At 40.4% G+C, this 72,089-nt stretch overlaps 1 protein-coding gene and 3 pseudogenes across 1 annotated transcript; all 4 read left to right on the top strand.

The window, feature by feature from the left end:
• The first annotated feature begins 960 nt into the window (after positions 1-960).
• Positions 961-5,271, top strand: Zscan4b (zinc finger and SCAN domain containing 4B). Its single transcript, NM_001185173.1, has 4 exons — positions 961-1,042; positions 1,699-2,170; positions 3,988-4,147; positions 4,232-5,271. The coding sequence occupies exons 2-4, from the start codon at positions 1,796-1,798 to the stop codon at positions 5,212-5,214; spliced, it is 1,518 nt and encodes a 505-aa protein (NP_001172102.1). The 5' UTR covers positions 961-1,042; positions 1,699-1,795; the 3' UTR covers positions 5,215-5,271.
• Positions 23,610-24,740, top strand: Gm18638 (predicted gene, 18638; annotated as a pseudogene).
• On the top strand, positions 54,313-55,252 carry Gm7836 (annotated as a pseudogene).
• Positions 55,253-59,818: 4,566 nt separating this feature from the next.
• On the top strand, positions 59,819-60,645 carry Gm4903 (annotated as a pseudogene).
• The last annotated feature ends 11,444 nt before the right edge of the window (positions 60,646-72,089 follow it).

The following is a 72,089-nucleotide window of genomic DNA, read 5'->3' as shown; positions in this document are numbered from 1 at the left end:
GGATGTCAGCACTGAGGAGTTAAAAGTTATATGATTGTAGTGCAAGATCATTCTGAACAAGTCAGTGAGATTGTGAGCAGACTAGGATACCATATAGACACTTGTAAAAAAAAAAACAAAACAAAAAACCAATGAACAAACCAAACATGTGAGAGAGATGGAAAGATAGAGAAAACAAGAGAGAACAACAAAGACCACCACATTTTGCCACAAATTTTAATCTCTCCCTAGTTTACAGTCCTCATATGATGTCCATGTTTTCCCAATAGGCAATGCACATTCCTCTCTACCAAAAGACATAAGTTCCCTTCATCCTCCATCTTTACTATATTGTGCTACAGACACCTTCTGGATTCTTCTTGCCCTGTCTGATCCTCCTATCAAGGATTCTACAGAGTTCACTGAAGCATTTAGGATCCAATCTCTCTGGAAACCAGGAAATTTTAACAAGTTTTCATTGACTACTATGTGAGAACACAGGATCAGAGGTCATAGAAGATAAATGCCAATCTTGGAATTCCTCTTCAGTGTGGTACTATTTCCATTCACTACAGTGACTTACAACACTTGACTAGGAGATGATCTTCTTCCAAAGAAGAGTCAATCATTGCATTGGAGATGCAAAACTAGAGCTGAGTTAGGATTCCTTACATGATTCAATCAGCAGGAAAAGATGTCTTTCCCTATTTGTGTGCTTGCTTGTATTTTATGCCCCCTTTTGGCATTATCTGTTCCCCTAGGTCAGACTGACCTTGGATCTCTGGGCTTAATAGGCAGTGCTGGGGACTACAGACTCTCCCGATTCAACTACTATTACTTTGAGTACTATGGATAAAATGGTAATCTGCCCCACCCAGGGACAGGAGGTTTGATAGAATCACTGTGTGAATTTAATCATCATCAGTAACTGACTAAAGGAAGCCAGAGGCTATAAAAGGGAACCAATCCTAATAGAACCTCAGATGAAGCAGAGCCAAGGCAGGGACACACAGTGCCTCCCTGGGCTTCTTGGCATCACCCTTGAAGTTCACTGGAGAAAGAGGTGATGTGGAGAAGTAGGTAAACTTCCCTTTCTTGTGGTCTTGAATGTGTGAGTATATGTGTATTTATGTGTGTGTATGTGTGTTTATTTGTGGACTTGTGAGAAGATTCATCACAATTATGGGTAGATCTCAGTAGTTCAATATTGCCGTTTGGAAGCTTTACTGATCAAGAGGTTGATTTTTCTAAACTCTAAAGAAAACTCTGAGTTGGTAACCATTCAGGTATGTGTGTGGATATTTGTTTGCTTCTCTGTGAATTTAATATTCCTGGTTATTCATTTTAAATATTTTCTTATGAAAGTATTATTCTCTGGTACTTTAGAATGAGACGGAAGGGTGAAACTTAAAATTTGAGGAATAGCAAAATAATTCCCATCTTTTCCAAGAGGGGAACTGACAACATTGCTGTGTTCGTAAGATCTCATGACAGATCTAAGCACCCTAGATACAGGACTTTCTGGTTATTGAGTCAATTTATTTTCTACTTTTCAGTTGTTTTGCCCATTTCCAATTCCATGCAAGCAGATTGAAAGGACTATAGTGAAACATTTACTGTCAGGAACCAATAAAACCATCTGTGACACAAATCTCATTTGGTTTTGTGTTTGTTTTGTTAACATTAATTATGTGTTTTTTTCTTTTTTAAAATTCACAGCTTTTACAGTACATCCGTCAACTGTTAGCATTTTCCTAAAGTCACAAAACAGATACTAAACTGCTATAGTTGAATCTTTCAGACCATTGTCACCACAATGGCTTCACAGCAGGCACCAGCAAAAGACCTTCAGACCAACAATTTAGAGTTTACTCCAACTGATAGTTCTGGTGTGCAGTGGGCAGAAGACATCTCTAACTCACCAAGTGCTCAGCTAAACTTTTCCCCAAGTAACAATGGCTGCTGGGCAACTCAGGAGCTGCAAAGTCTCTGGAAGATGTTCAACTCCTGGTTGCAGCCAGAAAAGCAGACTAAGGAGCAGATGATTTCTCAATTGGTCTTGGAGCAGTTTCTCCTCACTGGGCACTGCAAGGACAAGTATGCTTTGACAGAGAAGTGGAAAGCCAGTGGTAGCGATATGAGGAGATTCATGGAGAGTCTGACTGATGAGTGCTTGAAGCCTCCTGTCATGGTGAGTTCCTCTGGGGCTTAGTAGAAGGAAAGGCAGAAACATTTGGGGTTTGGGAAAAGTAGGGGGTTTTGTATTGTTTTGTTTTGTTTTTTCTTTGATTGCTTGTCTATGTTGTATTTTACAAAGGAGATTATATTCTGTACCAAAAACATTTATACTGAAGAAAAATGATTGCCTCAAATTATCATGAATATAGCAGAAAGGAGATTATCAATTAGGTTTGATATGCACAACTAAGTCTAGTTTATTTACATGTTAGTAGAGAGAATGAAGAATTGTATTTGGGAGGACTTTAAGGATGTAGAGGAGATAACTTGTGTGCGAGACCCAGCTTGTTCCTGGAGATGCTTACTGAGTATTCATGAGGACTATGTTAGATCCTGCCATGAACACTTATACACAGGGTTCACAATGCTAGCCTGTGATCCGTGGAAGTGTGGCAAAAATTTGGGATTAAATTGATTAGATGGATTCTCAAATTGGCTATTACATATCATTGACTCTCTGTCTAGAAAACTGAGGTGTCAGAATGGAAAAGTTCTGATATTGAAATATGGTTGGTGCTGTATACAAAACAGCACTATACCCATAAGAATTTCTGGGATGCATAATGGTGCTTCACCAAACATTCAAATTTGGATAGACCTGATAAAGATTTAATTATGTTGGATGCTTTCTCAAAGCCGTGATTTGCAAAATTCTTAGTTATTTACAGAAATTGTGAAAATTTGAAAATATTCTACCACCCCATACATGCATTCCTATATACCAATTAAAAATGCTTCCTATTTCAGATATTTTGTTTAGATTTTTATTGGTTTAGTTGTTTGGTTCATTTCATGGTTGCTTGCTTGCTTGTATTTGTGATTTTCAACACGGTTTGTTTGTTTGTTTGCTTATTTTTCGAGACAAGGTTTCTCTGTATAGCCCTGGCTGTCCTGGAACTCACTTTGTAGACCAGGCTGTCCTAGAACTCAGAAATCTGCCTGCCTCTGCCTCCTAAGTTTTGGGATCAAAGGCATGTGCCACAACCGCCCTCCTGCAGCATGGTTTCTTTATGTAGTCCTCCTTGGCCTTGGAAGCAGAGGAATTACCCTCCCTTTGCTTCTCAAGTGTTAGTTTAAATGGTTTTTGGGTTTTGTTTTAGGTATTGTTTTTGTTTTGTTTTGTTTTTTGAGACAGGATTTCTCTGTGTAGCCCTGGCTGTCCTGGAATTCACTCTGTAGATAAAGCTGGCCTCAAACTCAGAAATCCTCTTTCTTCAGCCTCCCAAATTCTGGGATTAAAGGCACGTGCCACCACTGCCCATGTAAATTAAATCTTTTGACCACACCTTGCAAGTTAAGAATTATACTGCATATAACCTTTGAGTTTTATTTTAAGTTTAAAATTTCATACTAAGTACACTGCTCCCCTAATATCCAGTTATGTTCCTGAGAGCAGGCCTTGTGATTCTTTGAGACACTACATCCAAAACAAAGATCATGTAAAGTTAAGACAATCTGAAAACATGGGCTAGCCAGTTTAAGGAAGGCTTATCCTCCTTCAATGTGTTGACCAGTTAAAGAAACTATGGTTGGCAGAGCTCACAGGAACACAAATTTGAGTGTCTATAGGGACAATGAGTTGACATTTGAAAACACATTAGCTATAGTGACTTTAGAAGTCAGAATTTGTGAGTGCCAGGAATGATCATTAGACTTAAGGCCTAGACAAATGAGCTAGTCAATATTCCAGTCTCCCTCTGCTAGCAGGTTGAGGTTAGGTGTCTGCAATCCACATGCTCATGCATAAGAAGGACATGTCTTCCCTTACAGGTCCATGTTTCAATGCAAGGACAAGAAGCCCTCTTTTCTGAAAACATGCCATTAAAAGAAGTCATCAAGCTTTTGAAACAACAGCAATCTGCAACAAGGCCAATACCAGATAATGCACAGATGCCAGTAGACACCACACAAGATAGATTATTGGCCACAGGTTAGTTGGTAACCTGGATAAAAGAGTCATGTTTTGAGGGGGTCCATTTTGGGTACATTTTCATAAATTGTCTTCTTTCCAAAGGGCAAGAAAACAGTGAAAATGAATGCAACACCTCTTGCAATGCTACTGAAGTAAATGTTGGTGAAAGCTGTAGTGGAAATGAAAAGGACTCCCTTCTTATTACCCAGAAAGAACAAAACCATGAGCATGAAGAGGGGAATGTTGTTTGTCAATTCCCTCGTGGTGCCAGAAGAGCAAGTCAAGACACCTCCAGTCATCATGTAGACTTCCCGAGTGCTCTGACTCCTGCAGATGTCCCCATGGAGGAACAACCAATGGATTTATCCAGAGAAAACATCTCTGAGGACAAGAACAATTGCTATAACACTTCCAGGAATGCAGCTACTCAAGTATATAGTGGTGATAATATTCCCAGGAACAAGACAGACTCCCTTTTCATTAACAAGAGAATATATCATCCTGAGCCTGAGGTGGGAGATATTCCTTATGGAGTTCCTCAGGATTCTACAAGAGCAAGTCAAGGAACATCTACATGCCTGCAAGAGTCACTTGGGGAATGTTTTTCTGAAAAAGACCCAAGGGAGGTACCAGGGTTGCAGTCTAGGCAAGAGCAGCCTATCTCTGATCCTGTCCTTGGTAAGAATCATGAGGCAAACTTACCATGTGAAAGTCATCAAAAGAGATTCCATAGAGATGCCAAACTATACAAGTGTGAAGAATGTTCTAGGATGTTCAAACATGCCAGGAGCCTTTCATCCCACCAGAGAACTCACCTGAATAAGAAGAGTGAATTGCTTTGCATCACCTGTCAGAAAATATTCAAACGAGTTTCTGACCTTCGAACCCATGAGATCATACACATGTCAGAAAAGCCTTTCAAGTGCAGCACATGTGAAAAGTCCTTCAGCCACAAGACCAACCTGAAGTATCATGAGATGATTCACACAGGAGAAATGCCTTATGTCTGTTCCCTATGTAGCCGTCGCTTTCGCCAATCATCCACTTACCATCGTCACCTGAGGAATTACCACAGATCTGACTGAAGTATCTAACATCCTCAGCAGAGACTGGTAGGGCTTCAGCCTCAGTATGTCATCTTCTTTTTTTTTTTTAATTAGGTATTTTCCTCATTTACATTCCCAATGCTATCCCCAAATTCCCCTACCCACCCCCACTCCCCTACCCACCCACTACCTCTTTTTGGCCCTGGCATTCCCCTGTACAGGGGCATATAAAGTTATCCCCATGAGATCCTAAGACCTCTGGTGAGCAGAACTCAGCGTCTGCTCCAATCTTATCTCTTGGGACCTGAACCATTTTTAACTAGGGAAACAGATAACCAGCCTGATCAGGGGCACAAGTCCCTTCCGGTCCACTCTAGCACTGGGGTGCCTTGTCCGAAGAGTCTCTGGACACCTGCAAGGACCCACACAGGATCCCCCACGAGATCCTAAGACCTCTGGTGAGTGGAACACAGTGTCTGCTCCAATCCAATCATGCAGGACCTGAGCCTGCACTAACTAGTGAAGCTAATAACCCAGCCTGATGAGGGGCACAAGTATTGTCCAGTCCACTCCAGCACAGGTATTGCTTGTGCGCGGAGTTTCCGGACACCCCCAAGGTCCTCACAGGACCCTCCACGGGATCCTAAGACCTCTGGTGTGTGTAACACTGAAGAATAAAAAATTACTGAACTCTTCCTCACCTCAGAGCCCGACCCCTCCCATCTAGAGAGTGTTCCCAGAACACTCCTGAACTCTTCACCCCAGAATGCATTCCTGAACTCCTCACCCTAGAGTTCGAACCCTCCCAACTAAAGACTGTTCCAAGAACATTTTTGAGATAAGGGCCTCCTGGAACAACCTCAGAATGAACCGGGTACATTGCCAAATAATAGGACATGACCCCTTAGTTACGTAGAATCCCTTGGCAGAACCCCTTGTCCCTTGGCAGAACCCCTTAGTTATGTAAACTTGTACTTTCCCTGCCCCGCTCTCCCCCCTTGAGTTTTTCCTATATAAGCCTGTGAAAAATTTGGCTGGTCGTCGATTCTCCTCTACACCACTAGGTGTATGAGTTTCGACCCCAGAGCTCTGGTCTATGTGCTTTCATGCTGTTGCTTTATTAAATCTTGCCTTCAACATTTTGAGTTCGGTCTCAGTGTCTTCTTGGGTCTGCGGCTGTCCCGAGGCTTGAGTGAGGGTCTCCCTTCGGGGGTCTTTCAACACAACTTCTGCCCGGAGGCAGGTTCGAACACCAGATATCTGGGCACCATCCCTGCAAGAAGAGAGCTTGCCTGCAGAGAATATTCTGACCACTGAAACTAAGGAGAGAGCTAGTCTCCATGGTCTGCTGATAGAGGCTAACAGAGTCACCTGAGGAACAAGCTCTAACCAGAGACAACTATAACAACTAGTTTCAGAGATTACCAGATGGCGAAAGGCAAACGTAAGAATCCTACTAACAGAAATCAAGACCACTCACCATCATCAGAACGCAGCATTCCCACCACACCTAGTCCTGGGCACCTCAACACACCCGAAAAGCAAGACCTGGATTTAAAAGCATATCTCATGATGGTAGTAGAGGACATCAAGAAGAACTTTAATAACTCACTTAAAGAAATACAGGAGAACACAGCAAAACAGGTGAAGACCTTAAAGAGGAAACACAAAAATTCCTTAAAGAATTGCAGGAAAACACGACCAAACAGGTGATGGAATTGAATAAAACCATCCAAGACATAAAAAGGGAAGGAGACACAATAAAGAAAACCCAAAGTGAGGCAACGCTAGAGATAGAAACCCTAGGAAAGAAATCTGGAACCATAGATGCAAGCATCAGACACAGAATAGAAGAGATGCAAGAGAGAATCTCAGGTGCAGAAGATTCCATAGAGAACATCGGCACAACAATCAAAAAAAATGTAAACTACAAAAAGATCCTAACTCAAAACATCCAGGAAATCCAGTACACAATGAGAAGACCAAACCTATGGATAATAGGAGTTGATGAGAATGAAGATTTTCAACTTAAATAGCCAGGAAATATCTTCAAAAAAATTATAGAAGAAAAATTCCCAAACATAAAGAATGAGATGCCCATGAACATACAAGAAGCCTACAGAACTCCAAATAGACTGGACCAGAAAAGAAATTCCTCCCAACACATAATAATCAGAACAAAAAATGCACTAAATAAAGAGAGAATATTAAAAGCAGTAAGAGAGAAAGGTCAAGTAACATATAAAGGAAGGCCTATCAAAATTACACCAGATTTTTCACCAGAGACTGTGAAAGCCAGAAGAGCCTGGACAGATGTTATACAGACACTAAGAGGACACAAATGCCAGCCCATGCTACTATATCCAGCCAAACTCTCAATTAGCATAGATGGAGAAACCAAAGTATTCCACAACAAAACCAAATTCACACATTATCTTTCCAAGAATCCAGCCCTTCAAAGGATAATAACAGAAAAAAACCAATACAAGGACGGAAATCACGCCCTAGAAAAAGCAAGAAAGTAATCCCTGAACAAACCAAAAAGAAGATAGCCACAAGAACAGAATGCCAACTATAACAACAAAAATAATAGGAAGCAACAATTACTTTTCCTTAATATCTCTTATTATCAATGGGCTTAATTCCTCAATAAAAAGACATAGACTAACAGACTGGCTACACAAACAGGACCCAGCATTCTGCTGCTTACAGGAAACCCATCTCAGGGAAAAAAGACCGACACTACCTCAGAGTGAAAGGCTGCAAAACAATTTTCCAAGCAAATGGTCTGAAGAAACAAACTGGAGTAGCCATTCTAATATCAATAAAATCGACTTCCAACCCAAAGATATCAAAAAAGACAAGGAGGGTGTAGTGGCTATTCCTGGTTGTCAACTTGACTATATTTGGAATGAACTACAATCCAGAATCGGAAGGCTCACCAGTGACCCTTATCTGGAGGCTTGGAGATCCTTATCAGGATCTTGGTATGGAGATCTTGAGCCATAGTGGCTATGGATTCCAGAAGATTCAATCTCCGAGTTTAAGGAACACACCTTTAATCTGGGCTACACCTTTTCATCTGGGATTAAGGGTGTGGTGGAACACACCTTTAATCTGGGCTACACCTTCTGCTGGAGACAATATAAGGACATTGGAAGAAGGGAGTCTAGCTCTTGCTCCTTCGCCTGCTTGCTGCGTGAGACTGAGTAACTGCTAGATCTTTGGACTTCCATTCACAGCTGCGACTGAACCATTGTTGGGAATTGGGCTGCCGACTGTAAGTCATCAATAAATTCCTTTACTATCTAGAGACTGTCCATAAGTTCTGTGACTCTAGAGAACCCTGACTAATACAGAGGGACACTTCATACTCATCCAAGGTAAAATCCTCCAAGAGGAACTCTCAATTCTGAATATCTATGCTCCAAATGCAAGGGCAGCCACATTTTTAAAAACACTTTAGTAAACCTCAAAGCACACATTGCACCTCACACAATAATAGTGGGAGACTTCAACACACCACTTTCATCAATGGACAGATCGTGGAAACAGAAACTATGAAACAGAAGTTATGAAACAAATGGACTTAACAGATATCTACAGAACATTTTTTCCCTAAAACAAAAGGATATACCTTCTTCTCAGCACCGCACAGCACCTTCTTCAAAATTGACCATATAATTGGTCACAAAACAGTCCTCAACAGATACAAAAATATTGAAATTATCCCATGCATCCTATCAGACCACCATGGACTTAGGCTGATCTTCAATAACAACATAAATAATGGAAAGCCAACATTCATGTGGACACTGTAAAGACTTTTTAGAGTTTAATGAAAATGAAGGCACAACACACCCAAACCTATGGAACACAATGAAAGCATTTCTAAGAGGGAAATTCATAGCTCTGAGTGCTTCCAAAAAGAAACTAGAGAGAGCACACACTAGCAGCTTGACAACACATCTAAATGCTCTAGAAAGAAAGGAAGCAAATTCACCCAAGAGGAGTAGATGGCAGGAAATAATCAAGCTCAGTGGCAAAATAACCCAAGTGTAAACAAGAAGAACTATTCAAAGAATTAACCAAACGAGGAGTTGTTTCTTTGATAAAATCAACAAGATAGATAAACCCTTAGCTAGACTCACTAGAGGGCACAGGGACAGCATCCTAATTAACAAAATCAGAAATGAAAAGGGAGACATAACAACAAACTATGAATAAATACAAAACACCATCAGATCCTTCTACAAAAGGCTATACTCAATAAAACTGGAAAACCTGGATGAAAGGGACAAATTTCTAGACAGATACCAGGTACCAAAGTTAAATCGGTATCAAGTTAAAGATCTAAACAGTCTCATATCCCCTAAAGAAATAGAAGCAGTCATTAATAGTCTCCCAGCCAAAAAAACCCCAGGACCAGATGGGTTTAGTGCAGAATTCTACAAGACCTTCAAAGACAACCTAATTCCAGTTCTGCACAAAGTATTCCACAAAATAGAAGTAGAAGGAACTCTACCCAACTCATTCTATGAAGCCACAATTACTCTGATACCTAAACCACAGAAAGATCCAACAAAGATAGAGAACTTCAGACCAATTTCCCTTATGAATATCGATGCAAAAATACTCAATAAAATTCTCGCTAACCGAATCCAAGAACACATTAAAGCAATCATCCATCCTGACCAAGTAGGTTTTATTCCAGGGATGCAGGGACGTTTAATATATGGAAATCCATCAACATAATCCACTATATAAACAAACTCAAAGACAAAAACCACATGATCATCTTGTTAGATGCGGAGAAAGCATTTGACAAGATCCAACACCTATTCATGATAAAAGTCCTGGAAAGATCAGGAATTCAAGGTCCATACCTAACCATGACACAGTCAATAAGACAAAAAGGCCACCAACAGATTGGGAAAGGATCTTTACTTATCCTAAATCAGATAGGGGAGTAATATCCAATATATATAAAGAACTCAAGAAGGTGGACTCCAGAAAGTCAAATAACCCCATTAAAAAATGGGGCTCAGAGCTAAACAAAGAATTCTCACCTGAGGAATACCGAATGGCTGAGAAGCACCTGAAAAAATGCTCAGCTTCATTAATCATCAGAGATATGCAAATCAAAACAACCCTGAGACTCCATCTCACATTAGTCAGAATGGCCAAGATCAAAAATTCAGGTGACAGCAGATGTTGGCAAGGATGTGGAGAAAGAGGAACACTCCTTCATTGTTGGTGGGATTGCAAGCTTGTACAACCAATCTGGAAATCGGTCTGGTGGTTCCTCAGAAAATTCTACATAGTACTACTGGAGGATCCCACAATACCTCTCCTGGGCATATATCCAGAAGATGTCCCAACCTGTAAGAAGGACACATGCTCCACTATGTTCATAGCAGCCTTATTCATAATAGCCAGAAGTTGGAAAGAACCCAGATGCCCCTCAACAGAGGAATGGATACACAAAATGTGGTACATTTCACAATGGAGTACTACTCAGCTATTAAAAAGAATTAATTTATGAAATTCCTAGGCAAATGGTTGGACCTGAAGGGCATCATCCTGAGTGAGGTAACACAATCACAAAAGAACTCAAATGATATGTACTCACTGATAAGTGGATATTAGCCCAGAAACATAGTATACCTGAGATATAAGAGACAATTTGTAAAACACATGACACTGAAGAAGAAGACCAAAGTGTGGACACTGTGCCCCTTCTTAGAATTGGAAACAATCACCCATGGAAGGAGTTACAGAAACAAAGTTTTGAGCTGAGACAAAAGGATGGACCATGTAGAGACTGCCATATCCAGGGATCCATCCCATAATTAGCCTCCAAATGATGACACTATTGCATATACTAGCAAGCGTTTCCTGAAAGGACCCTGATATAGCTGTCTCTTATGAGACTAGGCCGTGGCCTAACAAACACATAAGTGGATGCTCACAGTCAACTATTGGATGGATCACAGGGCCCCCAATCGAGGAGCTACTAGAGATAGTATCCAAGGAGCTAAAGTAGGTGCAACATTATGAACTAACCAGTATCCCGGAACTCTTGTCTCTAGTTGCATATATATCAAAAGATGGCCTAGCGGCCATCACTGGAAAGAGAGGCCCATTGGACTTGCAAACTTTATAAGCCCAAGTACAGGGAAATGCCAGGGCCAAAAAGGGGGAATGTGTGGGTAGGGGAGTGGGGTGAGTGTCTGGGGGACTTTTGGGATAGCATTGGAAACGTAATTGAGGACGAAATAAAAAAATAGAAAAAAAGAAAGAAAAAGAAAGAAAAGGATAAAAAGAAAGGGTAAAAAAATAAATTAAGAAAATAAAAGAATTAAAACTAAAAGAAAAAAAGAATGTGAAGTGGCATAAGAGTCGTGTTGAGAAACAGGATTCTGTGCAGGTTTGAAGACAACAGGCCCAGGCTAATTGAGTTGTTGGGTCTGTGTGTGTGCTTGTGATTCCCATGAGATAGGGAAGTTCCCATACCAGGCAGAAACATTGACGATGTGTTGTGACTTTGCCACGATGTACCTGGTGATACCTTTCAGCAGGCAATCAGAAGGCTTCAGTTTTAAAAGTACACAATGGCCTTAGCTGACATGAATACCAACACAAGTTATACATTTCCCAACCTAGGATTTTATTGCTGGCATTGCTTGTTCTGGATCAAGTCATCAGCATTTGGTTCTCTAACACTTTTGATTTTTTCCTCGTTTTCTGGTCTTTATTTTTCTAGTGAAGTTGGATAATTTTGTTTCTCATTGTTTCAACATTAACATTTAATGGATTTGAGTTTTTGGTTTAGTTTAGCTTTCTATATTTTGAGATTATAGCCTTTGCAGGATTTCAGAGTTTTGGATTAGATTCAGTGCCATATTCAAATAAGGTTGCATCCTAAGGTTAGGCATTAAGCCTTGTACAGGTAAGCATCATAGGTAGAATTCAGATGATAATACTGTGCTATCCAGATATGGAGAATCCCTGCAATCCTTGTACCTGGCATCTGTCAGCAGGAACACTAGAATACAATCATTCTCTGGTACAAGACTCACAACATATCTTTCCTTGAAACAAAATAATAAAATAAATAAGTAGCCTACCACCACCACCAAAACCAGAAAAACCAAACGAACAAACTAACTAACTAACTAACAAACAAAATAGCAAAAACAAAAAAACAAAACAATACCAAAAAACCCTGAAAACACCATCTCACACAAACCTGAGAAAATGGAGTTACAATACTTTAATTCCAGCAGTGTATAAAGGCAGAGGCAGGTACTTAGGCCTGGGCAGGGCAGGTGCCTATACAGAGGCATAAGCAGGGGCAGTGGCATATCTCTGATTCTGTGGCCAACTTTCAATAACAGGTTTCTGAACCTATGTGAGGAAACCTCATTGTGGCTAGATGACATGCTCATAAGTTTTAATGTCAGATATTTACATTACATTTCCTAAAATTTGTACGATTATAGTTATCAAGTAGCAACATACATGTCTTTGCGGTTGGAATCCACCCCAGCATGAGGAACTGCATTACAGGGGTGCAGAATTTAGAATGTTGAGAACCACTCTTCAAGAAGTTGAGAAAGAAGGATCTAAATGGCTGAAATGTAAATAACTAAATAAAAAAATAAAATAATTAAAAAAAAGAATAACAAGTTTTAACCAGACTGTGCTGATGAATGTCTTTAATCCCAGCAGAAGAGGGTGAGGCAGGCCGATCTCTGAGCTGAGGCCAGCATTATATAGAAAATTCCAAGAAATGTAGAGCTACACATGGAAACCATATCTTTTCGGGAAGGTGAAGGTTAAGAATACCAGTTTTTAAACATGAATACTTAGTTTTCTCTTTTGGAAAGATCCATGAGAGAAATCTCTTACATCAGACTCTTTGAATTTTTTCCTTCTATTTACCATGATGTTATCTGAAACCTTGATAAAGAGAATGATACAGCTATTACATTTGTGATTGAGCATAACAGAGTCATTCATTCTCTACAGTTTGCTTAGTTTTATAACCCCTTCACAGCACAAACACATTTTTCTGATGAGTTGTTAGTGTCATTCCTATCTATGGGTATAGATGGAATAGTGTAAAGAGTGCTATACCACTACTAAGCATATACCCAAAAAAAGATCAAACATATAACAAGGGCACATGCTCCACTATGTTCATAGTGGCCTTATTCATAATAGCCAGAAACTGGAAACAACTCATATGTCCCTCAACAGAAGGATGGATTCAGAAATTGTGGGACATTTACACACTGGAGTACTACTCAGCTATTAAAAACATTGGCTTCTTGAATTTCACAGGGAAATGGATGGAACTAGAATAAATCATCCTGAGTGTTGTAACCCAGACACAAAAGAACACACATGGTATGTACTTACTGAGAAATAGACTTTAGCCTGAGAACTCAGAATAATCACATTACAACCCACATACCTCGTGTAGATTAAGAAGAAACACTAAAGTGTAGATTCTTCAATCCTATATAGAAAGGAGAACACAGTAATCACAGTACCAAGAGGGAAGGAGGGACCTGGGATGGAGAGAGAAGGGAGAGGGAAAAAGGGGGACAGGAACAGGTATTGGAAGGAACAGGAGAGAAGTGCAGAGGATCAGGAAAGTGAATGGAAACATGTAGGAGAGGGGCAAGGGGAACTGCAGGTAGCCACTAGAAAGTCCTAGACTCCAGGGATACGAGAGGCTCCAAGAAGACAATAGCAATTATTTAACCAAAAACCCAAGAAACAGGAGATACAACCTGTAGAGACAACCACCAGTATATAGGCACAACCCCTATAGAGAGATGGGGCCACCCAATCATCTAAATTTTTAACCCAGAAATGTTCATGTCCATAGGAAAAACAGGTGCTTCCTCTCTCTGTGGGCTCTGACATATTAAAACACCTTGCATGGGAAAAATGCCAATACTCTTTGCTCTAATTTTTGTTATTTTAAGGAAATACCCCCCAATGGGTTGCCTTCCCGTTCGTTATAGAACTTTTCCTTCTGAACCTCCAGATAGATCAGTTCCAGATACAAAGCCCCCACACCTTAGAAAGTTAATGTGGAAGCTTTCTTTCTTTCCTTTTAAAATTACATAAATAATGTATTTGCTTTATTATTCTTTTATATAATTAGTTAATTTATTTTTTTAACACTCCATTATTTATTGGCCCCCCTCCACCCTCCTACTCTTCCACATCCCATACCTCCTTCTCATGCCCCTGTCTCCACATGGATGTCCCCACTCTCTGCACCCCACCTGACCTCTTAACTCCCTGGGGCCACCAGTCTCTTGAGGATTAGTTGCATCATCTCTGAATGAATATAGACCCAGCAGTCCTCTACTGTTTGTGTGTTGGGGGCCTCATATCAACTAGAGGATGCTTCCTTTTTGGTGGTCCAGGGTTTGAGAGGTCTCAGGAATCCACGCCAATAGAGACCTGTGGTTCTCCTACAGGGTCATCCTTCTCCTCGGCCTCTTTGGCCTTCCCTAATTCAACAACGGGGATCACCTGCTTCTGCCCATCGCTCTGGGTGCAAATATCAGCATCTGACCCTTCCAGTGGCTTGTTGGGTTTTTCAGAGGGCAGTAATGATAGATCCCTTTTTGTGAGCACTCCACCAGCCTCAGTAATAGTGTCAGGCCTTGGGACCTCCTATTGACCTGGATCTCACTTTGGACCTGTCACTGGACGTTCTTTTCCTCAGCCCCCTCTCCATTTCCATCCCTGTAATCCTATCAAACTGAAACAATTATAAATCAGAGTTGTGACTGTAGGATGGCTCTCCTCTCCCTCATTTGAAGCCCTGTCTTCCTGTTGGAGGTAGGCTCTATAAGTTCCCTTTCACTGCTGATGACATGTCATCTAAGATCCCCCCTTTGAGTCCTGAGAGACTGTCACCTATCAGGCCTGTGGTTCATTTTGGAGGTTTCCCCCTGCCCCACCTCATATCTCCTGAGGTTACCTGTTTCCATTCTTTCTGCTGGCCCTCGTGGCTTCCTTCAGTCTTTTCCCCTGAATCAGTACCAGATCAGATTCTCCTCTCCTCGCTATTTCCTATCCCCCTCAAACTTTTTCTCTCAGATGCCTTACTCCCTCCTAACTTGTGATTGTTTTCTTCTCCCTCTAAAGTGGGACTGAAGTGTCCTCATTTGGCCACTTCAGGTTGTTGATCTTTGTGAGGTCTGTGGAATGTACCTTGGGTGCTCTGCTATTTTGTTTGTTTCTTTGTTTGTTTGTTCTGTTTTGCTTTCTCCTGCTGACATCTACTTATTAGTAAGTACATGCCATGCATGTCCTTTTGGGTTTGAGTTACCTCAGTCAGGATGATATTTACTAGTTCCATCCATTTACCTTCGAAACTTAGGATATCTTCATTCTGAATAGCTGCTGAGTAGTATTCAATTGTACAAATGAACCACATTTTCTTTATCAATTTTTCTGTTGTGGGGCATCCATGTTGTTTCCTGCTTCTGGCTATCACAAACAAGGCTGCTATGAACATAGTGGAACACAAGCCCCTGTGGCATGGTAGATCATCCTTTGGGTATATTCCCAAAAGTGGTATAGTTGAGAGTTCAGGTAGATCTATTTTCTTTTTCTTTTTTCTTTTTTAAAAGTGATATTTATTATTATAAATAAGTTCACTCTAGCTGACTTCAGACACACCAAAAGAGGGCATCAGATCTCATTTTGGGTGGTTGTGAGACACCATGTGGTTGCTGGGATTTGAACTTAGGACCTTCAGAAGAGCAATCAGTGTCCTTACCTGCAGAGCCATCTCACCAGCCCTAGATTTTTTTATAGAGTGTTTGGACCAGTTTGTGATCCTACCATCAATGGAGGACTGTTCCTCTTTCTCCATATCCTCTCCAACACGTGTTGTCACCTGTGGTTTTGATCTGAGCCATTTGGTTTGGTGTAAGGTGGAATCTCAGGGTTGTTTTAATTTGCATTTCTCTGAACACTAAAGACTTTGAACATTTCATTAGGTGCCATTCGAGATTCCTCAGTGATGAAATCTCCATTTACTTCTTTACCCCATTTTTTGATTGGGTTGTTTGGTATTTTGGTGATTAGCTTCTTGAGTTCTTTATATATTTTATATATTAGCCCGCTAGAGAACTTCTCCAGCTGATAAACAACTTCAGCAAAGTGGCCAGACATAAAATTAACTCAAATACATCAATAGCCTTTCTTTATACAATGGATAAACAGGCTCATACAGGAATTAGGGAAACAACTCTCTTCACAATTGCCATAAATAATACAAAATATCTAGGGGTAAGTCTAATCAAACAAGTGAAAGACCTGTATGACAATAACTTCCAAGTCTCTCAAGAACAAAATCAATGAAGGTATCAGAAAATAGAGAGATCCCCCATGATCATGGATTGGCAGAATTAGCATAGTAAAATTGGTCTTCTTACCAAAGGTAATCTATAGATTCTATGCAATCCCCATCAAATTCCAAAAACAATTCTTCAAAGACATAGAAAGAAACAATTCTCAAATTCATCTGAAAAGGTGAAACAAAATAACAACAACAAAAAACCAAGAAAGTAAAAAACCAAAAAAAAAAAAAAACCACCAAAAAAAAAAAAACAAAAACAAAAAAACACACACCACCACCACCAATTAAAAAACCAGAATAGTGAAAACAATTCTTAACAATAAAAGAATGGCTGCAGGAAACCACCATCTCTGACCTGAAGCTTTAGTACAGAGCAATAGTGATTAAAAAAAAAAAAACAAAAAAACAAAAAAACAAAAAAAACAAAACTGCATGGTATTGGTACAGAAACATATACATTGATCAGTGGAATAGAATTGAAGACTGTGAAATAAAACCACACACTTAGTGATAGTTGATCTTTGACAAAGAAGCCAAAAAGATAAAATGGAAAAAAGAAAGCATCTTCAATAAATGATGCTGGTCTAACTGACTGTCTGTATCTAGAAGAATGAAAATAGACCCATACAAATGAAAATAGCTCAAGTACAAGTGGATCAAGGACGTCAACATGAAACAAGATACACTGAATGTAATAGAATAGAAAGTGAGAAAGAGCCTTGAGCTCATTGGCACAGGGGGGAAATTCCTAAAGAGAACTGCAATGGATCATGCTCTAAGATCAAGAATTGGCAAATGGGACCTCATAAAACTGGAAAACTTCTGTAAGGCAAAGAACATAGTCAGATAAATTGGCAACCTACAGATTGGGAAAAAATGTGGGAGCTTTCAATAATGATGTCAGGGTATTATAACTGTAATGAAAGTTTTATAAGGCCAAGAGAGACTATGCCTCCAAAGAATGTCTACAAGAATATCGGGATAATGATAAATTGTGGGTATCCTTGCTTCAAGATGAAAGTTCAAGATGGCTTAATTGTGGATCAAGTTCTTGGGATTCAGTACAAGATCCTTGGAAAAACCAATAAATAATTTATAACTATTCTATAAGCACACCATTTTATGATTATATAAAACATTTAAGCCAGGCAGTGGTTGATACATACGTTTAATCCTAGCACTTGGGAGGTAGAGCCAGGCAGATTTCAGAGTTCCAGGACAGCCTGGTCTGCAGAGTAAGTTCCAGGACAGCTAGGGCTACATAGCGAAACCCCAGTCTTGAAAAAACAACAAAACAAAACAGAACAAAACAAAACACAAACAAAATACCAAAACAAAAACAAACAAACAAACAAAAAGAACCCACAAAAACAAAAACCAAAACCATTTAATCAATGAGTTACAGCTTTTTCATTGATATAGGCCCCATATATTTACAAATGAGTCTGTAAATAGATGATTTGCTGCAGGATGGGTGAAATCTGTTTATCCCAGTCACTCTCCTTTACATAATATAACTAATATTCTTCCGGGATTATTTATACATTTGCTGCAACTATCATGGTCCTTTTAAAAAGCCTAAGGAAGCTAAGAGCATTTCTTTGGCAATTAGATCTTACCTAAGCTTTTGGTATACTAGCTGGACAATCCTCTTTTTTAAAAATTACTAAGGTAGAAGGATCTTATCCGTTAAGCTGTTCCAAATGCATTTTAAGTAATTGTGTTCATCCTATATCAATTAAAAATTGTTCAGTTATTTTGTTATTACAAATACCTACTTATATTATACTTCTTGTAGATTTAAAAGATGATGTTTGGTTTGACAAAGTAGGCTTACAAATGCTTAAAAGAGTTAATGCACTAATTAGACCAAAGCATTTTGTTGTGGCTCTGATTTTAAGCATTAGTGCTTTAATAGTCATCCTTACTTCACTTACAGACTCAACAGTTACCTTAGTCTCAGATATGAAGTCTGCACAGTTTGATAATGATGTAAATAAAAATGTCTCTTTAACACTTGCAAGGCAATGAGTTACAGATAAAATATTAGAAGTAAAAAGTGGTGCTGTAGAGGATGTAATTTTAACACTAGGACAAGAAGTAGAAAATATTAAAGTTAGCTTTTTACCAAGTGCCATGCCAGCTTTCAGTAATGTGTGTAGCGCCATTACCTTATAATGAAAGTCATAATTGGAATTTAACTAAAAATTTCTTGAGAATTTGGAAAGACAATGATATTACTCATGACATGGCTCAATTGCAAGCCCAGATCTCTGCTGTAAGCAAAGCACATGTTGAATCTATTAGCATAGAGGATTTGACTCAGTCTATTAGCTCTGGTTTATGGTCATTAAACCCTGTTAGTTGGTTACATTGAATTATTCTTGTCATAGGAATAAGTATTATTATTATTATTATTATTAATTATTAATTATTATTTTCCAATCATCTTCTGTCTACAGCTCTACAGTCAAAAGAGATAGGTATGAGTTCCACAGACTGAGAATAAAACTTCAACAGAAGGAGGCCTTCTAGAACCTGTTGTGGAACTCTTGCCCAGAACAACATACTGAGCCATAGTTCTCATGGCAATGTATCTGTTTTGTTTCCTTTTATTCCTTTTCTTATTTATGACATGTTCCTGGTAGCCTAGTCCAAGATCTTAAGGGAGAATAATAGGTAAGAAACCATCTCTTGAGATGGGGTAACTAACATGACCTTATCCCCAGGAAATCCAATGCTTTTCTTTATAAATCATTTACAAAATTATATAATTGTACTATGATAGATAAATCTTTTCCAACAATAAAATTTCATATGGCTACACATTTATCATCAGAAGTGGGCTTTGGTATATGGTTAAGAAAGACTAAAATAAAAAGAAGTAAAATAATTTAACTTTATACATTGAAGATTTATAAAAAAAGTCAGGCACTAGATGTTAAAAAATAATTGACCATAAAGACATATTAATCTGCTCTTGGAAATATGCCACTAGCCTTGGATGACTGAATATTGCTTTCAGAGTTGTAACACTTGGATGATTTCTATAAATAGTAATACTACCTGTTCTATTTGTAATTCCCTGAATACATCTTTTCAGAGTTGTAATGTTTGCTTGATTTTTGTGCTTTACTGTGCCAAATGATAATGATGGTATTTGAGATTGCTTCACTGAACATGTCTTTTAAGAGTTGTAATATATATGTTTTTAATGTATAAAAACCCTAGCTTGAGAGCTGCAAAATAGACTCAGATTAAACCTGCCTCTATGTTTGTTTCTGTTTGTCACTGGTGAATCCTTACCCACCTAGCCTTCAAGGACCCACATTCCAGGGACCCCATACTTGATTGGGGTGATCCATGGCAGAGAGGGACAAAAATTAGAACAGAGACTGAAGGAAAGGCCATCCGGCGACAATCCCACTTTGGGACCTTTCCCACCTCCAGTTGCTAAACAGCCATACTATTCCTGATGCCAAGAAGTGCTTGATGAAAGAAGCCTGATAAAGCTGTTTCCTGAGATGTTCTACCAGCACCTGACCAATACAGATGCAGACACTTACAGCCAACCATCAGACTGAGCCTGAAAATACCAATGGAATAGTTAGGGGAAGGACTGAAGGAGCTTACAGCCCCATAAGAAGAACAATATCGACTACTTAGAACACCCAGAGCTCCCATGGAGGGAGCCAGGACTCCATATACATATGAAGCAGAGGATGGCCTTATTTGACATCATTGGGAAGGGAGGGACTAGAGTACGGAGATGCTAGAGTGATGAGGTGGGAGTGGTTGAATGGGTGAAGATGTGACCTCATAGAGGTAAGGTGAGGTGACTGAGGGGTGATGGGATGGGTATTTCTGGAGGAGTAAACTGGAAAGGGGATATAATTTGAAATGTAAGTGAATAAAATGATGTTTTAATAAAAGTACATTCCAGCTATGACCATTTAGAAAAAAATTAAGGCCTTCATTATTAATGGGGACTTTGAGGTACACTACCATTGATTCCTGGCCTGAACTGTAGGGCAAGGCTTCCTGTAAAGCAATTCTTCTCAAACAGTGTGTCATAACAACTGTAGAACACATATTTCCTTTGGTCTTAAAATTTGCAACTATTGGGCAACATGAGAGGGACACCAACTTTGAGAGAACAGGGAAGAAGGAGAGAAAATGGTGTCCATAGATTACAGTGCCTAAAGCTTAGCTGCAAACCAACAGGGCTACAGTGCCTACCTAGCCCAGCCAACTCAAAGACATACACAGACCACCCAGGCATATGGACAACAAAGCCAGGGAACCTATAGACAGCCTACTGATGTCTGCTATACCCACTGGCACCTATGGGCAGATTGCATAGGGAACTTCTTATGGACAGCCACCTACTGGTTATATCACTCCAACTTCCCCCAGGCATATGGTCAGCCTGTCCAAGGATATGGCACTGATGCTTATGACACCAACAATTCTACACTCATCAAAACACAGGCCTTTTACACAGCTCAGTCTGCATATGTCATCCAGGCTGCCTGCTGAGCTTATGATGAGCAGCTATAAGCCAGCACCAAGAATCCATGCCACCTAAAAGACCACAGAATAGTACCAAGCACTCTTAGACTAGTCAAACTCAATCTAGCACAGGGGGATTATAACCAGCCTAGCCTCGGATACAGATGACCATTATCGCCAAGGACTCAAGAGATATACTAGGCAGCCAGTTATAACACCTCCATCATATCTTATCTTGTATATGGTCACCTTTATAAGACTTGCCTTGGTCAGTCATATTGTCTGTTCACAGCAGTACAAGTTTAACTAAGACAGAAGTTGGCACCAGGAGAGTGATATTGCTAATATAGGCCTGACCTTATTTATTTATTTATTTATTTATTTATTTATTTATTGGAAGAATGTGGATATGGGGACTTTGGATTTGGAATGCATTGGAATGATTTAAATGGGGCAAAAGGAACTACAATATTAAGAATATGGAATAATTTATTACTGAGAAATGGTTTGAATTGTGCAGACCTGGCCTAAGAGGTTTCAGGGGAGATTTTCAATATGTGTCTAAAGAGTGCTTTTGTGATAGTTTGGGGAAGAATGTGGTCCAATTTTGCTCTTCTTTTAAGAGCCTGCGTGAGGCTAAAGTAAAGAAAGTCAGATTAATTAGAGAAAGAAAGTCTCAGAAATGCCCATCATAGACTTTTTTTTTCCCTCTGGTTAAGTTTCCCAAAAAGGATTTTAAAGAAGCATGGTAAGCTGAGAATGGAAAAATAGAAAATATATAATCTGAGCATTAAAGGGCACAAGGAAGTGAAATGGAGCTGAATTCAGTGTTCATGATATTAAATTGAACTAAGGGAGTAGTGCCCTTGTGGCAAGAACCTACCCAACTAAATTTAGATCCAAGCATGATGGACACATATTTAATCCCAGCAGACAAAGCTGAGCAGATCCCTGAAGAAGGCCAGCCTGAGACAGAGCATGTTCTGGTGGGGGAAAAAAAAAAGCTTAAATCCAGGTGTGGTGGCACACACTTTTAATCCCAGGAGTCAGGCATTCTGATATCTAAATTCAAGGTCAATATACAGAGCATGATACAGGACAGCCAAGCTTAGGCAGTGAAGCAGTTAGAAAAGAAGAAACTAGTGATAATGTAATAAAACAAGAGGCCCATGTTCGAGCTGTTGTAAGCAGCAGAACATAACAACTTAGGACATGTTTCTCAAACTTTATAGTCAAGAGGAGAGGAGACTACTGCTGGTTAGCTGAAGCTAAGGAACTAGTGGTGACCAGCATAATTGAGGTGAAATCTTCTGGGACGTGTTTACGGAGATCACAAAATCAGGGTTCAGAGATAGCCGAGTTGTTCGTCATGCTGCAGCTATACATGGTGTGTAAGAGTCACCCAGGTTGTGCTGGTTTTGAATTCATGAAGGGGTCATGAATATCAGCTGAGGCTTAGCACTGTGAGAAGCCATGGAAGGTCACCGGTGAAGTTTTAGCTGCAGTTGCAGCTGATATCCCGGGACTGATGAGGTCATGCAAAGGATTTGAAGCTTGGCATCATGAAGAGAGCCTATAAGAAGTATTGGTGAAGCCTAGTTGCAGCTAAATACCCCAGCATACTGGAGAATCCAGTCCTATGGGATGCTCACCAAGAACAAAAGCAGCAGTGGAGTGGATGAACCTGAGCTTGGAGTGATACAGAGGACAGAGCTGGAGACCTGACACCTGCCCTTAGGAGGAGCCCAGAAGATCATGTATGGATCCTGGTTTCAAAGAGGCTGTAACATCCAAGTTGCCTCAGAGACCCAAGATTTTCAAGGTGCCAGAGCCAATGGATATCTCCTCAGCAATGCTGGTAACACAGAATGGAAACAGCTCATGAAAAGACGTTTGTTGCCATCAACAAAGATGCAAAAGGTGTTGCAGAACTGACAACTGCTTTGACATCAGACATGGAGATACAAAGTTTAGAGTTTGCACAGCTGGTTCCTGTCTTGATTTGGAGACTAAAGATAAGTGATTGGCTGGATATCAGTAGAGACCTTGAACCTTGGAATTTTTAAATTGATACTGCTGTACACTATGTGGACTTTAAAAGTTGGACTAAATGTACTTTTTTGTTTTATATGACTAGCTATGGCCTCCATAGACTTGTAGTTGAATAAGCCTATTGGAGTCATGTAGTGGAATGTCATGGTTTGAGTATGCTTGGTCCATGGAATAGCACTATTTGCAGGCGTATCCATGTTGGAATAGGAGTGTCACTCTTACCATGGGCTTTAAGAACCTCATTCTAACTGCCTGGAAGTCAGTCTTTCACTAGCAGCCTTCAGATGAAGATGAAGAACTCTCTGTTCTGCCTGCACCATGCCTGCCTAGAAGCTATCATGCTGCTACCTTGATGATAATGGACTCGCCCTCTAAACCTGTAAGCCAACCCCAATTAAATGTTGTTTTTTATAAGACATGCCATTGTCAGGGTGTTGGTTCACAGCAGTAAAACACAAAATAAGACAGTTAATCCCCTCAGACTGGATCCAATAGCCACGCTAAAAATCAATATAGCCAATAGAGTAGCAGCTATGGGCAGCAGAGTTCATTTCAAAACAACCACTCCAGTGGCATGGGTATTTATGGGCAGAAATATGGAGAATTTTCCTGACAAGGGAATAACCAGAGCTTAAGTGACCCTGATAATTGTGCCAGGAGAAGAGGGAGATTTGATTCTAGAAGCATTAGCAAAGGTGGGCAGGGAGGAGTGGAATGGGTAGTGCTGGAAATCAAGATGTCTTCAATAAGCCTGCTGGACCTATGGATAACGGACCAGATCTTAATCAAGCCTTTCCTATAGACCCCGATGAAGACTCTGACAACAGTGAAATTTATGTGCAAGGATTAAGTGACAATGTGACTTTGGATGATCTGAAACGCTTCTTTAAGCTTTGTGGGACTGTCAGGATGAACAAAAGACCTGGACAAGCCATGATCAATATCTGCATGGATAAGGAAACAGGAAAGCCTAAATGTGATGCCACAGTGTCCTACAAAACTCCACCGTCTACCAACAGTGCCATGGAATGGAGATGGAAAAGATTTTCAATGAAGCAAACATAAAGATTCTCTAGCCTGAAAGAAGCCTCTAATGAACAGGGTGCAGGGTGGCATGCAATCACGTGAGGGAAGAGGGATACCATCATCAATTCCTGGAAGTTCTGGTTGCCCAGGATGTCCTGGAGGAACCTTGGTTTATATGCCAGGCCATGGAGGAGGTAGCAGAAGCTTCTCCATAAGAGGGCCTCTGAGGCTCAAGAGGGAATCCCTGTGGAAGGCGAAATGTCCAGCAGCAAGCAGTGTCTGGCAGTGTCTCAATCTGGGCTGTGGAAACCAAATGTCACCTGGAGAACAGAATGCAACCAGTGTAAGGCCCCTAATGCTGAGGGTTCCTCCCTCTACTCTTTCTACCTCAGGGTGGTAATCATAGCTGAGGCAGCCCTGGTGGCATGTGAGGAGAAATAGTTGGACTGATGGGCTGACTGCGATTATCGTGGCTGAATGTTCAGAGGCGGTAGAGGTGGAGACAGATAAGACTTCTGAGGAGGCCTCAGCATGGACCAGGTTGGCTTTGGTACAAGAAGACAAGGTAGTCAGACTGAAGGAACAGGCAGACTTGGAGGTCCTGGGAAATTGGATAAAGGTGAGCACCATCAGGAACACAGAGACTGGCCCTACTAGAGACATGCAGAGCTGCATTGATGACCAGATATATGTTTTAAAACAGAAAATGTTTTAAATGTATAATTCCATGTTTATAATGTTGGTGAGAATATTATGTTTATTCTTTGTCTGTACTTTTTATTTTTATCATTTGTGAAGAAACATTAAAACAAGCTAAATAGTGAGAAAAAATCCACATCCATATGTATTGTTAATTGTTACAGTGGTAGTTTTGCTACTGAGTAGAGTCTAAGTCTTTGATCCCAGCAGAAATCTATGCATTCCATTACTCATAAACCATGGATTAAGAATCATCACTATAGAGCAAGTCACAAATCCAACCAGGAAAATACTGTGTACCCCAGTAAGAGTTGTGCTAACAGTGTGGCAATGGTAGTGTTACTAAAATGGACATTGGTGAAGTTCACAGTGTAAAAAGCTCAATAACTTTATTCCTCCAACATCTTGAATGCACTCAGGAGCTATAAAAAGCAACCCAACAATTCTGAGTTGTCTGGGTCAATATGAACTTGATTTCTCATGTCCCATCTCCAAAGTTTGTGATACATTCAGCAAGAAGGACTTGCTGTTACATTCTGGTTGGTAGTCAGGTTCAATGACAATTGTGTGAATTATTTTGGGTGTCCCCACATACTCAGAACAAATACATAAGAAAAGGTATTCCACCTACAACTTCTTTGTCAGTGACTTATGGCTTCTGAGATGAATATAATACTGTTAAGGTTAAGGCCAAAGAAAGACTCACACAGACAAGCTATACAAGACACAGACAAGTATAAAGTATTGTCCATTTTCACTTTTGATCATCCTAAGTGTTGTTCCCTTCTTTCCACTTTCATCTATTTTCCTAGTTTGTATAATGGGAAGTAGTTTTCTGAAATGATTAAAATATACCATATGCATAAATATTTGAGAGATTGCATATACATATATGTACATATCCATATATGTAGATATGCATCGGTGTGTGTCTGAATGTACTTATGAGTATTATATATATATATACATATACATATATATATAATATTATGTGTTGGGAATTTTACATTAATATTGGTATATATAAATTTATCTCCTCATAATAACTTATTCATTTTGCATTAGAAACCTGAGCCATTTTGAACTTAAAATATATATATCATTGAAAATTTTATTCTTAATTTTTTTATTACTTTTATATTTTACAGTCCAGTCAGTGCCCTCTCATTGCCTTACCCCATTCCTCCTGCATTGTCTACAAGAGGATATCTCCATCACCTCCTGCAATGCCTTCTCACTCCCTGGGGCCTCAAATCTCTCAACGGGTAGGCTCCTCTTCACTCACTGAGACCAGACCAGTCAGTCCTCTGATGAATATGTGTCCAGAACCTCAGAACAGCTCAGGTATAAGCTGCCTGTTTGGTGGCTCAGTGTCTGAGTCTGAGAGATTACAGGGGTTAGTTGAGACTGCTGGTCTTTCTATGGGGTTGCCCTTGTCCTCTGCTGCTGTGTCTGGCCAGCAGATCACAGCCTGGGTTCTAGCCTGGAAAGGCATTTTGGAAACCTGGAAGAGAAGAGGGGCTAGGCGATGAGAGAAAGAAATGCACTTAAGACAGGCATTCTGATCAAAGCTCAATTTTACAGTTCTGCTCACAGTTATGAAGCAGGGGAAGGGGGCCCGAATCCCTTCAAATAATCTCGGAGTCCAGTAGCAGGGTGACCACGTGTATGGCTCCAAACAGCAAAGCGGCAGGTTCCAGCAGTGGGCATGGCAGAACGATTGAGTGGGAAGCTCAACCCCTGAGCAAGCTGATTTCAGGCTGGGAGAGGGGAGACTACATCTCTGCCCTGTTGTTAATAAAAATGAAAATAATAAGAAAAAAAAAAAGGCTGGCCTGAGGCAAAAAATTTATCTATGCTCAATAGTTCTGCCTGAATTCTTAGGGCTAAAGAAAAAACCTGTCTCCGTGGGATTCCCTAACTTTTCTTATGGTAAACTGTATCTGGATAAGACTGTCCTTTCTATCCTAGTAAACAACTAACAGAAAAGCCTTAAGCAGTAGGTTCTGACTTTATAATGCTAATTAGTCCTGAATAGGTAACTTCCTAGTTGAATTTTAAGTAGGGCATTGGAACCCTGGTGAAGTTAAACTGAACAAATTTGACATGCACTATATTAAGAGTAACACTGAGTTGAGATTCCTCCGCATTTTTGGATGACAGGCAGGAAACAGGGAGGAAGGGTATGACCAGCTCCGTAGTATAAGGCCAATTGGCTTTTTTAGGGTGGGAGGCTGTGACGGGCCTGTTCTTCTAACAGTATGGTCTCCAACCTTTCTTCCCCCTATTAATTAAGTTTCATAAGGCCACGCTTAACTGAGGTGATCAAATGATTTTCTCATCCATAGATGATTAGGCTTTTAAGCTTGGCTTGGATGGACATTGACCCGATTCCTCCTGTGGGTGCTGTCAAGACCCACACCTGTGGCTCTTGGTATCTTTTGGGGAGGGGAGGCAGAGCCTTAGATATTTTTGGTTTTTAGCTGGAATTAGATACCAACCTCTTTCCAAACCAGGTATATCGAACAGGGAACTCAGAAATGGTCAGGCTGGACCTCCCCTTGCAGTATTCTCTGCACCAAGCAATACCCATACTGTATTCGTATGATCATGAACCAGTATGCACAGTTCTGAGTACTGTGCAGCTCCTAAATGAGAATTGCCAACCTCAGATTTAGCAAGGCCTAGACAAGAATTATGTCATCAGTAACACCACAATTTGTGGCTAAAGTAGGAGCTGGAACTCATCCTCCTCATCTCTTTTATTCCCACAGCCTGTGGAACTAAGGGGACCTTGCAGTAACAGCAAGGGTGAAAAGCCAGAGGCCAGCTAAGGGACTAAGCCCGTCTATCAAAACAAAAACCAATCTATTTTAATATTAGAAATATTTTCTACCCCTGTTGGAAAACCTAAATTTCAATTTAGACTGAAGGCCACATGCTGGAATGTCCTTGGAATGAAGATAGCATTTGCCACCTGTGTGCTCTTGGGGGTGGGGGATGCATGCCCACTGCAGTTCGCCTGAAGGTGTAGATTGACCTGCTTGAAAGACAAAAATCTTAGACAGTAAAGAGTAACATTACAAAGCTACTTTTGGGGAAGTTCAGGTATTATATTCAGTTGCAAATTGTAAAGCTAAGGGTAGTCTGCAGCCTCCTGTCGGGGAGTTGGCTCAGAGAGTAGCAGGAAAACAGCTTCCTGGGAGCCTGAGTCCCCAAGCTGAATTTTAAGCAAAAGAGGAATTTTAGTCCTCAAGGTGATACTTATAAGAAGATTCAGAATCTGTATTTATCTAATTAATCTCTCTGGCAGCCATGGCACTCTATCTTCATCTTGTGAAAAAAAACAAACCGAGCCCCTTTCCCAGATTAGATCCGGATCTGGACCCTTCCATTCGTCAGTCAGTGGGTCCTTCCATTTTATCAATGCATAAGAACTAGAAGTAACTGGATGTCAGTGGCGATCCGCTGCAGACTGACCCTTAATATCAGTTTGCAAAAAAATTTAGAACAAATAAAATAAAGGGAAGATGAGCCTTTGGTGACCTTGGGGGATACAACTGCCCCTATTTTGTCTTAAAAAGCCAATTCTTTAAGGTGTGATGAGCACATTTAACTATTCCTTGTCTCATGGGGTTATAAGGAATTCCAGTTTTATGTTTGATACAGAATTCCTTACAGAATGAAATAAAATTTTTACTACATTAGTATGGCCCATTATCTGTCTTAATAAGTTTAGGCAATCCCATGGCATTAAAGGCTTGCAGGCAATGATCAATTACGTTTTTAGAAGCCTCTCCTGTATGCAAAGAAGAGATCTTGATGGCATATTGAAGTTAAATGTACCACAGGTCTCAAATAAGGGTACTGAATGTACAACATATAAATTGTCAGTAAAGATATTAAAAGCCTCATGTACAGACTGAAAGACCTGTAGTACTGTTGTTAATTTGGCTAACTGAGCTGAAAGGCCAGGAGTCTCTATGATAACCTGTTGATTACTAGTAAGATATCCAGCTCACCCTTTGAGGAGCCATCAGTAAAAATCAATAGAGCATTATATAATGGCTGTAAGGAAGTCATTTTAGGAAATATCACATCACGTACATTTAAAAATTTTATCAACCTATTTGGGGGTAGTGGATGTCTATAGTTCCCTTAAAAGGGTGAACAATGATATCTGGCTCTTTGCCGAAATAAGTTAATGTCTGTCTTCTTCCAGTGATAATCATTTGTGCCACTGCTTTGTGATATGGCAAGATATTACATTTAGGAGAAATCCTTGAGTGTATCCACATTATAGGAAAATTTTGCTATAGCGGTTCCATAGGCACATGAGTCATATTAAAAATTAACAGATGCAGGGGCAAGGAGTAATCTATATAAGTGACAAATTGCTCTTCAATAGCTTTTTCCACTAGCTGTAAGGCCAGCAATTTTTCTGAGGTTAGGGATCTAGGGGAAGTGGGGGATGTGCTCTGAATTAACTCTGCTAGGTAATTTAGAATATAGGAATCTCTAACATTGGACTGAATATTAGACCAGACTAAGATTGAGTTAGAATGACTGGTCACACTGAAGAAAAGAGAAAAATCATTATGACTCTATTAAATGACTAATTTTACCAAGTCAGAATATACAGTCTCTGATGTACTATTGCCATAAAGTTAAAAGACTAGACGCTAGTCTAAACTGGAAAAATGGCAAGCACAGATGGATCTAAAACATGAATTTAATTTAGTTTTTTAGTCATTTCAATCAGGGCACTGAGTCAACTTACCTGCCTGCTTGTCACACGAATTAATATGCTTCTGCAATGTTCTGTGGAGAGAACCTGTTTTTCCCTTTCCTAAAAAGGTAGCTGTTTTAGGATCAATCTATAAGCCAGTAAGTAGATCCTTTTAAGATACTATAAAGCATTTATTAAATTCTTTGACATTTAAATTTCAAAATTTGAAATTAAAGGTATGATTTAAATAGTGTGCAAGGGAATGCACTAAATAGTATGTACGGGGATACAATTTCTCTCTTTTTTGTCTTTTAAGAAGTTAAAGTTTTAAAATTTCACAATATCTAAACTTTTGAATTAATAACTTGTTGACAAAATATTTTAAATACTTGGCTGTAAAGGGGCAGTGACTAATTGCACTTTCAATCATTTTTCTTAAGGAGTGGTTGTAACTAGAAAGCTTGAAAAGTTATTAAGAGTTGCATGTGCATATATGCATAAGCAATTGCAAATTTGAGAATTAATAGTATCTGAGGGATGAAAAATTTTAAGCAATTGTGAGCTCAGAGATATGGCATTGACTATTAATATACAAATTAATGTTTGATTGTTCAGCATTTTAAAACAACATCTACAGCACACAACTAGATTATTTGTTATGAAACAGGGGAAACTGTGTGTCTTAAGACTGCCTCACAGAAGCTAGTTGGGCCTATGTGGGCCAACAATTGGCTGGGAGGATGAGAAAAATGACTTTACAATAATGTTTTTTTCTGGCCAAAGAATTATCTTGGGCACAACTAATATCTAATTACCAATGAATATAATTAATAACGATTATAAAAGCTTTCTTTATTTTTTTGTAAAACCTTTTGTAGTAAACTAAAACCCTAAGTAATAAAAGGATATTGTCTCTGAATCTTTTGGGTGAGAGCAAGGATTTAAGGTAAACTTCCTTTGAGAAGCATTAGTTAATAAAATACTTTCCACTTAGGAAACAATACACACTGAAAGATTAAAACTCTTGGCTTCTTGTATAGAAGCAGAAACAATAAAACTTTTTCTTACATAATGTAAAGTTACATTAGCCATACCTAGAGGCAGAATTTTCTAGTGATTACAGTTCACTAGAAGCAAAACTCTTTGAATTTAAGCATTATTCTAAACATCTGAATAGATCTGCAACACTGTTAAAAAGAAATTCTCTTGAACACAGGAAAAAACTTTCTCAGGCATTGTTTGCAAAACACAAGAAGGCCACAAGCTGCTCTGGGGCTGCCCAGAGCCCTGCATTGACACAAACGTAAAATACTTTTTAATCTGAGCATCTTGGCCCTTCTGTAATAAGGACCTATTCTAGAGGAACAATTTAACTGTCTACGCCTCTAATTTTTGATACTCTTTTTAAAGATGACTTACAGTTAAAACGTTCTTCACAACTTTAGTGTTGTGAAAAAAAATTGCCCATACTGCAGTTTCCTGCCAGGCAGTGACTATAGCCAAACTGATTGTTTGAGGGTCTAATCTATTCACAAAGACAAACATAACTAGATAACTCTGTTACAGTTTTATATGAAGTGAGCTATATTAGCGCTTTCAAAAGATGATTACACTTATAATTATCTTAATTACAATATACAGGTGAATTAAAGATCTTAAATTTGAAATCAAACTGCAGGCTGCAGTCAATGGAACACTGGCAGTTTTAACCATAATTTTTAAGTTTTCATTGCAATATTAGAATATATATATAACTTTTGGAAAGCAAAACCCAAGTTTAAAACAATTTATCATCTTTAAAATCAATATTAGAAGCATCACTATCATATTACGAAGTTTGGCTGCCATTTAATACCTATGAATACCTATTAAAGCAAGCTTTAATGCTTTAATAAAGAGGCATTGCTTTAAATCTTATCTTAGATTTTACTCTTTAGGATAGGAACCACATTAATTATTATCTAATCTTGAAATATCTTTAGAGACCCAGCCTCTTGGCCTGCCTTATGCCACATGTTGGAAGGACTCTAAACTTGAGTTATCAAATTTAACACTTACCATCTGTAGCAATGTAACAATTAATATTCTCAACCAACAACTTATGGGCTGAATGTCAAAACATGCAGAGCACATTACCAATAAAAAGGAACCAAATGAAGCAGTTACATTTAGACCAATCAGAGAATATTAATTTTTGTAGCTCCAATTATAGAATAAAAGGCACTTTACCATTTGTCAAACACATTAGTCAGAAAACATTTTTCAGCTTTTTTACCTCGAAACTAAGAGGCTGTGCACTTGCCCTTTTTTCCTAAAACGAACAGTTTTTCCAGCAGGGGCCCTCCTGCCATGTGTCTGATTCCTGGCTGAAGCACGTGGTAGCTCTCGGCTTTGCAGATAAAGTTTTTTATACCATCTTTATTATCCAACATAAAACATAGAACATTCATTCATACAGACTGGACACGAACAAACAAGAATTGAACACGAGAAAAGATTGGTGCACCAGACATTAGACAAGACACAAAAGGGGACAGAGTACTCCTGCTATAACAAGGCCCAGAGAGAACAAAGCATGGCACTCCTGAAATTTCTCTCTGCTTTTTGGGACATTTTCCTCCCTCATGATGCAATCCACCTGATTATTAATTTCCATTTAAAAACGCTTTATTTTCTCATGCCTAAAAATGTAGCTTTGGAGAGCCACGGCCTACCACCATTTATAGTTCCCAGCTCCTGTTAAGCTTCACTGCTGAACCTAAGTGAACCAGCGCTCGGGTTAATCACTGTTTCAGCTAAGCCCAAACCAACCTTCTCTGGTATGAATTTTCTTTAATTATTTTCTTCTTCTTTGGAGCTCCAAACCAGCAGTGCCTCTTCCAAAAATCCTTTGCCGTTTCTCAGTCCCGGGTTTGTTCGCCAAATGTTGTGTCTGGCCAGCAGATCACAGCCTGGGTTCTAGCCTGGAAGGGCATTTTGGAAACTTGGAAGAGAAGAGGGGCTAGGCAACGAGAGAAAGAAATGCAGCTAAGACAGGCATTCTGATCAAAGCTCAATTTTACTGTTCCGCATGCAGTTATGAAGCAGGGGAAGGGGGCCCGATTCCCGCCAAATAATCTCGGGGGTCCAGTAGTAGGGCGACCACATGTTTGGCTCCAAACAGCAAAGCTGCAGGTTCCAGCAGTGGGTGTGGCAGAATGATTGAGCAGGAAGCTCCACCCCTGAGCAAGCAGGTTTCTGGCTGGGGGAGGGGAGACTACACTCAGCATCTTCCAATCTTTCCCTAATTCAACAAGAATCCCTGACTTAAGCCCAGTGATTAAATGTAAGTACCTGCATCTGTCTCAGTTAGCTGCTTGTTGGGCCCCTCAGAGGACAACAATGCTAGGCTCCTTTCTGTAAGCACATCATAACATCAGTAATATTATCAGGCTGTGGAGCCGCCCCTTGAGATATATCCCAGATTGAGCAGCTCACTGGACCATCTTCCCTCAGGCTTTTCTCCATTTTTGTTCATGTGGCACTATTAGACTGGAACAATCCTAGGTCAGAGATTTTGACTGTGGATGGCAACCTCATCCCTCCACTCAATGCTCTGTCTTTCTAATGGAGGTAGACTCTACAAGTTCCCTCTCCCCACTGTTGGGCATTTGATCTAAAGTCCCTCCCTTTGAGTCCTGAGAGTATCTCACTTCCCAGCTATCTGGTACATTCTAGAGGATCCACCCACATTTATCACCCCTAAGTTTGAATAGTTCTATTCGTTTTTTTCAGGGCTTCTGTCCTGTATCCCCCTGTCCCATACCTGATCATCTGCCCCTTTCCCCCTCTCTTCTCTCTCCCACAAGGTCCCTCCCTTCCTCTGTCTCCAGTGATTTCATTCTTCTCTCTCCCAAGTCCAACTAAAACATCCTCCCTTGCACCCTTCTGCTTGTTAACCTCCATGAGTTCTGTGGATTATATCCTATGTATTCTGTAATTCTTTGGCTGATATTCAATTCTTAGGAAGGTCATACCATGCATTTCCTTTTGGATTTGAGTTAGATCACTCAGGAGGATATTTTCTAGTACCATCCTTTTGCCTGAAAAACTCATGATGTCCTTATTCTTAATATCAGAGTAGTATTCCACTCTGTAAATGAAACACATTTTCAGTATCTATTGGTTTAGCGACATATGGGTTATTTCCATCTTCTTGCTATTATAAATACAGCCTTTATGAATATAGTTGAGCAAGTATCCTTGTGGTAAGATGGAATATTTTTAAGTATATGCCCATGGGTGGTATAAATGAGTCTTGAAGTACAGCTCTTTCTAATTTTCTGCATTATTTCATGAATTTAGCTTAAATAATGCTTTCATCACAACATTTGTAATTATGTAGCTCTCTTACTGAAAGAAAATTGTTTAAATGTGTTTTCCCTATAAATAAATTGTCATCTATCATTTCAATGGAATGGGGGAAATAGATATGTTTACTGAAGTTTAGTACTTTCTTTAGATGTGGTAGTAGGCATTTTTAATTTTACGACTTAAAAGACAGAGACTCATATATCTATGCATTTACTTTTACTCTGGTGTATGGAGGAAGTTTCATGAATTTCAGCCTATACACAGACAAGCCACTATAAAAATCCAAAATTAAGCTGGATGTGGTGGAACATGCCTTTAATCCCAACACTTGGGAGGCAGATGCAGACAAATTTCTGAGTTCAAGGCCAGGCTGGTCTACAAAGTGAGTTCCAGGAAAGCCAAGACTACACAGAAAATCCCTGTCTCGAAAAATCAGCCAACCAACCAAGCAAACAAAAACTCCAAAAAAAAAATTAGATTAATATTTTTTCTTTTGAATAAATTTAATGAATTGCATTCAATTTTCAAATACAGAATGATTAAAAGGTATCATTATCTGTAAAATACCATAAAACTTTTCAATCTAAATCAAGAGAAATGATAGAAATATTTGAAAGTCATAGTTCCAAGAGTAAAGAATAACTAATTTATTTTAAGATTTATCCTACTTTTAATTAAGCATATGTTTTAGAGGTTACATATGAGCATTACTGCCACAGGCCAGAGTCTTGTCTTCTACAGCTAGATTTGTAGACAGCTTTTGAACAACTAGTGGGAGCTAGGAACTAACACAGATATAAAGTAATAGGAGTATGAATTCTTTTTTTTATTAGATATTTTTTTCATTTACACTTCAAATGCTATCTTCTTTCCTAGTTTTCTCTCTGAAAGTTCCCTATACCCGCCCTCTGCCTTGCTCCCAAACCCACCCACTCCTGCTTCTTGGCTCTGGCATTCCCCTGTACTGGGGCATATAATATTCACAAGACCGTGTGTCTCTCCTCCAACTGATGGCCTACTAGGTCATCCTCTGTTACATATACAACTAGAAACACAAGCTCTGGGGGATACTGGTTAGTTCACATTGTTGTTCCTCCTATAGGGTTCCAGAAATCTTTAGCTCATGGGTTATTTCTCTATCTGCAGAGTTCTATCAGACCTTCCAAGAAGACCTAATTCCAATTCTCCTCAAAAATTCCACAGAATAGAAACAGAAGTTACTCTACCCAGTTCATTCTATGAAGCACAATTACTCTGATACTTAAACCACATAAAAACTCAAAAAAAAAAAAAATAAAAGAACTTAAGACCAATTCCCCTTATGAATATCAATGCAAAAATACTCAATAAAATCCTTGCAAACTGAATCCAAGAACACATCAAAACAATCATCCATCATGATCATTCCAGTGATGCACAGATGGTTTAATAATGGAAATCCATCAACATAATCCACTATATAAACAAACTCAAAGACAAAAACCATATGATCATCTAATTAGATGCTGAGAAAGCATTTGATAAAATCCAACACCCATTCATGATAAAAGTCTTGGAAAGATCAAGAATTCAAGGTCCATACCTAAACATAACAAAAGCAATATACAGGAAACCAGCAGCGAACATCAAAGTAAATGGAGAGAAACTTGAAGCAATCCCACTAAAATGAGGACCCACGTTCTCCCTACCTATTCAAAATAGTACTTGAAGTCATAGACAGAGAATTTAGACAACAAAAGGAGATCAGAGGTACACAAATTGGAAAGGAAGAAGTCAAAATATCACTATTTGCAGATGATATGATAGTATATATAAATGACCCTAAAAATTCCACCAGAGAACTCATAAACCTGTTAAACAGCTTCAGTGCATTAGCTGTATATAAAATTAACTCAAACAAATCAGTGGCCTTTGTCTACACAAAGGATAAACAGACTGAGAAAGAAATTAGGGAAATAGCACCCTTCACAATAGTCACAAATAATATAAAATACCTTGGTGTGACTCTAACTAAGGAAGTGAAAGATCTGCATGAAAGAACTTCAAACCTCTGAAGAAAGAAATCAAAGAATATCTCAGAAGATGGAAAGATCTCCCATGTTCATGGATTGGCACGATCAATATAGTCAAAATGGCTATCTTGCCAAAAGCAATCTACAGAATCAATGCAATCCCCATCAAAATTTCAACTCAACTCTTCAATGAGTTAGAAAGGGCAATTTGCAAATTCATCTGGAATAACAAAAAACCTAGAATAGGAAAAACAATTCTCAACAATAAACGAACCTCTGGTGGAATCACCATTCCTGATCTCAAGCTGTACTACAGAGCAATGGTGATAAAAACTGCATGGTACTGGTACAGTGACAGACAGGTAGATCAATGGAATAGATTTGAAGACACAGAAATGAACCCACACACCTATGGTCTCTTGATCTTTGACAAGGGAGCTAATTCCATCCAGTGGAAAATAATACAGATTTCAACAAATGGTGCTGGCCGAATGGGTGGTTATCATGTAGAAGAATGTGAATTGATCCATTCTTATCTCCTTATAAAAAGCTCAAGACAAAGTGGATCAAGGAACTCCATATAAAACCAGAGACACTGAAACTTATTGAAGAGAAAGTGGGGAAATCCTCGGAGATAAGGGCACAGGGGAAAAATTCCTGATCAGAACAGCAAGGGCTTGTGCTGTAAATTGAGAATCAACAAATGGGACTTCGTAAAATTGCAAAGCTTCTGTAAGGCAAAAGACAATGTCAATAAGACAAAAAGGCCACCAACAGATTTGGAAAGACTCTATATAAATCTTAAATCAGATATGAAACTAATATCCAATATATACAAAGAACACAAAAAGGTGAACTGCCGAAAATTAAATAAAACTTTTAAAATATTGCCTACAGAGCTAAACAAAAAATTCTCAACTAAGGAATACCGAATGGCTGAGAAGCACCTGAAAAAATGTTCAACATCCTTAATCATCAGGGAAATGCAAATCAAAACAACCCTGAGAATCCACCTCACACCAGTCAGAATGGCTAAAATCAAAACTTCAGGTGACAGCAGATGCTAGTGAGGATGTGGAGAAAGAGTAACACTCCTCTATTGCTGGTGGGATTGCAAGCTGGTACAACCACTATGGAAATCAAACTGGCGGTTCCTCAGAAAATTGGACATAGTACTACCGGAAGATCCAGCAATACCACTCCTGGGCATATCCCCAGAAGATGTTGAACTTGTAATACAGACACATTTTCCACTATGTTCATAGCAGCTTTATTTACAACAGCCAGAAGCTGGCAAGAACCCAGATGTCCCTCAACAGAAGAATGGATATGGAAAATGTGGTACATTTATACATTTGAGTACTACTCAGCATTAAAAACAAATAATTTATGAAATTCTTAGGCAAATGGATAGATCTGGCAGATATCATCTTGAGAGAGGAAACCCAATCACAAAAGAACTCACATGATATGCACTCACTGATAAGTTGATATTAGCCCAGAAACTTAGAATACCAAAGATATAATTTGCAAAACACATGAAACTCAAGAAGAAGGGAGACTAAAGTGTGGATACTTTGTTCCTTCTTAGAATGGGAACAAAATACCCATGGAAGGAGTTATAGATTCAAGGTTGGAACAGAGCCTGAAGGAAAGACTATCCAGAGACTGCCCCACTGGGGATCCACCTCTTAAACAACCACCAAACCTGGACACTAGGCAGATGCCAAGAAGAAACTGCTGACAAAAACCTGATATGGCTGTCTCCTGCAAGGCTCTGCCAGTGTCTGGCAAATACAGAACTGGATGCTCTGAGTATCCATTGGACAGATCACAAGATCCCCTATGGAGGAGCCAGAGAAATATCCAGGGAGCTTTCAACTTCCCTACACTGGGCATTTATTGATCCTTTATAGGACCAAGGACCTTTTTTTTCCTTTGATGCATGACAAGGCCATCCTCTGCTACAGAAGCTTTTTTCTAATATCCACTTATCAGTGAGTATTTTAATGGTATCTCTTATATATATCTCACCATTTATTTGGATGTTGGCTATTTCCTTGCTTTATACTACCTTAATTATATTTAGATTTGTCTGTTATATCCCTGATCTCTCCAAGAGGTTTATCATAAAGGGGTGTTGGGTTTTGTCAAAGGCTTTTTTAGATGATCCTGTGTTTGTTTGTTCATTTGTTTGTATTTTTCAGTTTGTATGCTGAAATGAATGCACAGATTTTTCTTCATTGATCCATTCCTGCATGTCTGAGATGAACCCTACTTAATAATGGTGTTTGGGACATTTTATCTGTTCTTGGATTTCTTTAAGTATTTTTGCATCAATGTTCATGAGGGAAAGTTGTCAGTAATTACCTTTCCTTGTTGAAACATTGTGTTGTTTGGATATCAGGGTAAATGTGAGTAATAAAATAAATTGGGCAATGTTCCTTATGTTTCTCAGCTTGGAATACTTTGAGGAGAATTGGTATTAGTTCTTCTTTGAAAGACTTTAGAATTCTCAGCTAAAACTCTTGACTCTGGCCTTTTTGTGGTTGGGAGATTTTAGTGATAATTGTATTTCTAAAAGGATGATAGGTATATTTAAATTATTTATCCTATCTTCATTTAATTTTGCTAAGTGGTCTCTTACAAGAAAATTGTCCATTTTCTTTAGAATGTCCAATTTTCTGAAGTACATGTCTTTGATGTAAGACTTAATGATTCTTTTCTTTTCCTCTGTGTCTCTTATTATGGCTGTCTTTCTATTCTGTTTTTGTTATTTTAATATTCTCTTTGTCATTTACATAGTTTGGATAAAGTTTTGTCTACCTTTTTGTTTTCTAAAAGGACCAACTATTTGTTTCCTTGATTCTTTATATTGTTCTCTTTCCATTTTTATTAGTTTCATCAGAACTTATTATTTCTTGCCTTCTACTACTCTAGGGTATGTTTGATTCTTTTTGTTATCAAGCTTTATGTGTGTTGTTAAATCCATGGTATGAGATCCTTCTAATTTCCTTACAAAAGCTCTTAGTGGCTATGATCCTTCCTCCTTATATCACTTCCTTTGTGTCCCTTAAGTTTGGGGTTGCTTTGCAGTAATTATTGTTGAATTATATAAAGTTTTTAAATTTCTTTCTTTATCACTTCCTTGATCCATTGTTCCTTTAGCAGAGAGTTCTTCAGTTTCTATGCATTTTTAGGCTTTCTGTTTTTCTGGTCTAATATCAAACAAGAGGTTAGTCCATTTTCTTTTATCTCTTGATATCTGCTTTGTGACAGAGTAAATGGTCAGTGTTAGAAACGGAACTGTGAGGTACTACAAAGAAGGTATATTTCTGTACCTTTGAATATATTGTTTTTTTCCTTTTTTCTTTTATTTTATTAGACATTTCTTTATTTACATTTCAAATGCTATCCTGAAAGTTCCCTATAGCCTACCCATGCCCTGCTCCCTTATTTACCCACTCCCACTTCTTGGCCCTGGCATTCCCCTCTACTGGGGCATATAAAGTTTGCAAGACCAAGGGGCCTCTCTTCCCAAAGATGGCCGACTAGGCCATCTTCTGCTACATATACAGCTAGAGACACGAACTCTGAGGGTACTGGATAGTTCATATTGTTGTTCCACCTATAGAGTTGGAGACCCCTTCAGCTCCTTAGTTACTTTCTCTAGCTCCACCATTGGGGGCCCTGTGTTCAATCCAATAGATGACTGTGACTCTCCACTTCTATATTTGTCAGGCACTGGCATAGCCTCACAGGAGACAGTTATCAGGGTCTTTTCAGCAAAATTTTGCTGGCATATGCAATAGTGTTTGTGTTTGGTGGCTGATTATGGGATGGACCCCCAGGTCGGGCAGTCTCTGGATGGTCCATCCTTTCATCTTAGCTTCAAACTTTGTCTCTGTAACTCCTTTCATGGGTATTTTGTTCCCTATTCTACGGAGGAATGAAGTATCCATACATTGGTCTTCCTTCTTCTTGATTTTCTTGAGTTTTACAAATTGTTTCTTGGGTATTCTAAGTTTCTGGGCTAATATCCACTTATCAGTGAGTGCATATCTAGTGACTTCTTTTGTGATTGGGTTTCCTCACTCAGGATGATATCATGGGTACAGAAAATGTGGTACATTTACACAATGGAGTACTACTCAACTATTAAAAACAATGAATTTGTGAAATTCTTGGGCAAATGGATGAATATATTGCTGTAGATATCTGTTATGTCGATTTGAGTGATAGCACATCTCAGGACCATTATTTCTCAGTTTAGTTTCTGTCTGGATGACTTGTCCATGGTAACAGTGAGACATTGTTGTCGCCCACTGACAATGTGTGGAGATGAATGTGCAAATTAAGATTGACTAATGATTCTTTTACAAGTGTGAGAGCTCTGGCATTTGGGTCATACATGTTCAGAATTGAGAGGTTATGTTGGTGGAGTTTTCCTTTGATGTGAATCAAATATCTTCCCTGTCTTTTTTTTTTTTTATGAATTGTGCCATTTTTGTTAGATCATAGACTTGCTTCAAACCTTGCACTCTGCTCCGTTTGCTTGGAATATCTTCTGCCAATCCTTTACTCTGAAGTAACGTCTCTTTTTGATGTTGAAGTGTGTTTCTTGTATACTGCAGAAGGATGGACTCTGTTTTTCATCAATTCTTTTAGCCTGTCCCTCTTAAAAGGGAATAAAATATATTGATTTTAAGAGATTTTTAATGCTCAATGATTGTTAATTCCTATTATTTTGATGTTTGTGGTAGTGGTGGTAGTAATGTGTATGTCTGTTTGTGTGTGCGTGTGTGTGTGTCTACCTGCTTGCAATTCTCTTGTTTTGTGTTTTGTAGTGAAGAATTATTAATTTTCTATGTTTTCTCAGATGCAGTTATCCTCCTTGGGTTCAATTTTTAATCCATCTATCTTCTCTAGGGTTGAATTTGGGTCAAGATACTGCTTAAGTTTGGTTTATCATGTAAAATCTTATTTTATCTATGATAGATCAAAGTCTTATGGCCTATACTATTCTTGGCTGGCCACTGGATTCTCTTAGACTCTTCATGACATCTGTCAAGGCCTTTCTTTCATTTAGAGACTTTGTTGATAAATTGGGAATAATTCTAAGCAGTATAAATGTATATGTTACTTACACATTTCCCCTTGCAGCTATTAATTTTCTTTCTTCATTGTGTGAATTTATTGATTTGATTATTATTATTCAGTAAGGGAAGAATGCTTTTTTTTGACCAATATATTTGCTTTTCTGGAAGATTCATGTGTATATTCCTAGGCATCTATTACTTAGGGAAACTTTCTTCTATCATTTTTGTAACAAATATTTATTGGGTATTTGATCCAAAAAATTTCCCCTTCTTCTTTCCCTATGGTTATTAGGCTGGGCTTTACATGGTGTATCAGATGCCCCTGTTGTTTTGCATTAAGTACTTTTTTGATTTAACATTTTTGACTTACTTATCAATTACTTTGAACATATTTTTAACAATAGAGATTAAAGCACTAAACCAATCTGGTCCTGGGCTTTTTTTTGGTTGGGAGACTATTAATGACTGCTTCTATTTCTTTAGGGGAAATCGAACTGTTTAGATCATTAACATGATCCTGATTTAACTTTGGTACCTGGTATCTGTCTAGAAACTTGTCCATTTCATCCAGGTATTCCCGTTTTGTTGATTATAGCCTTTTGTAGAAGTATTTGATGGTGTTTTGTATTTCTTCAGGATCTGTTGTTATGTCTCCCTTTTCATTTCTGATTTTGTTAATTAGGATGCTGTCCCTTGCCCTCTAGTGGGCCTGGCTAAGGGTTTATCTATCTTGTTGATTTTTTCAAAGAAGCAGCTACTGGTTTGTTTGATTCTTTGAATAGTTCTTCTTGTTTCCACTTGGTTGATTTCAACCCTGAGTTTGATTATTTCATGCCATCTACTCTTTTTTTGTGAATTTTCTTCCTTTTGTTCTAGAGCTTTTAGGTGTGTTGTCAAGCTGCTTGTGTATGCTCTCTCTAGATTCTTTTAGGAGGCACTCAGAGCTATGAGATTTCGACTTAGAAATGCTTTCCTTGTGTCCCAAAAATTTGGGTATGTTGTGGCTTCATTTTCATTAAACTATAAAAAGCCTTTAATTTATTTCTTTATTTTGTCCTTGACTAGGGTATCACTGAGAAGAGTGTGGTTTAGTTTCCACGTCAATGTTGGATTTCTATTATTTATGTTGTTATTGAAGATCAGCCTTAATCCATGGTGATCTAATAGGATCCATGGGACAATTTCCATATTTTTGTATCTGTTGAGGCCTGTTTTGTGACCAAGTACATGGTCACATTTGGAGAAGGTACCATGTGGTGCTGAGAAGAAGGTATATTCTTTTGTTTTAGGATAAAATGTTCTATAGATATCTGTTAAATCCATTTGTTTCATAACTTCTGTTAGTTTCACTCTGTCCCTGTTTAGTTTCTGTTTCCATGATCTGTCCATTGAAGAAAGTGGTGTGTTGAAGTTTCCCACTATTTTTGTGTGAGGTGTAATATGTGCTCGAAGCTTTACTAAAGTTTCTTTAATGAATGTGGCTGCCTTTGCATTTGGAGCATAGATATTCAGAATTGAGAGTTCCTCTTGGAGGATTTTATGTTTGATGAGTATGAAGTGCTCATACTTGTCTTTTTTACATAACTTTGGGTTGGAAGTGGATTTTATTTGATATTAGAATAGCTACTCCATATTGTTTCTTCAGACTATTTGCTTGGAAAATTGTTTTCCAGCCTTTTATTCTGAAGTAGAGTCTGTCGTTTTCCCTGAGATGTGCTTCCTGTAGCAGCAAAATGTTGGGTCCTGTTTGGGTAGCCAGTATGTTAGCCTATGTCATTTTATTGGGGAATTGATTCCATCAATAATTAAGACATATTAAGGAAAAGTAATTGTTGCTTCTTATTGTTTTTGTTCTTAGAATTGGCATTTTGTTCTTCTGGCTGTCTTCTTTTAGGTTTGTTGAAGGATTACTTTCTTGCTTTTTCTAGGGCGTAGTTTTAGTCCATGTATTGCTTTTTTCTGTTATTATCCTTTGATGGGCTGGATTTATGGAAAGATAATGTGTGGATTTGGTTTTGTCGTGGAATACTTTGGTTTCTCCATCTATGGTAATTGAAAGTTTCACTGGGTATAGTAGCCTGGGCTGCCATTTGTGTTCTCTTATTGTCTGTATAACATCTGTCCAGGATCTCCTGGCTTTCATAGTCTCTGGTGAAAAGTCTAGTGTAATTCTGATAGGCCTGACTTTATATGTTACTTGACACTTTTCCCTTACTGCTTTTAATATTCTATCTTTATTTAGTACATTTGTTGTTCTGATTCTTATGTATCGGGAGGAATTTCTTTTCTGGTCCAGTCTATTTGGAGTTCTGTAGGCATCTTGTATGTTCATGGGCATCTCTTTCTTTAGGTTTGGGAAGTTTTCTTCTATAATTTTGTTGAAGATATTTGCTGGCCCTTTAGGTTGAAAATCTTCATTCTCATCTACTCCTATTATCCTTAGGTTTGGTCTTCTCATTGTGTCCTGGATTTACTGGATGTTTTGAGTTAGGATCTTTTTGCATTATGCATTGTCTTTGATTGTTGTTCCAATGTTCTCTATGGAATCTTTTGTACCTGAAATTCTCTCTTCCATCTCTTCTATTCTGTGGTTGATGCTTGCATCTTTGGTTCCAGATTTCTTTCCTAGGGTTTCTATCCTCAGCTTTGCCTCACTGTGGGTTTTCTTTATTATGTCCACTTCGCTTTTTAGGTCTAGTATGTTTTTGTTCATTTCCATCACCTGTTTGGATGTGTTTTCCTCTTTTACTTTATGTACTTGTAACTCTTTAGCACTGTTCTCTTGTATTTCTTTAAGTGAGCTTTTAAAGTCCTTCTTGATGTCCTCTACCATCATCATGAGATATACTTTTAAATCCGGGTCTAGCTTTATGGGTGTGTTGGGATGCCCAGGACTGGGAAAGTTGGGAGTGCTGAGTTCTGATGATGGTGAGTGGTTTTGTGTTGTGCCCACCTCAACCGGCAAGGAAGACAAAAAATGGTCGGATTCTTCCCAACAGCCTTTATTGCAGGAACGCCTCGATGCTGCTACTGCGACCCCGGGAACCCAGGGAGGACTTCTTATATACACCCTAGTACACGAGAAGGCTCCATGGCCCCCCATGATTGGTCAGTCTGCCGGCATCTAATTTGCATGCATCCAGTCGGGGGGGGGGGTCAGCGCCAGAATTGGACTAGTGCCCACGCAGTGGTGTTGTTTACCACAAAGGCACACTGGAAACCAGCACCTTCCCAGAATTGACCTCCTACACCTCCCTCATTTTTGTTTAATAAAATGAGGCTGGTCTAGGCCTGGGCAAATCTGTCCATCAGCTACAGCTCCTGTCTTAGGTCGATTCTCTAGTATCACAGCCTTAACCATCATAGGGTTACCCTATGCCCTCCAGGCCCCTTGTCTTAGGTTGGTCTGTGCACGAGGAAAGTTGCCCATCTCTGGATACTGTGGATCTGTGTGACTACAACTGCCAAATGACCTAGGGCGAACTCTTAATTTTTTAAAGAGGCCAGCCAATTATTGGGAGATGTGCCATCTTCAATTGCCAACAAAGCTTGGTAGACCACTGCTTTATGCTGAGCATGCTTTCTTTTTAGTTGACACAATAGCCAGATGCAGAAGACACACCCGAGGAGGACCACTGCTCCCCAGGCCAACATTCCTGCCCACTCCTTAAAAAAGGAGAAGGCATTTGTGATCCAGGAGGTGAAGTCTCCCAGGGTGACAGGGTCGGGTCGAGTGCTGTTGAGCTTGGCAATCTGGAGGAGCAACCTTCTGGACAGCTGCTCTGCCTTGGCTAACCAATTTCCTTTAAGATAAGCCATTTTCGTGTCAGCCTTTCTGGTACCCAAATCGGATGTTCTTTATCCTGTAGAAAAACACAAACAGCTCCCCTAGATCTCAAATAACGGGATCTGGGTCATACCATTTACCAGTTAAGACTCTTTCCATTTTACATCATGTTGAATTACAGGCGAGGTCATGGCATCCCTGTCTGCAGCCGAGCGACCATGATCATCCAAAATTTTAAAAATTAAGGTAAACAAAGCTAAATATAATTGTTCTTTGGGTGCTCATCCGTAGGCAATTCCCTCTTTTTGTTTTTGTAACAGTTCTTTCAAGGTGTGATGTGCCCTTCCCACAATACCTTGGCCTTGTGTGTTATAGGGAAGGCCGGTGGTATGACTAACTTGCATAGTTTCGCAGAATACTTGGAAGGATGTTGATGTATATGCAGGTCCATTATCAGTTTTTAAATTAGCTGGTTTTCCCTAAGCTGCCCATGCATCTAAGCAATGGCTGATAACATTGTGTGTTTTTTCACCAGACAAAGGGGAGGCACACATGATACCTGAACAGGTGTCAATAGAAATGTGGACATATTTTAGTTTTCCAAAAGCTAGAACATGTGTAACATCCATTTGCAATATTTTTAGTGGGATCAATCCATGAGGGATAATCCCAACATGGGGAGAGTAATGAAACTGCGCACATTGTGGCCATTGCAATACAATAGTTCTGGCATAGGCCCAGAAAATATTAAAGTTTTGCTGCAATGTGGCAGCGGGAACATAATACAATTGATGAAAACCTTTTGAAAACTCAAATGGAGTAACATGAAAAATGAATTCCATATGAGTACTTGCATCTACGAGGTCATTGTTTTCAGTCATAGGGCCTGGCAGAGTAGAATGAGCCCGAATATGCTCAATAAAAATATGAATATGCTGAATAACAAATTTTCCTATTCCAAATCAAGTTTTGTAATTCTAACAAAATGCCACACACAAGGCTGGTAGATTTGATGGGTCCTGCAACTTCCAATGCTTTTACTTCGTTCACTACATAGGCTGAATCAGACACTAAATTAAAGGAAATTTCAAACCTCTTAAATACTTCTAATATGATTTTACATTAAACTAGGTGCGGGGTGCCACGATCATATTGAAATAAAACAGGGTTTTGAGAATTAACCATATAAGCGCCAACACCTGTTTTAGAAACATCTGTATAAATATCCAATGTACCTGGTATGGATTTAGACGCTTTAAACTTTGGAAAATTCACTGGATGTTCAGAAAAAAAAATTGTAATAAAGGATCTCTAGGATAATGATTATCTAATTCCCCATCATAACTACAATGCAACAGAGCCCATTCATCAACTAAAGAGCTCAGGATCAGTATTTGGTTAGCATTATATGGTGTACTAATTTTTTGAGGGGGGGCTCCAAAATGTTGAATGCATGACTTAATGCCCAAAATTGCTAAATGGGCTACAGTGTTGGGATAATATTCAAGAATTTTATTAGGAGACACATGAGGATAAATCCACAATAGTAGACCTGATTACCACAATACTCTGGTCGGTTGGTGACATGTCTTCAGGACACACAAATGTGTGTCCTTTCCTTCTTTCCATCTACATAATTTAGCTTTTTCTAAGCACCTCTCTACCTTTCCTAAGGTTACTTGGGCCTCAGGAGTGAGGGCAAGGGGGGATGACAACTGAGGGTCACCTTTCAGCATATCAAAGAGCGGAGTTAATTCAGAATTGGGTAGCCTCATATATGGGTGAATCCAATTTATATCATCTAGCAATTTCTGGAAATCATTTAATGTTTTTAAATGATCTTTGTGCAATTCCACATTTTGAGGTATGATGGAATGTGGAGTAACTCAGGTGCCCAAGAATTCTCCTAATTTTCCCATTTGAACTTTATCAGATGCTACAAACAATCGTTTCTTTTCTAATTCTTTTACTAATTCTATATAAGCTTTATCTAAACTTTCTTTATTATTAGAAGCAAGGAGGATATCATCCATATAATGCACTATCCTCAATTTTGGAAATGAGTCAGGGACAGTGTGTAATGCTTCTCCTATAAAATGTTGACACATAGTAGGACTATTGGCCATGCCTTGAGGTAAAACGACCCATTGATACTCTTTATCAGGCTCTTCATTATTTATAGAAGGGAGAGTAAAAGCAGAGTGCTCGCTATCACAAAATGCAAGGGGAATAGAAAGAAAAACAATCCTTAATATCAATTATTATTATAGGCCAAAAGGCAGACTAGAGAGCAGGGGCAGGCCTCTTTGTATTGGGCCCATAATTTGCATTTGATTATTAATATCTCTAAGATCATGTAAAAGCCTCCATTTACCTGATTTTTTCTTGATTACAAATATAGGGGTATTCCATCGTGACTGGGAGGGTTTAATATGTCCTAATTCCAATTGTTCCCTTACTAATTCCCTGGCTGCTGCCAATTTTTCAGAGGAAAGAGACCATTGAGGAACCCATATATGTTCCTCTATTTTCCAAGTAATGGGTATACTGCCCTCAACTTCCCCTAGGAAAAACCCAGTCTTCTTTTTTTTTTTTTTTTTTTTTTTTTTTTATCTAGTTTAAACTTGGATGGTACTGGCATAGTACTGCCTTGTAATGACTTTCCCAATCCTTTACCTGGAGCATAGCCCATGTTAGACATCATCTCCCGAGCTTATGGGGAATATTCATTAGTTAATCTAAGATCCATCTTGGTCAAGACATCCCTGCCCCACAGAGTCACAGGAATATCCACAATATAAGGGATAAATTTTCCTGACTTACCTTTTTCATTTCTCCAGGTTAATTCCTTAGTACTGACAAGAGGAGCAGTCTCATAACCCAGACCACGCGGGCTTTGAGGTGATGTCTGCAAGGGCCACTTTGACAGTCAATCATGAGTGGAGATAATACTGCGATCTCCACCAGGGTCCAATATTCCTAAAAAGGATCGTCCTTCAACCTCTAAAGTTTACATGGGGCAGTCTCCTAATTCCATAGATAAGAAAGCAAATTGAGAACCTGTAGAACCTAGTCAACTCTCTCCTCTTATTTTAATATTTGCTGGGAAATATTCATGTAAACTGGGTAATAGCAACAATTGAGCAATTCTATCTCCTGGGGAGATAGCTGAGATGCCAGCAGGGGAGGCTACCAAAACCTTTACAAATCCAGTATAGTCAGGATCAATCACTCCAGGGGTTATCTGTAATCCTTTTAAAGCAGAAGATGAGCGGCCAAGCAATAGTCCTACAGTATCTTTGGGAAGGGGGCCTTTAAAATCTGTATCTATGGGCTGTACCCCTATCTCTGGGGTTAATACAAGTCTGGTGGTGGAGTGGAGGTCCAATCCTGGAGAGCCAGTAGTGGCCCTCCGTGGTCTCTCAGATGACAGAGAGAGGGCCAAGGTTTCTTCTGGTCTTTCTGAAGAGCCCCATATATTTGAGGGCCCTGGGGACGTTGGCCCCACTGTCCGTTTTTTGGCCTGGTGCCACCATATCCTGCTTGTAATGGTCAATCTTCTAAATCCTTTGTAGATCTGCATTCATTAGCCCAATGTTTTCCCTTCCTACATTTATGGCATAAGCCTGGCTGTCTAGATTTATCCAGTGCGGCCCGTTTTTCATTTTCAGTGCAGTTTTTTCTAAAATGCCTCTCTGGCCACACTTATAACAAGTATCATTATTAGATCTACCCAATTGCACTACAGCTGCCACCAGGCCTGCATTGGTTAACGGGCCCCCTAGTTCTCTGCAAACCTTCATCCATACTTCTAAACCTTTATGTTTATAGGGTTTAGTGGCTGCTCTGCATTCCTTAGTGCATTGCTCACATACTAACTGTTTGACTAAAGGCATAGCTGTATCAGGGTCTCCAAAGTTTCTAGTAGCTGCCTCAACGAGGTGTGCTACAAAGTCTGAAAATAGTTCTGTGGGGCCCTGCAAAATTTTCGTAAGATTGCCTGAGACTACACATTTGTTAGGCAACACTTTCCAGGCTTTGGTGGCTACTTCATTTATTTGGGCATAGACTGCTTCAGGATAATTTGTTTGATATAAAGCAAAACGTCCTAAACCCAGAAGCATGTCTGCATCCCAATGTCTCCGAGGATCTTGTCCTGTGGCTAAATTTGCTGCTGCCTGACTGTTTGCATATTTATAGGACAAGGATCTCCAGTCTAAATACTGTCCAGACGACAAACAAGCCCGAGCAATATTATCCCAGTCCCCCCCGGGGTGAGGCATTATCTAGCAAGCACCTTGACCTGTGAAACTACAAAGGCTGTACTCACCCTGTAGGTTCAGACTGACTCAGCCAGTTGCTTGATAGTTTTAAAATCCACTGGCTCATGATACCACTGCCCTTGTCCATCAAGAAAAACAGAGAAACTTAGACCAACTTCTTTCCAAACCTCTGGACAGAGTGAGGTACCTGGTTTAGCAGCCCTAGCGGGCTCTTTTTTTCCTGTGTAATCAGAATTGAAAGGTGGAGTTGTCAGCACTTTCGGTTTTTTTCTTTTATTAGCCGATGCACCCCTTTTCATTGGCTTGGTTCTATATGACCAATCTGGGTCATATCTTTCCCTCTCATACCGAGCTGCCTCTTCTTCTAGGTCAGTTTCATCATCTTTGCAAAGCTCCGAGTCACTGGAAGCAAAGCTTGATGAATTTAAATCCTTTAAAGAGGGATATATCTTCACTATTTCCTTTTCTTTATCACTGATTCCTTTTATTTTTCCTCCCTTTTCTTTTCCTTTTTCTTTTTTGCCCCTTTTCCCTCCTTTGCTCATACGTTCCTTATCTTCCTCTGACATGCTTTCTTGTTGTTCAGTAAGAATTTTCTGACCTGCCTTAACTGTTTCTATCAAACAAAAGCAGAGGCCAGAAATTACAAAAAAGAAAAAACAACAATAAGATAAGAGCTACCCACACTGCAACCACGGGCGAGAAAAACATATCTCCCCTTTTAACGAGGGATCAATTTGGGAGACTTACCGGTACCACCATTCCCTGGCTGAAAAGTTTTGAATCTGTGACTTCTTTGTCCTCGGGTCCCTATACAGGCCACCAGTTGTTGTGCCCACCTCGGCTGGCAAGGAAGACACAACAGGGTCGGATTCTTCTCAACAGCCTTTATTGTAGGAATGTCTTGATGCTGCTACGGGGACCCCGGGAACCCAGGGAGGACTGATTATATACACCCTAGAACAGGAGAAGGCTCTGTGTCCCCCCCCCCCAGGATTGGTCAGTCTACTGGCATCTAATTTGCTTGCACCCACTTGGGAGGGGTCAGCGTCAAATTTGAGCTAGCACCTGCACAGTGGTGTTGTTTACCACAAAGGCACACTGGAAACTGGCGCCATCCCAGAATTGGTCTCCTACAGTCTTGGTTTCTGTTACTAAGATTCTTACATTTGCCTTTCGCCATCTGGTAATCTCTGGAATCAGTTGTTATAGTTGTCTCTGGTTAGAGCTTGTTCCTCTTGTGATTCTGTTATTCACTACCAGCAGACCTGGGAGACTAGCTCTCTCCTCTGAGTTTCAGTGGTCAGAGCACTCTCTGCAGGCAAGCTCTCCTCTTACAGGGAGGGTTCACAGATATATGGTGTTCAGACCTCCCTCCTGGCAGAAGATGAAGGCCTGAAACAGGACTTGTCTCAGAAGCTGTGTTGCTTTGGCCTGTGACAGAAGCTGTTAGGTTCTGTAGTCCACACTCTCACCTGCCCAGACTTGTCTTGGAGGGTTCTGGGAACTAAGATGGCTCCCCCAGGTGCTCCAGCAAAGCCCTCCCGGGCAGAGCAGACACCTCTCCTCTGGCAGGGAAGGTGCCCAGATGTCCGGAGCCCAAAACAGGGTTTTTCTCAGAAGCTGTCCTCTAGGGGACCTTGGTGGTGTCTGCAGACTCTGCGCCCAGGTGACCAAGTGCTGGCACTGACAAGAAGGGACTTGTGACCCTGGTCAGGCCGGGTTTCCTGCTTCTCTAATGCTGTCTCAGGTCCTGCGGGATTGGATTAGAACAGAAGTTGTGTTCCACTCACCAGTGGTTCGAAGATCACATGGAGAGTCCTCTAGGGGACCTTGAGGGTGTCCGAAGACTCCACGTCCAAGGTGACCTGGTGCTGGTGCTGACCGGAAGGGACTTGTGACCCTACTCGGGCCGGGTTTCCTGCTTTCCTAATGCTGTCTCAGGTCCTGCGGGATTGGATTGGAACAGAAGTTGTGTTCCACTCACCGGTGGTCCTAAGATTGCATGGAGAATCCTCTACGGGATCTTGGGGATATCTGCCGACTTGGCGCCCAAGGCGAACCCACACTGTAATTTTGATGGGAATAATTGAGTTGCTGCTGTAAATTGCTTTTGGTAAGATAGCAATTTCAGGATGGTCATTCTGCTAATACACAAATATTGTAGTACACTTTGTCTTCTCATATCTTTTCTGATATAGATTTTTGAAAACTTAAATTTCCTTACATACAGGTACTTTACTTGCTTTCTTAGACTTACCCTCGAATACACTATCTTCGTGGCTCTCACTTTATCTCCTTTCATTTACCTTCCCTTTCTTTACAAAGAACAGGACCTGCTCATTGATGTTAATCCCCTTTTGTTATAAAGTTGCAATAGGACTAATCTTATTTTCTTCTACTGAGGTTAGACAATGCAGCCGAACTAGAGAAAATGAATCCAAAGTCAGACAACATTGTCAGAGATAGACCCTGATCCTTCTGAATGTGATGATGTGATGTAGCATACACAAGTGTCTTCCCAACAATTACAAGATGGAAGCAGGATTATGAGTTTGAGGTCAGCAATGGATACATAGAGTTCATCCTGTAATATATGATGTCAGCCTAAGATATGTGAGATGTCAAACTATTATAATTAAAAATAAAATAAAACATGGGCTGGAGAGATGATTCAGTGGTCATGAGAATGTCTGTTCTTGCTGAAGACCTGAGGCTGTTTCTCGGCACCCATATTACATGGCCCACAAACCCCACTCCAGCTCTGGGGGTGTTCAACATCCTCTTCCATGTACCCACACACACATTTAAAATGAAATTTAATAATAACCTTAAAACAAACAAACAAGCAAGCAAACAAACAAACAAACAAACAAAAGAAAAAAAAAACAAAGCAAAACCTCAGGCCTTTGTGAGAAAGAAACAACACAGCAAACTAGAGATTTCTTATCCTTTGACCATCCACATGTCACCCCTCTTTAAGAGTTTGACTTACATTTCAGGTGTCACACCAGCCTCAGAGGAAGTTGTGGGGTGGTGGGCTGTGTACCTGGTCCCAGTCAAGCAGAGGTCTGGAAGCCTGGTGACCAGATGAGTGGTAACTTCTGCCTACATGGAATGGCAGATGTTTAGTCATGCCTCCTGGGTCCCTGGTTCCTGTCAGGAAGCTACAGCCTCCCACACCACCACCCCCTACCCTCAGGAGAGAGGGATGTGGCCATTAGTCACTAGGACCAGCACAAAGCCCTCCCACATGCAAATAAGGTTTTCCCAAAGCTCAAAGGCCAACCCAATGAGAAGTACCTGTTGTCAATCCCTAACCCACCCTAAAACTGTATTTAAGAATCCTATCCGGAAGGATCAGGGGTATGCAAAAACTACTCCATCATCTGAACCTTCTGTCTAAAGAGCTGTAACACTTGGGAAGAGGTCTGCTCTGCCTGAAGCTCCAGCATACTTCAACAAAAGGTAGTAGACTAGAATGTGTTAGGGGATGAGTGCAGAGGTCACAAAAGGAAAAAGAGATGGCTCATGTGTCTATTCTTAGCATTTATGAGGCTGAGGATTTTAAATTTCAGGCTGAAGAGTGAGTCTGGTTTCTCTCACTTGCTTGCAATATGACCAGGACCAATTCTGAAATAGGAACAGAAGGTTTCAGGTAAATGAGCATTGTTTCCTCCATTGTAGCAGCATGACTGTGATCAGGAGAATAAAGGCCTGCCCTCTGAGAGCCAATAGAGTGCTTAAGGGCATAAACTGTGAAGGTAACCTGTATGGCCACCAGGTTCTAAACCCAAGTTTCAGAAATACACAACCTTGGGCAAATTCCTTAATTGCTTTGTAAAGTTGGGGAAATTAGCCCTGTTTATGCAATAAGGATTATGTAATGCTTTTTAAAAGGTGTTCTCTGAAAAACATTCCAAGTACAGTAATACTACTGGCTTACTCAGTCTCACTGTAACTCCAGTTCCAGGGTATTCAACATCCTGGCCACTTCCTGGCCACAGGGTGGGACCACACACCCTGCCACAGGATGTGTGAATACAAACAGACAAGGTCAAAGGAAGAGCAAAGAGTGGGCAAGAGAAACACTGGCTGCAAAGAAACTTGACATTGACTTGGCACTGAAAGTAAACATCTTGAAAGACAACAAACTCACCCCTGAGAAACAAGAAGTTACAAACCCATGGCCTGAAAATTCCTGAGAATTATAACTGCTCCATTGGTGAAAGACATATTGCCTAAAGAAGAAATACAGGACTTGGCAAAAGTCAGAAAAAGACTTTTGAGTCTGAAAGGTTGTTGGCAAAATTTAAGTTTTGGGAGGTCAAAAAGAGTCTTTGTGAGATCTGCTTATGTCAATGGTAGTGAGGTGTCTGTGGAATTAAAGTAATTTGTGAATGTACAGGGAATGTCAGTACACAGACCAGCTGCAAAAAGTGGATCTGTAAAAGAATAGGAGGGCAGGGAACAGCTAGAACTTGAGGGGCAAGCTGAGTGGAAACATACTGGAGATGAAACTAGAGATTTGGGCACAGCTAGAGATATCAGGAAGGGAGGGTGGTAAATTCACTAAGCAGTGACAATATGAAAGATGGAGAAGTGAGTCAAACAGGAGTGTGTGTTTAGGAACAGAGGGAGAGAGACCTGGGGAGATACCACTTTCCTTGAAAATACAACATTCAGGGACATGGGGAGATGAGAAGTTTTAGGTACAATCATTCCCCAAAGAATACATCTGTGACAGGGAGTGGTGGTGCATGCCTTTAATCCCAGCACTTGGGAGGCAAAGGCAGACGGATTTCTGAGTTTGAGGTCAGCCTGGTCTACAAAGTGAGTTCCAGGACAGCCAGGGCTATACAGAAAAACCCTGTCTTGAATAAATAAATAAATAAATAAATAAATAAATAAATAAATAAATAAACAAAACAAAACAAAACAAAACAAAACAAAACAAAACAAAACAAAACAAAACAAAACAAAACAAAAAACGGAATACAGCTGTGAACAATATGCTAATCTCTAGTTAGGTCAGTTCACTGCAGACTTCTATGCTTCCAGGTAACGTTCAATTCAAATATTGAGAAAAACAAAACACCAGGAAACGATCATGACTTTGAGTATACATCTATCCCCACCCAACCCCCCACCCCAATCCTTCTTTAGTACTGTAAACTTAACATGGGAATGAACGGTGTAAAAATCAATCAAATCTGTGGGGCAATAAGGAGTTCAAAGTCATCAGGAAAGGAAGGCAAGATGGCATATGTAAGTCTGTCTCAAAACTAAACAGAAAGAAAAACCAGCCAAATGCAAAGTAAGACACTGACAACAGGCTGGAGAGATGGCTCAGCAGTTCAGGCACTTGCTGTTTTCCCAGAAGTTCCCGGGTTCATTTCCCAGCAACCACATGGTGGCTCACAACCATAGATAATGAGATCTGAGGCCCTTTCCTGGTATGTCAGTCACACTGTACTCATGTACAAAAAGAAAAATAAACAAATAAAGACACTAACAAGTATAGAAACAGTGAGGTGGTTATGGCCTGTGGGGTGTGTTGGTGTGTGCCTGCGGCGCCTATGCGTGCACAATACTCTGCTTGTTTGTTGTCAATGACTTCCCCCTTCCCTCCACACCTCCTCTCCCTGGTCCCCACTGCAGTGGCCACTCAGTGGGCCTTAGGAAGTGAGTGATTACAATGACATCAAGGTAGACAGAAAAGCTGACAAGAAGGCTCAGCATAATGCAATGAAATGAAAATGTAGGGACCACATCAAAGACAGCTTTAACCATTGGCAGAGCTTATTTACATTACTCCAAGGAGAGAATGGCATCCTGGGCTCAAATCCTAGACAAAGCAACAGAGTATATCCAATATGTGCAAAGGAAAAACCATACACACCAGCAAGACATTGATGACCTCAAGAGGCAGGATGCTTTTCTGGAGCAACAAGTCCGTGCACTGGAGAAAGCAAGATCAAATGCCCAACTGCAGACCAACTACCCCTCCTCAGACAACAGGGTGGCACCGTCTCCGTCTTCAATGGGGGTTCAGACTCCAGCTCCGAGTCAGAGCCTGAAGAGCCCCAGCAGGAAGAAACTCCCTATGGAGGCCAGCTAAGCCATGCAGGGCAGGGCAGCAATAAAACTGTCCATCACTTCCTCCTTCAGTTCATCATTAGAACCCTCAGCACCATTGAGAAGACTCTTTATTTTCCTTTTCTCTTTATTGTTATTTTTGCATAGAAGATCTTAGATAACAGCTCTCATCCCCTTCCCTGTGTCCACTATTTTTAAATGTATTCCCTTCGAGGGTTCCTGTCCCCACCAGACATTTTAAACCAAAGCACCTTAACTTGGCAGCTCTTTCTGTGGAGGACAGACGGATGTACAGATCTGTACACGATGTCCTGCCTAGAGTACCAGCTCCTCCAGCCCTCAGTGCCTGGAGGATGCCTGCTCTGCTAGGCTGCTCTCCCAGTCTCCCCTCACCCCTGTTTGGTGGACTTTTGTTACTCTCTGAACTGCTCTACTCTGAGAAGAAGAACAAATTGGTGTAATGAGAACTAACCCGCTTTACTTTGTAAGGATTATTTTTTGGAAAACCTGTCTATCCTGTTGAAAGACTGGATTCTTGAGGAAGTTTGTGTGGTGGAAAAGGAGAGCAGGGACAGATTTGCAGCACCCTTGGAGCGGTCACTCTTCAGCTGTTTCACCCTGCAGACTCAGCCTTCCAGAAGGCCACAGGAGGCTGGTATGTATGTATAGAAAGCATCAACAGTGAAACAAAGGCTCTCAGTGGAGTAGGGGTGGCTTTGTAGGTGGGGCAGGAAAGGAGTTTTAGGTGGGGTAGAGGTTTTGTATTAAGGGCCAGTAATGATGTTTTGGTATTTATTTCCTGCTACTGAAATTTGAATCCGAATGGAATGCCCCTATTTCTGATGATGTCGATATTGTAAAGCGACAGATTCATGAAGTAATGATCAAATCTTCATTTCTTTCTGTGTGTATTTCTAAGAAATAGAGCCAACTATTTTGTTTGTATATTCCATGGCTAGTCCCAGAATGCAAGTCTGGCCCAGTATTCAAAGCTTAATGTGAAGCAACACATCAACAGACTACAAATCACCATCACATTGATTAAAGCAAGTGATGGATTCGAACACTGAGTAAGAAAAATACCTCAGGGAGTAGCAGGAAGTCCCCTACACTTAATACACATACATTCTCACACATCACCTACCTGCTACCTTTAAGGACATGCCTCATCTCCTTAAAATATACTAGGAGCTCGCAAGGCCAACAGCCCTGACCACTGTGCTTACCTGAACAGATGCTTGGGGAAAGGTGCTGCTTCCCTGGCCACAGCTCCTGCCCATGCTCCGGTTGATACATCAGCTCAAGTTTAGTAACAGGATACCCTTCAAGGAGAGAATGTAGACACATGGACTTTTTTTTTTTTTTTTCAAATAAAGACCCTCAATATCATCTAGGATTTCAAGACCAGAATTTGATCTTGGAATGAAGCTGCTCTAAGCAATATACCCAAAGTTAACATGTGACTTGGAAACTTTTGTAACTTTTCCTTAAGAATATGTCAAAAACTGTAAAAGGTGTGCCTGGTGGGACAAGACTATAATCTAGCTACTAGAGGCTAAGGCAGGAAGATAGCAAGGCCAAGGCTGTCTGAGAGATGTAGTGAGACCGTGGTTTGAAATAAGAGAGGTACTGGGGGCTAGTGAGATGGCTCAGCAGGTAAGAACACTGACTGCTCTTCTGAAGGTCCTGAGTTCAAATCCCAGCAACCACATGGTGGTTCAAAACATACGTAATGAGATCTGACGTGCTCTTCTGGTGCTTCTGAAATCAGCTATAGTGTACTTATGTATAAAAATAAAGAAATCTTTGGGCTGGATGGAGTAGGGCCTGACCTTAGCGAGCAGAGGTCCTTAAGATTCCATTTCCTACAACCACAAGAGGGCTCACAACCATCTGTACAGCTACAGTGTACTCAAATACATACATACATCTTAAAAAAAAAAAAAAGAGGGACCCGGACACACAGCTCAGGGCTGAAGTGTTTGCTTACCCTTGTACTAGAGTGAGGTGGAAAACAGTATTTTAATGCTGCTTAAGTTTTCTCAACTTGACACAGACCTAGACATATTTTGGAAGAGGAACCTCAACAGAGGAAAGAAAAAACCCTAGCAAGTTGACTTGTAGTGAGTAAGCTTTATTTATGGTTTTTTGAGACATGATTTCTCTGTGTGCCTGTCCAGGAACTCTCTCTATAGACCAGACTGACCTTGAACTCAGAGATCCACCTGCCTCTGCCTCCCTGGGGTTAAAAGCATGCTTTACCTCCACCCAAGTGGGGTACTTTTTAACTAGTGATGAGGTTCCAGCCCACTCTGGATGGTGCTGCCTCCACTTCTGAGCAGGTGGTTCTGTGTTGTGTAAGCAGGTTTAGCAAGCCATAAGGAACAACAACTTTCCTTCATGGCCTCTGCATCAGTTCCTCCTTCCAGATTCCTGTCTTGAGTTCCCACCTTGGCTTCTGCTGATGGCAGTCTGTTACCTACCTAGAAGATGAATCCTTTCTTGCCCACATTGCTTTTGGTCATGGTGTTTTATCACAGTAATAGAAACCCTAACTAAGATACATTTATAACCTGTATTTATAGGACATGTAAGGGGCAAAAAAAAAAAAAAAAAAGGAAAAAGAGTAATCTGTATTTTAGGTCATTTTATGGCTGAAATATTTAAGGGAGAATTTAGGAGTAAAACTTGCATATTTAAAACATCAAAGATTTCCATTCAAACAAAGAATGAGTATTACTTCCTGTTCCTGTGCTATGAAGAAAGACTTAAGGCTGGGTAATATAATAATAATAAAAATTCAGAGTCTGGCTTATTGACACACACTTTTGATCCCAGCACTCAGGAGGCACAGACAGGTAGATATCTATCAGATCAAGGCCAGTCTGGTCCGCATAGTGAGTTCTAGGCCAGCCAAAGTTACATAGTGTCACAAAACCAAACATACAAAAGAAACTGGCCAGCTAGCCCCTATAACAGCAGTATACTGGCTAGTTTATATCAACTTGACACAAGCTAAAGCAGTGGCTCTCAACCTCTAATATTGTCACCCTTTAATACAGTTCCTCATGTTTAGTGAACCAACCCCAGCCATAAAATTATTTTTATTGCTACTCATAACTGTAATTTTGCTACTCTTATAAATCATAAGTATCTGTGTTTTCTGATGGTCTTTGACAACCCTTGTGAAAGGTTTGTTCAACCCCCAAAAGGGCCCAACCCACAGGTTGAGAACACCTTTGAGCTAGAACCTTTGCACTGAAGGGAATCTTACCTGAGAAAATGCCTCCATAAGACGGGGCTGAAGGCAGACGAGCCTATAGGGCATTTTCCTAATTAGTAATTGATGGATGATTAGTGATTATGGGTGGTGTCAACCCTGGTCCTGATTCTATAAGAAATAGGCTGAGCAAGCCAAGAGGAGCAAACCAGTAAGCAGCACCCTTCATGGCCTCGGCTCCTGCCTCTAGGTTCCTGCCCTGTTTGAGTTCCTGTCCTGACAGCTTTAGATGATGAACTATGATGTGGAAGTGTAAGCCAAATAAACCCTTTCTTCCCTATGTTGCTTTGGTCATGGTGCTCCATCATAGCAATAGAAACCATAACTAAGACACCTGGTATCGGGGAGGCTGAGGCAAATAGGCTGCACTGCCACAAGTCTGAGGCCAAGGTGGGTTACACCATAAGTTCAAAGCCACCCTGGGCTATAATGATAGACCTTATATTTTAAAACAAACAAACAAACAAACAAACAAACAAACAGCACAATAACAAACCATACTTGGTGTAGTAGAACACTCCTTTAATTCCAGAACCCAGGAACACAGGAAAGTGGACCTTTGAGTTCAAGGCCATCCTGGTCAATACTGTGGACCTATTTCAAAACAAACAATAACATGCCCCCCACACCCCCAAAAAAGCAGGGCAGGCTGACAGACACTTGCCTCCAAGCCAGCCCTTGATCCCCAGGATAAGTGGTAGGGAGAAGTAACTCCTGCAAGCTTTCCTCTGAGCTCTATGCATCCCAGCATAAATGTGCACACTCATACACAAGTATAGTTATAGGACTGGTGAGATGGCTCAACGGGTAAGAGCACTGACAAAAATCAAATCAAAGCAACCACATGGTGGTTCATAACCACCCATAATGAGATCTGATGCCCACTTCTGGTGCATCTGAAGTCAGCTACAGTGTACTTATGTATAATAATAAAGAAATCTTTGGGCTGGAGCAGTCAGGGACTGAGCAAGCAGGGCCAACCAGAGCAAGCAGTGTTGACCAGAGGGAGCAGGAAGTCCTAAAAATTCAATTCCCAACAACCACGTGAAGGCTCACAACCATCTGTTCAGCTACAGTGTACTCACATACATAAAATAAATAAATATATCTTTAAAAACACATACACTACAATCCTAGCACTTGGGAGATGGGGGCAAGATAATAAAGAATTCAAGGTCACCCTCAACTATTCAAGGACAGCCATGAGATAGAAAATCAAGTCTTGAGTCGGTAGCAGGGTGAAAAGCGGCTACAATGCTGAGCAGAGGAGGTAGAAATCTGATTTCCAGAAGCAGCTTGGTATGCACCATGGCCGGGAGCACCACCATCAAGGCAGTAAAGCTCATGATCCAGGTTCTGCAGCAGCAGGCTGATGATGCGGAAGAGAGGGCTGAGTGCCTAGAGCAGGAATTGGAGGGAGAAAGGCAGGCCTGGGAGCAGGCTGAAGCTGAGGTGGCCTCCTTGAACTGCAGGATCCAGTGGGTTGAAGGGAAGCTGGACCGTGCCTAGGAGCGCCTTGCCACTGCTTTGCAGAAGCTGGAGGAAGCGGAGAAGGCTGCAGATGAGAGTGAGAAAGGTATGAAGGTGATTGAAATAAGGGGTTTAAAAGATGAAGAAAAGATGGAACTCCAGGAATTCCAGCTAAAGGAAGCAATGCACATTGTAGAAGAGGCAGATAGGATGTATGAAGAGGTGGCTCATAAGTTGGTGATTATTGAAGGAGAATGGGAAAGCATGGAGGAACGTGCTAGGCTGGCAGAGACCCTCTGGCAGAGGCCCGTTCCCGAGAGTTGGAAGAGCAGATCAGACTGATGGGCCAGAAACTGAAGTGTCTGAGTGCTGCTGAAGAAAAGTACTCTCAAAAAGAAGACAAGTATGAAGAAGAAATAAAGATTCTTACTGATAAACTCAAGAAGCCAGAGACCCCTGCTGAGTTTACTGAAAGATCGGTAACCAAACTGGAGAAGACCATTGATGACTTGGAAGATAAACTGAAGTGCCCCAAAGAGGAGCATTTCTATACACAAAGGATGCTGGACCCTGCTGGACCTGAGCTAGAAGTAAACCTTCCCCATTCCTGCCCCGCGGCCACTCCTCCCTCTGACCTTGACTCTGCCAGAGGACAGCATCCCTGAAGCTGACTTTGAAACTGAGGGCTGATCTTTTTAACTGAAGGCTGCTTTCCCTCCTGCCACCCCCTCTACTCCTCTTGTCTTTTGCACAAACCTGTGTCAGCCTCTTCCCAGAGTTCCAGCGGGAGGGGCTGAACACCTTTTGGAACAATATTTAAGGGACTGTGAGCACAACACAGTGTCTTCAATGCAGTTGTGATATGCACATTGTGATTACTTTCTGTCTTAGCAACATTTTGAACATTCCAAGCACTTCTGCTGCTTGGAGCAGCACATTTTAACCTAATGGATACTGTCTCGCCATGGAGGAGAAACCCAGGATTGGGCCTGCCTTCCTGAGAGCCAGCAGAGCTTAGGCAGGCTCCTCTGTGGGAGAGCTCAGTGCTCTGCACCAAGTCTTAGCCAGACAACAGGGAGATTCTAGGAAGTCAGCCAAAAACAAAAAGCTGTTCCGGGCTGTGAAGGTTTTCAGCTTTGGTTTCTTTGAACAACTTTACCCTTATTTTTATTTTGTACTTTTTCCATCAGATGTGACCAAATAGGACAGTGAGAAATCTGAGAAGCCCCACCTCCCATGGCCTCATGAATGTTAGGCAAACGTGCTACCATTTAGCCCCAGCCCTGAGACCAAACTTGTCGCAGCTCTATCCCTTTCCTAACTGTTCAAAGATGGGTCATGCCGCCCCTTAGTGTTGTGCTGACCTCTTAGAGGTCACCTGCCCCCACCGTAGACAGGGAAAGAAAATTGTGTTTGTGCCACTGATTTAGCCACATGAACATCATCTCATCGCCCTTTCCTGAAGCTGAGGTCTCTAAAGTGCCATCTCATTGTGCTTTGTATCAGTCAGTGCTACAGAAATCTTGAATAGCTTATATGAAAAAAAAAGTTTTAAAATTTTACATTATTTTGATTTTTTTTTGTTTTTTGTTTTTGTTTTTTGGGGGTGGGTTAGCTTGGCCAAGCCATTGGCAGTGAGAATTCTTTGCAGTCTGTGGGCTAGTGGTGTGCTGATTTTTAAAGTGTCCCCACCTGTAGTGGCTATTCCTGGTTGTCAACTTGACTATATTTGGAATGAACTACAATCCAGAATTGGAAGGCCCACCAGTGACCCTTATCTAGAGGCTTGGAGATAGAAGATTCTGATCTGGATCTTGGTATGGAGATCTTGAGGCATAGTGGCTATGAATTCCAGAAGACTAAATCTCTGACTTCAAGGTAATCTGGGATTAAAGGTGTGGTGGAACACGCCTTTAATCTGGGCTATACCTTCTGTTGGAGACAATATAAGGACATTGGGAGAAGGGAGTCTTGCTCTTGCTCCTTAGCCTGCTTGGTGTGTGAGACTGAGTAACTGCTAGATCCTTGGACTTTCATTCACAGCTACTACTGAATCTATACATGGTATTCTACACAGTATTGCTTCTGACCAAGGAACTCATTTCACTGCCAGAGAAGTGCGACAGTGGGCCCATGATCATGGAATTCATTGGTCTTACCATGTTCCCCATCATCCTGAAGCAGCTGGTCTGATAGAAAGATGGAATGGCCTTTTGAAGATGAAGTTACAGCACCAATTAGGTGGTAACAGCATGGAAGGCTGGGACATAGTTCTTCAGAAGGCAGTATATGCTTTGAATCAGTGTCTGATATATGGTACAGTTTCCCCCATAGCCAGGATCCATGGGTCCAGGAATCAGGGGTGGAAAAGGGAATAGTTCCACTTACTATCACTCCTAGTGACCCTCTAGGAAAATTTTTGCTTCCTTTCCCCATAATTTTAGGTTCTACTGGCCTAGAAGTTTTGGCTCCAGACAGGGGAGTGCTCCTACCAGGAGCTACAACAAACATTCCATTGAACTGGAATCTCAGACTTCACCCTGGTTCTTTTGGGCTTCTAATGCCCTTAAACCAACAGACTAAAAAAGGAGTAACAGTGTTAGGAGGGGTGATAGATCCAGATTACCATGGGGAAATTGGATTACCTCTTCACAATGGAGGTAAGCAAGATTATGTCTGGAGTGTAGGAGATCCCTTAGGGTGTCTCTTAGTACTACCATGTCCTGTGATTAAAGTCAATGGGAAACTACAACAGCCTAATCCAAGTAGGATGTCAAAGGACACAGACCCATCAGGAATGATGGTATGGGTCAATCCTCCAGGAAGTGAGCCAAGACCTGCTGAGGTGCTGGCTGAAGGTGAAGGAAATTCAGAATGGGTAGTAGAGGAACATCCCTCCATGGCCTCTGCATCAGCTCCTGCTTCCTGACCTGCTTGAGTTCCAGTCCTGACTTCCTTTGGTCATACAGCAGTATGGAAGTGTAAGCTGAATAAACCCTTTCCTCCCCAACTGCTTCTTGGTTATGATGTTTGTGCAGGAATAGAAACCCTGACTAAGACACCACCCAATTGCCATGTTCAGCTGGTTTCTTCTTGGCCTGTTAGGTGGGCACCCTGCAGATTCCTGGCTACTTTGTACTCTCCTCCAACCAGAGAAAGAGAACTAGTTGTTCAACTGTTTTAATACTGAATATTGACAAGTGACAATTTGAAATAAAGAACCAGTCCCTACAAAAAGAAAAAAAAAAAAAAAGAAAAGAAAATCAAGTCTCTGCCAAAAATAGAAATCAAGTCTATTTAGCTCACTTCTGAGGCAAGGCTTTCCTGCACTCACTCCCCTATACTGACCTCCCTGAAAAACACACACACACACACACACACACACACACACACACACACACACTTTCCTTTCCTCTGTTCCCACTCTCTTCCTTAATTTACTAGTGTGGGAAGCCACATGTGCCGGTGCCGTTGCAGAGTGGCACTGACTACTGCTGGCCACCACGCATAAGTTTGGACAAACAACCAATGTGTACATATTCAGTAAAGTTTTTTGCAAAGACACTGCCTGGCCCGGGCATGATAATGAGGCTTTGAGAGTATAACCAATCAGATGTGAGACATGCAAATGAGGTATGATAATGAGGCTCTGTGAGGTACAGAGAGAGAGAGAGTAGCCAATCAGATGAGGAACATGCAAATGAGGCGTAGTGCATAACCAATCCAGGTGTGAGACACGCCTCTCCTAAGCCTATATAAGCAGCACCAGTTCTGTGCTCGGGGTCTCTTCGCCTCTGCAATCAAGCTCTCCCAATAAACATGTGCAGAAGGATCCTGTTGCAGCGTCGTTCTTGCTGGTCGAGTCCGGCGTGCGCAAGAAGTGGTGCCGAAAACCTGGGACAAGAAACATCTTCAGGCATGAGCGAAGACCCCCTGCTACAGGGAGGATTCAGAACTGCATCGCGGGGAAGGAGCGGTTAATAAAGGTTCCCGTAAAACAGACTGCTGAGAAGGATCTGGCGTGGATTCAGAACTCTTCAGCTGGGGAATGGTGGTAATGAAGTGTTCCTGCAAAACAGACTGCTGAGAAGGATTCAACTGCGTGGATTCAGAACTCTTCAGCTGAGGAATGGTGGTACTGGTAAGTATAAAGAAATTAAGGTAAGTCTCTGAGAGAAATGCTTTCTTACGCAGTAGGTCTGGTAATTGCTGCTGGGTTTGTGTGGGACCAGCTGTTAAGGAAGGGCAGCTACTTTGTAGGAGTACCAGGAAGGCATATCAGAAACAGAGAGAAAGAAAAAAGAAGACACACGCAGAAAAATAAGTAACTTAAGAAATATAAAAAGAAAAAAAGAAAGGAAGCTAAAATATAAAGATACAAAGGATAATATAAAATATAAAGATACAAAGGATAATATAAAATGTAAAGATATAAAGGATAATATAAAGATATAAAGGATAATATAAAAAATGAAGAACAAAAAATTAAGTCAATTTACCCTCCTCTCGAGGACTTTGACTAAAGAGGCAGCCTTCATCAAAGGCTTAAAGATAGCTCTCAGGGAAAGAGGAGTAACTATTAGAAGCAGCCACTGTGCAGAATACCTACAAGAAGGAGAAAAAATGAAAATAAGCTATTTCAGAGCCCTCCTTGGGACAGATGGAAAACGGGAGACGTCCTGCTTCCTCTCTGGCTCCTATGGAAATATTTTTAGCTTCGGATAGGATATCTGTGTTCTATTGTCTGTTTTTTGTGCACCAAATTGTCTATATGTCTGTCAACTCATGTTTGTTTTTGCTTGTATGATTGAATGATTGTTGTTCTGTGTTTCATGTTGAAAAATATAAAAATCAGTCTCAGTCTGCCCAGCAAAAATTGACAAGTTAACTGCACGGTGGCTGGGAGACAAGTACAGCTGAAAAAGCCCTGCTCAGGGCCGATTGCAAATGGAGCTTTTAAAGGGGCAGGCAGCCTTTTGCTTGTAACAGAAAGTTAGCTTAAAATTGGAAACCCAAGGTTGGAGTTATTCTAAACAACATAAGAAAACAGGTAATATGCAAAAGCACTGTACAAAGGGTAGAAAGAGTATGTTTGAAAATAAAGTACATATCTTTACAAATAGAAGGAAAACCCTTTCAAGGTATAATGATACAGGAGCAGATAAAAGCATTATATCCAGTAAGTGATGGCCTGCTTCTTGGCCTGTTAATCAATCGTCACATAGCTTACAAGGATTAGGATATGAGGCTATCCCAACTATAAATGCAAAATCCTTACAATGGAAAGATAAAGAAGGAAGGACAGGGCTTTTTCAGCCTTATATACTCCCTTTACCTGTAAACTTATGCGGAAGAGATGTGTTATCAGCTATGAACTTTATACTAACTAATGACTATTCTCAAAAAAGCAAGGAAATGATGAAAGGAATGGGATATATACCTGGACTAGGTCTTGGAAAAAATTTACAAGGTAGAATTTCACCAGTTAAAGCCACAGTAAAGGCAGACAAGAAAGGGCTGGGTTTTTTCTAGGGGCCACTGAGGAGCCTTTGCCCATTCCATGGCGTACGGAGGACACGGTGTGAGTGCCTCAGTGGCCTTTACCCTCTGAGAAGTTAAAAGCAGCTAAAGAATTAGTACAAGAACAATTAGACCTGGGACATGTGGAATCCACTCAATCACCCTGGAATACCCCCATTTTTGTTGTAAAGAAAAAGTCAGGTAAATGGAGATTGTTACATGACCTAAGAGCCATTAATGCACAAATGCAAGTTATGGGTCCTGTACAAAAAGGACTCCCCCTACTCTCAGCTCTACCTAAGGATTGGAGAATTATAGTAGTAGATATTAAGGATTGTTTCTTTTCAATTCCTTTAAATAAGAAAAATAAACCTAGATTTGCATTCACCTTGCCTTCTATTAATCATATGGAACCTGATAAAAGGTACCAATGGCGGGTATTACCCCAAGGAATGGCAAATAGCCCTACCATATGTCAGTTATATGTAGGAAAAGCTTTGCAACCGGTTAGGGATGGTTTCCCCTCCTTAAAAATTTGTCATTATATGGACGATATAGTGATTTGTGGACCTGAAGAAGAAAGTATACAGCAAGCTTATGGCTTGCTTAATGAAACTTTAAAAAATAATGGTTTGAGTATTGCACCAGGAAAGGTACAGCAGTCTAATGTTAGTCATTTTCTAGGAGCCACTATTACTTTACGATGTGTCACCCCACAAAAGATTAGTATTAGAAAAGATCATCTAAAGACACTAAATGATTTTCAAAAATTATTAGGAGATATAAATTGGATTAGACCTTATTTAAGGATCCCTACTTTGGAATTAAAACCTTTATTTCAAATTTTAGAAGGAGACTCACATATTACCTCATTGAGACAATTAACACCTGAGGCTTCTGATGTTCTTAGGAAAGTGGAAAAGGCGATCCAAACAGCACAGTTAACTCGTATAAATGAGCAAGAACCTTTGTGCCTATTCATATTACGCACCATCAATCTGTCAACTGCTATGTTATGGCAAAATGGTCCTTTAGTATGGATGCATCCACATATATCCCCTAATAAGACTATAGAGAATTATCCCACCATGGTAGCAAATATGTCCCACAAAGGGATAAAAACATCAATTACTCACTTTGGAAAATGCCTGATAGCATAATTGTCCCTTATACTGTCACACAAATGCAAATATTGTGTGCTACTATAGATGAATGGGCCATTCTTAGATGCAGTTATTCTGGTTTAATTGATAATCATTATCCTAAACATCTGTTATTACATTTTATGTTATTACATCCAGTAATATTTCCAAAGGTAATGGCTAATATCCCTTTAAAGGGAGCCAGTGATATTTATACAGATGGATCCAAAACAGGAGTTGGAAGTTATGTAATCAATGAAAAGGCTGTAAGTTTGCAATTTACACCAGGAGCCCCTTAATTGGTAGAATGTTTGGTGGTTTTAGAAGTCTTTAAAAGATTTCCTATGCCCATAAATATTATCTTTGATTCTGTTTATGTAGTTAATGCGGTTTTAGCATTAGAGACTGCAGGAAATTTTAAGCAGTCTAGTCCAGTATCTGAAATTTTGATGAAAATACAAAATTGTATTTTGATGCATGAGCATCCCTTTTATATCCAACATATTAGAGCACATACATCATTACCTGGACCTATGGTTAAGGGAAATGCAATTGCTGACTCAGCCACCAGAGACATGGTTTTCCTATTACAAAGTTCTATAGAAAGTGCAAAGAAATTTCATCAGCTTATCATGTCCCTGCTTCTACATTACGACAAAAGTTTAAGCTCACACGAAAAGAAGCCCGAGATATTGTCCTACAGTGTGGTAAATGTGTAGAATTTGTTAATGCACCTCCCGGGGGGGTTAATCCTCGCGGATTGCGACCCCTAGATGTTTGGCAAATGGATGTCACGCATATCCCACCTTTTGGGAAATTACAATATGTACATGTATCCATCGATACCAGTTCTGGTGTCCTAAATGCCTCTCCCTTGACAGGGGAAAAAGCAGTTCATGTCATATCTCACTGCTTAGAGACTTGGGCTGCATGGGGCAAGCCCCTAGTGTTAAAGACAGATAATGGTCCTGCATATACTTCTTCTAAATTTAGCCAATTTTGCAAACAAATGCAAGTAAAACATATTACTGGATTGCCCTATAATCCACGGGGCCAAGGCATAATTGAGAGAGCCCATTGCACTCTGAAACAACATTTGCAAAAACAGAAAGGGGGAATAGAGGCTATGACGCCAAAGATGGCTCTATCCCTTACAATATTTACTCTTAATTTTTTTTTAAATTGGATGATGCTGGAAGATCACCAGCTGAAAGGCATGGACAATGGCCTCAATCGCCCAATGAAATGGTCAAATGGAAAAATGTCCTTGATAATAAATGGTATGGCCCGGATCCTATCTTAATCAGATCCCGAGGAGCTATTTGTGTTTTTCAACAGGGTGAAGAAAATCAACTTTGGGTCCCGACGTGACTGATAAGGACCGTGAAAGAGCAAGATGAACCCCAAAATGATTCTCCTGCTCCTGATGATTGAGACCGGGATAAGTATACCTTTGTGGGCCATAGTAAGATCATGGCCAGTACTTTTACCGGTACATTCCAATTCTACCTTGCCTTTATTTTTTGCAACGGAATGTTATTTGGATGTGCCTTGTGCACGACAAACTCCTCAAGAGCCACGGGTGTATAATAGTACTAGTTTTCATTTGAATTATACACGATGCTTTGTGCATAATGTGGATAAACCTTTTACACCCTGTATATTTTTAAAGAAAAAGATTATCTCTAATTGGGCAGAACCCATTAGCCAAAATAAGGTGAGCTCTGGAGTTTTGTTTAATGCTTTAACGCAAGTTGCTCAAGGAGCGCAATCAGGCTCAGGTGATGTTGAAAATAATGTAACTTCACCTATAAACATCACCACTATTATGATAAAGGGAAAGGTGACCATTCCCAAAAGATCACGATGGCCTGTTGGCAATGCTACTGCTATACGCAGCATGCCTTGGTGTCATCCAGACCTCGCATTTCCTATAGTTTTTTCACCTTGTCAATCAAAAATTTTTCCTCAGAAAGAAATAGCAAAGGGTTTTGTTTTGTCACCCCCACTAGATTTTGCTGTAATGAACGATAAAGGAGATGCTACAGGGAAAGAAAATATTTGGCCATATTACCAATGGATTTTAAGCAATGAGGCAGGAGCTAGTACTAGTTTGTCAGCCTTTGCATTGCTGACTGCAACCTTTCATGAGATATTGAATGTTTCTGCCACACTTTCCAATACCTCTGCTCATTTAGAGAATGTGACAACTAATAGAATTATCAGAAATATGACTACTTCTCCAGTAGAAGTTTGTGTCAATCCTCCATTTTTCTTTATATTGGCTGAATTTCAAAATAATACAGAATGGTTAGATTGTACAAATGTCACTTGTTTTTTGACGCAATGCTGGAATGGAACCAAATTCTTAGCCTTAGTGGTTCATCTACCAATCTTTGTCCCTGTGCCTGTCGAGGCAGATCCAGAGAAGTTCCCAATAATGAGTCTTATTCGGCAAAAGAGAGGTTTTGGAATCACAGCTGCCATTGTTACAGCCATTGTGGTGTCCGCAGCATCAGCAGTTACCGCAGGAACTGCTATGGCCCATCAAATTAATACTGCTGACACCATAAGTCAAATAGCAGAAAAATCGTCTGAAGCATTGCTTACCCTGCAAAGGGTGGATTCTCATATCGCCTCAGGGTTAATTTTAGTGAATCAGAGAGTGGATATTTTACAACATAATATGGAACAGATGATGGATGTCATACAAATGAATTGTGTGGCATCCACATCGCATGTATGCATTACTCCCAATAGGTATATTAATAATTCTTTTATTAAAAGTACAGACCTATCGAATTACCTGAAGGGAAACTGATTGCAGGAGCTGGAGAGGTTGCAGACGAGGCTGCAGATACAGATCCTGAACCTTAATGGGACCAGAGTGGAACCAGTGACCCTCGGAGACTTTACCTCTTGGCTTACCTCTGCTTTTTCTTACTTTAAGGAATGAGTGGGAGTGATTTTGTTTGGTGCTGCCATATGCTGTAGACTAGTGTTCATGCTCTGGTTGGTATGCAAATTCAGAACCCAACAAAAACGTGACAAGGTGATTATAACTCAGGCACTTTTAGCTATTGAAAACGGCTCCTCCCCTGAAATTTGGTTATCCATGCTCAAGAATTAGTTGGCATCTGAGTTCTCAACTCTTGCACTCCACGGCACTGAGATGAGAGAGACTCAACGACCATTGATCAGCCCTTGCACATCACTGAGATTTCCTCATTGCAAGCGATAGAGTGATCATGATTTCCCCACTAATTCATTTTTTTGGCTGACCTCTTTTGCAGAGTTCGCCCTAGGTCATTTAGTAGTTATTGTCACACAGCACTGCGGTATCCAGAGACAGGCAACTTTCCTTGTGCACAGTCCACCTAAGACATGGGGCCCAGTGGCGATAGGGTTACCCTATGACGGGTAAGGCTGTGACATTAGAGGAACAACCTAAAACAGGAGACACGGCGGATGGGCATAATTGCACAGGCCTAGTCCAGCCTCATTTTATTAAAACAAACAGGTGGAGATGTGGGAAGCCACATGTGCCGTTGCAGAGTGGCACTGACTACTGCTGGCCACCACGCATAAGTTTGGACAAACAACCAATGTGTACATATGCAGTAAAGTTTTTTGCAAAGACACTGCCTGGCCCCGGCATGATAATGAGGCTTTGAGAGTATAACCAATCAGATGTGAGACATGCGAATGAGGTATGATAATGAGGCTCTGTGAGGTACAGAGAGAGAGAGAGTAGCCAATCAGATGAGGAACATGCAAATGAGGCGTAGTGCATAACCAATCTGGGTGTGAGACACGCCTCTCCTAGGCCTATATAAGCAGCACCAGTTCTGTGCTCAGGGTCTCTTCGCCTCTGCAATCAAGCTCTCCCAATAAACGTGTGCAGAAGGATCCTGTTGCAGCGTCGTTCTTGCTGGTCGAGTCAAGCGCTCTCAAGATACTAGGATGGCATCAAGGTTATAGACAGGTGTGAATCAGCACACTCAGTCAGTACTGATTTTCTGTAACCCACTGTAACTAAGGCTATGCTAGAACTATGCTGTTGAGTACTTTAACCCCTGGAAAGGACAGCACTTTGAATAACTTTTTGTTCTCTCCTTGCCCATATACATGGGTCCGACTTAGAGTTAGTACTCTGGTTACTGTTAGTTTGTAAAGCTCTATAATTTTTAAAAACATTTATTATTTTATTTTATGTATAAGGCTGTTTTGCCTGTGTGTATGTCTGTGCCACTTTTGTGTGCCTGTTGCCCTCAGAGGCTACAAGAGGGCATCAGATCCCAGGGAACTAGAGCCACAGATGGTTCTTGGCTTCCATCTTGGTATTTGGATTTGAACCTGGGTCTTCTGGAAGAACAGCCAATGCTTTTAACAATTAAGCCATATCTCCAGCCTCCTGGGAAAATGGTAAGCAAGCCTGCCAGCCCTAAGCCTTCAATACCACCCTGCTGTGGAATAAGTTTCCAACACACAACCAGTATCCAAATCAGAGGACCATGCATTTTCATTGGCCCAAGTGTTTGTTTAGATCCTAAGCAAAGTTTATCAGTGTCCTTGCAAGTCACAGTCTAAATGTGGATTCTATTCAGAATGTTCTCACAGCATCCCCAGGTCACCTCCTCACAAGCATAGAGCATAGAGTTCGAAAACATAGAGTTCAAAAGAAGGCCTTAGCATATACACTCAAGCTACCTAACCCTGACTGTGAATTTCTCAGCATCTAGACCCATGAGAAGTAACTACCTGTTAAAAAGAATTAGAAAAACTAGAAAACAAACTTCAGAAAGGCCAGGCTCATAGATGGCATTTGCTGCTCAAAAGTTCCCCAGAGGGCCAGCAAGATAGCTCAGCAAGTAGATAGACTGGCTCTACACGGTAGGCAGAGAAAACAGACTCATATACACATGCCATAGCACAAATGCCACTCTCCTTGGCATAAAATATAAATATAATCATGTTTTTCCAAAAACAGTATAAAAAATAAAGAGAGAAAACACCCACATAAGCCTCTTTAGAAAAACAAAAACTTGCAAAAAAGCAGAGACCACTGACAGTAAGGACTGAATTCATTTTTACTACTACAAATATGATAAAAACAGAAAACAAACAAAATAAGATCTCTCTTAACTGAATAACTGAAATTGGCCTTCCATTCACAATCCTCCTCCCTCGGGCCTCTCAAGGACTAACACAAAAGTATCACTACATCTGGCAAAAAAATAAATGTGGGGGATGGAGATGAGTGAGGGCTTAGTAGGCAAAAGCACTATTCGCTACAGGGGAGATGGCTCTGTGGTGAAGAGTATGGACTGCTCTTCCAAAGGACCTGAGTTTGATCCTTAGCACCATGTCAGGAGGCTCACAACTTCCAACAATTTCAACTACAGGGGATGTGGCACATCTGGCCTTCTCAATCACCTGTACTAACA

Source organism: Mus musculus, chromosome 7 (assembly GCF_000001635.26).
Source record: "Mus musculus strain C57BL/6J chromosome 7, GRCm38.p6 C57BL/6J".
NCBI lineage: Eukaryota > Metazoa > Chordata > Mammalia > Rodentia > Muridae > Mus > Mus musculus.
This window is presented reverse-complemented; position numbering and strand designations above follow the sequence as displayed.

Bases quoted from the DNA above. Each gene is read 5' to 3' on its own strand.
- Zscan4b (NM_001185173.1), top strand. From the start codon at position 1,796: ATGGCTTCACAGCAGGCACCAGCAAAAGACCTTCAGACCAACAATTTA. The intron at 2,171-3,987 runs GTGAGTTCCTCT...CTTCCCTTACAG, and splicing joins GCTTGAAGCCTCCTGTCATG to GTCCATGTTTCAATGCAAGG. The intron at 4,148-4,231 runs GTTAGTTGGTAA...TTCTTTCCAAAG, and splicing joins AGATAGATTATTGGCCACAG to GGCAAGAAAACAGTGAAAAT.